The sequence below is a fragment of the Protopterus annectens genome, chromosome 12.part0 (genome assembly GCF_019279795.1).
Source record: "Protopterus annectens isolate FY-2018-M chromosome 12.part0, PAN1.0, whole genome shotgun sequence".
NCBI lineage: Eukaryota > Metazoa > Chordata > Ceratodontiformes > Protopteridae > Protopterus > Protopterus annectens.
In genome coordinates this window covers 1070774197-1070846285 of record NC_056746.1, presented here as the reverse complement: position 1 = coordinate 1070846285, position 72089 = coordinate 1070774197, and the positions used below count along the sequence as shown (strand labels likewise).

Genomic DNA, 72089 nt, shown 5'->3' with positions numbered 1-72089 from the left:
GACTGAAACTTAAATGGCTATCATTTAATGAATTCAGTTCTCACCATAGCTGTCAACCTCTTAGCACAAAACACCTGGACAAACCCAGTAATGAGGGAATATAGCCCTCAAACATATTCAGTGAATTCAGTTCTTGCCATAGCTGTCAACCTTAGCACAAAAAACCTGGACAAAGCCAATAATGGGGTAATACAGTCCCAAAAATAAGGACAAATTTCAAATATTCATCTTATAAACTTAGGTTGTGTTACTATGTGTTTTCTGAAGAATATGAAGTCTGAAATTCAAATGCCTGTCAATTTTACTTCTGACGGAACAAAAACAATTTTCAGCGGAGGCCCAGGGAGAAATACTGCAGACACATGTCTTTGTAAAATGGCAGGACACCAGAGCAAATCCACACAAACACAGGGATAAGATGCAGACTCCACACAGAAGGCACCCCAGCCAAGAATCAAACCAGAAAACCTATAGCTGTAAGGCAACAATGCTATCACTGCACCATCAAATATGTAAGGAATTAAACATTCAGAAACCTGAAGTCTGAAATTCAAATGTCTGTCAATTTTATTTAACAGCAAAAAAACAATTTTCAGCAGAGGCCCAGGAAGAAATAATACAGACATGTCTTTGTAACATGGGAGGACACAAAAGCAAACCCACACAAACACAGGGAGAAGATGCAGACCCCACAAAAAAGGCACTTCAGCCAAGAATTAAACCTGAGAACCTGCAGCTGTGAGGCAACAATGCTACCACTGCACCATCAAATATCAAGCATTGCAACATTTAGAAACCACAGATATTATGAGGAACAGATCAGATCAAATATGAGGCAAAAATCTGCAATTTTTTTACAAATGGTGGTGGGTAGGGAATTCAGGTCTTTAACACCTGCATACAAGGTACAAGGTTCAAGCCTGAGGTATTCTCTACCACACCACCATGAGTCTAGCCACCAGTATATAGCAACTGGGGCATTTTCTCACATACACACACACAGACACAAACACACACACACACACCCCTTATCTGTAAACTCCGTAGCTACACACACAACCCTTACCTGTAAACTCCCAGCTACACACACATCCCTTACCTGTAAACTCCCCATCCACACACATAAATCCGTAGCTGCAAAACTCCCTTCGTTCCATATCCACCCGTTCACATAAATCCATAAATCCATCCGCCCGTTCACATAAATCCATCCATGTTTCCGCATAAATCTGTAGCTGCAAAACTCCCTTCGTTCCATACCCACTCGTTCACATAAATCCATCCATGTTTCCACATGAGACCCTGCCCGTCCAGCTCCAAATTGCTAGATCTTCCCGATGACACTGCAGCAAACTCCAGACTGCTGATCTTGCAGTCCGACTCCAATGAGGTTTCCCAGCGAGTTTCCCGGACAGTCTATTGCAGTTGTACTGCATAGACTTCTGGGATCTTCTCTGACATGTTTCCCAGTCTGGACTGCTGCTGTAACAGTCTGCGCATGCTTCAGACTGTCTCAGCAGCAGTCCGGACTAGTGCGCATGCTCGAACGTCCGCGAATTTTGAATTTTTTTTTTATTTTATTTTCTTTAATTTTCTTTTAATTTCTTTATGTTTGACAGCTGGGGAGGCTGCAGTCCAATAGCACGGGCTGCCCCTGCTTCAACCTCTTTTAGGAGGAACAGACAAAAATATGGGGCAAAAATCTGGACATTCTGCAAAAACATGGACAGCTGAGGGGTATGCTACACACACACACACACACACACACACACACACACACACACACACACACACACACACACACACACACACTCCTACCTTTACCTACTTACTTCTTACACACATGCACACACACAGTCCTACCTATACCTACCAACTTCTTACACACATGCACACAAATCCCCCATGCACACAAATCCCCACCTACCTACTTCTTACACACACACACACACACACACACACACACACACACACACACACACAAAAAAAACTACCTCCTTGTCCATTTGTTAGCAGTCTGAATGTCTTCTGGAATTCAAATCCACGGGCGTGTGGAAAATGAAGACAAACAATTGGTCGCACAGATGCGACAGATGTCTGTGACCTGTTTTTGTCTTATGCGCGCGTGTGTGTGTGTGTGTGTGTGTGTGTGTGTGTGTGTGTGTGTGTTTTGTTTTAATTAAAAGAAAATTAATCTACTGGCCAGCCAGTGGGCCTACTGCAGGAATCGGCTCTGATCCAGGGGGTGCAAGTGCACCCCCTTGCACCTGCCTGTAGGTGCCCTTGGCTACATACAAATAAACTCAATCAGCCACAGCAAAACAAATGTCATGTCGTGTTCATAGGTTCATAGGTAAGTACTAGGCTATCTGCCCAAGGGCATTAATAAGCCTAGCCAGAATGTGTTGGCTTTCGCCACCCCCTTAGATTAGTTAATTGTGCCTCTTTCCAGCAGAGCCATTAGTTCCCTGCACCACTGTCCAGCAGAGCCACTGCAGTGATCCCCGGGGTAAATTTTCTGTTTCCCATCCACCCATCAAGGTTTCTCTTGAAGAGTGTTAGTGAGTCATCCCTAAAGAAAACTCCATACACGGCCTACCTTATTACTTAAGGATCTGAAATCCCATTATTAATGTACAAGAACATAAATACCTTGGACTTATACTAGACACCCGCCTTAGCTCTACCACATACACAGACAATGTCTCCAACAAACTATTTCAGAACTAAAACTACACTATCTAATTTCTCACCCCATCTGTCCAGAAGCAAGAACATCCATTGCCAAAAATGTTCTAATTCCCCCATTAGAATGTGGACTGCCACTCATAAGCCTACATTCATTAAATACTACACAAAAACTACAAGCTACTAAAAATTAAATCTGTAGATTTGTGTTAATAGCAGACAGCAGAATATATCATTGTTACCTTCTTCATAATACTCAATAGTTACCAATTTCAAACACGGACACACTGCTCCTAGGCAGCCTGATGAATTGAAATGAACGCCCCTTCCCTTTTTGACCACCTCCACATTTACAGAAACGATGATCTGTCTAATTCTCATGCCAAAGACCTCAACCTCCATCAAAAGATCACCAGCACATGCTGGCATAACAAACTTGTAACTTAGTGCATGTTAAGCTCACCAACACATGCTGGCATAACATACTTGTAACTTAACACATGTTAAGCTCACCAACACATGCTGGCATAACAAACTTGTAACTTAGTGCATGTCTTGCCTTTGGAATAAACTTCCCTTACACATCAAATAAAGCAACAGCCTGTGTAAATTCAAAATTAGATATGATAATCGAATGGAAGCAGTTAAAGTCATGCCTGGGATATACGGAAATAATCTTAATAGGTGTAGCTAATATACTCTGAATACTAAGGGGTGTCATGGCTCATTTTTTTGATGACCTATCAAGATGTAAGCTTAGTATAAACATATAAAGCTAAGAACTTATTAACCTAATTTTGATAGAGTAATCTTAGATATTACTCATAGAAGTTGATTTTGTTTAATCTTGGGGGGGGGGTTGATTAAAGGGAGATAAGACTACCAACATTAAAAAGGTGCTTAATTTAAAAGAGGCAGTGCTGTCAACAACAGAGAATGGAGCCAAATATTTAGGACTGGAGGGTTTACCATAGACTTAGGAGATATGAATGTTTCAATATTTTTATATCAAATAAGACATGTAATTGTGAAGACTAAAATACTGTATGAATTTTTCAATATTTTTATATCAAATAAGACATGTAATTGTGAAGACTAAAATACTGTGAATGTAAGAGTGCAAGAGACATGTGATTGGTTTCTTTGGAAAGGGAGGAATCCATGGAATAGGTAGAGTAACATGAGGGGATGGAGATAGGAGTCAGACAGACTTTGGGCATTATACTGTGGCTGCTAATCCTAGTATTCCAACAAATAATTCATCCCCTCTATACTTGATAAAAACATACATATTATGCACATATTGATACATTTTCTTTTCAGTTTGATATGAATTCCCATGAGATGGGCACATGAACCATTATCATCTTTCCTTAAATTGTGGATCATTTGCAAGAAAATATATTGTCTATATTTTACATTTTTTCCACTCGGCCTAAAATACTGCAGTGGGTTTATCTGGTACTAGTTCATGAAAAATGCCTAAAGAACTCCTCCAGTTTTTGATGGCATAATTGCCATCAGGCTTGTACATGGAAGCATGTGTTGGTCAGATTGTCAGTTTATTAAACCTTGGTGTGATATTTCCTTTGGATTATCACATATGGAATTTATGATGTAATATCTTCATACTTGGAGCAAGATAAAATTACAAACCAGATTTGCTCAAGGCTCTTAAGTGTTTATTCATTTTATTTTTAGTTTGCTAACCAGGAGAATGGACTGGTCTGGAGACCCTTTTCAGACACATCTCAGGACAACAGACAAATACAAAAACAAACAGAGTGAAAGGAACTGAACAGCATATAGCAATAAGTTATATTTACAGAGGCAAAAAGTAGAAGAAAACAAAATGCATTTTGAGCAGTTTACACGGAATTCAAAATAAATGAGGACAACAATGCCTAGTTACATTATTTACAAAGGCAATTATCACATCCTAAATATAGAAAATTTCACAATAGGTGTACAATGAAGAGTTGAGACTTATTGGTAAATATCATCTGTGCTAAGGTTAAGGTTCTTTTAACTGTTGGAAACAGTAAATCATAACTCTTGTTTATGTCTTAATTCTTTGATTGTTTTATGTCACAGAATACAACTTACTCCAAGATATAATGATCTCAGAGTTTATACATTTAAACAGCAGGATGAAACGGGACAGCCTCCCAGAACAGGAGTGTGGAAAGTCCCACTGTAAAAAAATAGTTATGAATTTCGCTCATTTTTTTATGTCACAATTATATCTTCATATAATTCAGTGTCAGACATAAGTAAGCCAACATTTAGTCAGGCAGCTTTCTATATCTGTTCATTATTGAAACACTTTTAGCTTTCAGTGCTATAAATGAGTTTATATTAAGCTTTTGGAATAACAGTCTCCCTTTTTATGGTGATGAAATTGTATGGGATGCATTCTGATTCTTTATATTTTAAGATCATTACTGAGTAATGCCTTCATATAGGATCATAGGATCTTGGGAACTGCAAGGCAATTAAGTCATTAGACTATTTGTGCCTTGCTGGTACCCACCCTTGTGATTTATATCACATTTATAGTCGTGCAAAGCAGGTCAGGCCATGGATGAGTATGTGGCTGAAGCGGGTCAGGCCATGGATATGCACGTGGCTGAAGCAGGTCAGGTCATGGATGAGCACGTGGATGGCCATCCAATCATCAAGTACATCTTAAAGGAGGTGACGGTCTCATTTTGTTTAACATGTAAGGGCAACTTATTCCAGAGAGGGAGCAAATGTTGCATAACTAATATGCCTGTCTGTCTGTCTATCCTGCTTGTTTTATTTATATGATAATGGAGAGTCAGATCCTCATTTCTAGTGCTTTTCTTTTTAATTTACTTTGGCTGACTGGCAGCATTAGGAGGATATTTCTATTTCTGTTTTACTGTAATAATGTTTATTAATAAAACATGGGTGAGCTAAAGATTTCTATATTATGATTAAACTATGAAAGAATCAAAATGGCAAATTATGGGACTCACCGGGGCAGAAGAAGAAGAGCATGACAACTAAATATGGAGACAGGATTCTAAATGTGTGACGTGATTTCATAACTACAACATGGGATAGGAATACTGTATTTATTAGCTTGTTAGTGTGTTTATTTACTATGTCAGGAAAGCTCACTTTAAAAAACAAGTCTGTAGTAGTCTCATTTAATATGGGCTCATCAGACAAAAATATTTAACACTGTAATGAAGATCTATGCCATTCATTCCAGCACAATTTCCCAAATGGACAAAGCAACTGAACATTTAGGTAAATTTCTGCTTTGAAAATATGGTGTTTTTCTGTGAGTGCATACCACCCCCAGCCTAATGCAGTGGGAGGGATCGTGTTCTGTGCACACCTATTACTTATAATAAATACAAAGGTCACTACGCATTGAAATAGGGGGCAGTATTGAAAAGGGGATCCTAGTCCTCTGGGTGAATTCAGTTGAATTTTACACTGATTTGCTGAAATAAGAATCCTGCTGGATTGCAGCCAGCCAAATGGCCTACTCTTATTGTAATGTTTCCTGGGCCCAGTGTTCAGGGTATGATTCCTTCCACCTGTGTAACTCTGAGCAAGAAACTTAATCAGACAGTACTCCAGGGTCACCCCTGAAAAGGGAAACTTGCTTCTAGTATGCTTATCCAGACAAGAAATATATAAAAAGGGTGCAATAAAGAGAGAGACAGTGACCAGTTTGGCATCTTTCTGAATCATAAGAAGACTTGTTTTTCCATTATTCTGGAACTCTTACTAATAGAAATGATAATCTCCAGTTACATTAGATGATGCACTAAAGTAATCAATAAACAGTGATTTCAGTTTAGGTGGAAGGTAACAGAAAACCTGCTGATTATGAATGCATGTCTTCTATTTCCCATAATGGTTGCAGTATGAGGCTGTGGATGTTGATTGTAACAGTCTTTAACTAATTCCTGTCAAAGCACTGTCATACTCTTTGGCTGCTGTGATTTAGGCATAGAACCATTAATTTTGTTATTGCATTTGTGAAGGGAGGACTGAAACATATGGATAATGGTTATTTGGCAATTTAACAGAGAATGGTGGAGCTGGGGCACACTTCAGAACAAGAATGGTGTAGAACGTCACAACTTGTCTGTCATGGTATGTTAACCTAGTCAAGCTACACTATGTTGATTAACTGAATTGTAAACAGAATCAGTCTTATAAATGTTGGATTACATCATCTAGCTAACTAGTCACACAAGTCTCCCTTTGCTCTTCCACTCTATTGTTCAGTTCTTTGAACTTCCACCTCTGTCTCCTATCAACACATCCCAATCCCTTTCTTGTCCTCTTTTATCCTCTTATTCATTACTATTACTATTCAGTTATACTTGCTTTCACTGATTCCCCCTACCACTGCACACCCACTTTTCTGCCATATTGTATTACCTCCTTCAATGTGTGTCTCAACTGTCCCTAATTTTGCCTCAAAACTTTGTTCCATCACTCATTTTCTCCATTAAGAATAGGTGGTGAATTGTGGGCAATAAATACTGATATCATCAATAAATATTGTTAATCTTACAGTTGTTTTACTTTAGAAAATACAAATTTATTCTCATATTCTTTAAATATAAACTTTCAAAGTTAATAACAACAAGACTAGATCCAGCACAAGGCAACATAGGCAGCTGCTATAGGCCGGTGCTGACTGGGTAGCCTGGTTCAACAATAAAATGATAAAAAAAGAGAGAGAGAGAGAGAGAGACCAGAAACTGCCCCAGTCTCATTCCACTCAGCAGCTCTGCATTTCAGGGCTCAGCTGCTATTGCCCACTGTGTAAAACCTGACCACGACAACCTATGGTCAGCACCACCCAGCTGCTTCTGCATACATGCATGCAACATAGGCCAGAGACATCTTGAAGATTGTGAATACATTATTTTTTTAATTGACTGTGTTTGCTTTTACTAAGTTGAAAGTGGAAAGAGGGTTTTAACTTGTTTAAAGTAAAAACTGAAAAGACTTCCTGGAGCTCAGATAATGAATACAGTCTTTTCTAATTGGTCATTTTTGATTTTTCTAAGCAGAAAGTGGTGTGTGTGTGTGTGTGTGTGTGTGTGTGTGTGTGTGTGTGTGTGTGTGTGTGTGTGTGTGTGTGTGTGTGTGTGTGTGTGTGTGTGTGTGTGTGTGTGTGCATTTATGCATGTATGTGTGTTTATGTGTATATGTGTGAGTGTGTGTGTGTGTGTGTGTGTGTGTGTGTGTGTGTGTGTGTGTGTGTGTGTGTGTGTACCTCAAACCCCACCACCAGGCTTGCGGAACAGAGCTTTGAGCTTCATAAGGAGAATTGTAGTACATGTCTTCAATGTCTTCAATCTAGTATGGAGTAAACTTTACCACCACAGAACCTGAGACCCCAAGAGAAAAACTGAGCCCCCTGAGCTTGCAGTACAGAGCTCTGAGGCTGGGATTCATCTTTGCCTCCAGAGAATCTGGTAAGCAGAATTTCAGTACAGAGCTTCCAGATTCATTGCACAGCAGAGCTTCAGTCTGGTAAGAATTACAGTATAGAAAGTAATGAATTAATCATGCATCATAATGACTCACTATATTTCTGTATCTTATATTTACACCCTGTCAATAGCCTGTTTTGTATAGTTGCATGTAACAAACACTAGTTTAGACAGTTCTAAGTCTTCTTTGCTCTTTGAACCATAATATAGGTAAGATAGGTCTATATCACATAGTCTAACTGCAATAAGTTAGACTATGTAAATGTCGAACCCGGAACTTCAAAATACAATAATTTTGAACACACAGAACAGCAATTTTTTTTCCCCAGGGAAAAAAAAATCGCTGTTCCAGTACAAAACCAAAAAAACACACGCACACTTCAAACTGTTCCCAATGTGGGGGACTACACCCCCCAATGTGGGGCGCTGTGCTCCCCACAACCCCCTACTTAAATATACCAACTCCGAGTTTGCACCACAGTGGAGGAAATAGCAACGCCATGGAAACGGCCCACCAATTTTTTTCCCTGGGAAAAAATTTGGTGTTCCACGGCTTCGCTATTTTGACATTTCGAACTTCCCAGTTCAATGTTACGGCGTTCGGACAATTGTACATTCAAACTACTAATATAGACTCAAGATACGCTCAAAAAATGTATTAATTTAAGTAGACTCATTATGTCTAGCTGACAAACCTTGACTAACTTCTTTGTTTTCCGATAAATCACAGGGGATTACAGTCAGTCAGTAATAGCAGTCATTAGAGTTTCATAGTTCTTGTTCAGAAAATTCACGTGGATACTACACCTGTTGTACTGCTAACCTTCCAAGTCATTTAGAGTTGTCTGCCACTTAAAGGCTCTGAACTATTAACAAACTGCTTCATATAGTCAGAAGAACGGGATTTGAATCCTTCCACTTCCATTTGCCTATAATGTAATTCTGAGACAGTAGTCCTGCGTCATCCCTGAACATGGACACTTTGGCCATTGGGTTTACCTGGTTAACAAATAGATAAAAGAAAATAAGGTTTAAAATGTGTCTCCCTCCATTATTTTTGTCTTTGTCCTGACTTATTGAGCAAAGATGGTGAGAGGTATTTGTTGACTTGTAAAATGTGTGACTTTCTGGAAAATTGTTGTGAACCGCAATCATTAAATAATGACAAGGCATTGGAGTTTCAGACTTTATATCATTCAAAAAAATGCTTGATAATGTAAAGCTTGTTATCCTAGCACCTGTCTAAGTATAAAAGAGAGATACAGTTTGTTCCTGATTTTTGGTCTTTTGTTTCTGATTCTTGAGCAAAGAAGTTGAGAGGGCACGGAGGGGTTAGGGTGTGTTCTACTGTACTACTACATGATTCCGACAGCAGTGAGCTGAGATACAACTGGCCTACTATTTATGACTTTATTAATTTACTCTGTCTTAAGCAGATATATGAGGTGTACAGTTATACAAGTTGTTGTACCTGATCTAGTGTGTATGTTTGTGTGTGTGTGTGTGGGGGGGGGGGGGTGAGGAACCAATATTCTTCCATAAAAGAGGAAAGAACTTTAAGGATTTTTTTTTTTCAGTCTAGGTTAAGTTTTTCATCCCAACAGAAAGTATAATAAAATAGCAATGTTCAAATATTTTAATTGCAATTGTCCATATATGTAGGAGAATTAACTGTCAACAATGTCAAAAATAAAAATTCCTGGATACTTTAATTGCAAGTCAAGATTTGTGGTTTACTTAATTTTGTGTATGTCTTGTCCTGCCTTTTATGCTGGCAGGACTACTAAAGAGATATACTGAAGAATTTATAAACACAAGTATGCCATTTCAGTAACTGATAATAATAATGCCCTTAGCAAACACTATTGCAAGAGTGGAAGTAAAATTTATTTTACTTTTGTACTTTTAGCTCAAGTATATACTTTTGAAAACAGATTTGAAGCTGAAGATAAGCTTGACTGGAGGCTGGAGGAAGTATCTGTGGCAAATGAAATTGGATGCTTGTTATCCTTCAGGACTCAATGTCAAAGAGACTTTTAAAGTATTTTTAAAATGCAAGAAAATCAAGCACTGCTTGATTAATTTAGTCATGTGATGCAGTTTTTGTAAAAAAGATGATACTGTAGAGGTTTGCATTCAGTATGAATAAGTACTTTAATTTAGAGAAAAGCGCTTACTGGATGTTTTTTTTTCAAATAAAGTTTGTTTTTATGGATTATTACATTTTTATTCTTTCAACTGATTTGTTAGTAATATTATATCTAATACAGTTTTGCTTTCTGCTTTGGTGTTTTTAAGGAAGGAATCACTTTTTTGTAAACAGCATCATCATCATATGATTCATGTTCTTTGGGTGCGATCCTTGGATTCCTTGTTTTGTTGACTGCTGGTAGTACATTTATTACATGCAAATAAACTGGGCAGTATGAAGTGCACTTGTTTAATGTTAATATTTTAACTATAGATACATTTTAATTCAGCTTGATATTTGCACGTACACAGATGTGAAATGCATTGCGTTGGGCTATGATAATGACATTCTGTCTGGTACGTAGTGCAGATAAGTAAAGTTATAAGCTCTTAATGAGCTACTCTTGTAGTGCAGGGTTTGATTCTGTCACCCTTTGTCTACAGTGTATATTTCTGATCAAATCACTTCACCAGACAATGGTCCTGGGCGACCCCTGAAAAGGGCCACTTGCATTCAGTGTTATGTACCAAGATATTAGCAAATAAGTTACTCATTTGTCCTTCGAACTCTCTTAACATTCACATAGCCACTGATTAGTACATGTGTATATTACTATATGCCATTGGACTATGAATCATGTCTGTTGCAATTTAACGAGTTGCCAGATGCATTTTCCATAAATGTGAGTTTCAAGAGAAGAGAAGTTTACTGTTCCATATGCTGTCTGTTTTCAATGGCTGTCAATGTTTTTAGTGAAAATTTTGAAATAAAATGAGAGCATGCCAAGGAATCGGGTCTATATTATAACACTGAAGTCTAAAAACATTGAATGTTATAATATCGACCCCATTCAATCAAAACACCAGAAAACCGAACAGTCAGAATAGCGAATTTTTTTCCCAGGGAAAAAATTTGCTGTTCCAACAAACATACACATAACTCAAGCACACCAAAATAAATAATCCACACACATACACTTCACGAAACCCTACACTGAACCAGACATACACCACCAGTTACCCACTTACCTTAACCCAACCCTAAGATCCCTAACTATCGCACAGTCACCTTACCCGCTCCCTAACCCTAACTCACCTACCCCCACCCTAACCCTCATGTCCACACAATTGCACATTTACCTGACCCGCGCCCTAATCCTAACTACTTAACCCGCCCCTAACCCTAAAGTCTGTCACTACCGCACACTCACCTCACCCGCACCCTAACCCTAAAGTCCCTAACTACCGCACACTCACCTTAACCCAGTCCGTACGCTCACTTACCTTAACCTGGTCCGTAACCATCGCACCACACTTACCTGAACCCAATCTGTAACCTCCATTCGCTCACTTCCCTAAACCAAGTCCGTAACCATCGCACCACACTCCTGTAAATAGCGAAGCCATGGACCACCGAAATCTTACCCTAGGTAAAATTTTGATGTTCCGAGGCTTCGCTATTCTCAGCTTTCGCACTAAAGGGTTCGATATTATAACATTCGAAGTTTTTGAACTTCGATGTTATAATATAGACCCAAGGAATCATAGGCATGGCTATATTGCTGTGGGGAAAACAGTATGCAGGAGATGGGGGCAGGGGGCCAGGAAGGCAGGAAATTGGTAAAAGCAAGAAGATGTGTAGAAAGCAGAAAGTGAGAAGTGCTAACTGATAAAAGTGGACAGGTGCTTAGTGACCAATAAGGGTGATCACAGTATGGGTCAGGAAGGAATTTCCTGTTTTTTTCCACTAGGTTTTCAGGGTTTTTCCTTCCCCAGCAAGTGGTAGGTAGGGTAGTTAGATGTCTCAGCCATAAAGAGCAGAACGGCAGACTTAAATTGCAAAGGAATGTGTTTGGCCTGGGGAAGAGTTGCAGGCTTGGCCCTTCTCTGGGTGGGCAGGCAGGGGGCCACAGCCTAGGATCCTGCAAGAGGCAGGTCATCTTCAACCACTGCTATATGACTAAATGGTGACAGTGGAGTACTGGTGTTTGGTTGTAGATGCCTTCAGCCATAGGTGTTGGTTGAGCATTTACAGTGACTGCAGTGGTACCTTATGGCCTGGTTGATTTGATTTCCTTCCAAATTCTGCCCTTTGCTCATATCTGAATATTCCTGGTTGGCACAGATTGATCTAATTGGCATTATCTTCTGATCTGATGCATACTTTGCTGCTGCCATTTCTTCCAAGAAAGTGTTTGGTGTGATCTGCTAAATGATTTGCATGTTTATTTCAATCCAAAGGCAATATTTACATTAAATCCGCATCTCTATGATCACCATAAAAGAAACAAGAAAGAAAATAATATGCACATCGGCAGGTCTGAACAGTGTTTATTGTACCCTGCCTATGGCACCGGTGAAGAGAGGGAAAAAAAAGAACCGTCCCGTGGAAGACCGATACTTTTCTATTTGAAAACTTTAAGTACCTCACCTAGTTTAAAATGTGTACCCATCCCCTACTAAAACATATGTCGAGGTGTACATGATACCCGTCACCGATCATTAAATAAAGAGGCACTCTTTGTCGTTTGAAGCCAAAGCTGAATTCCCAAATCCAGCACCGCCTTATTTGACGTTGAATATACCTTATTTTTTTTACGTAAGAAGAGGAAGTAGAAATAAAAGTACCCATTATGTAAGTAAGCTGAAAAAAAAGGAAAACGAAAAGAGGGAACTAGTGAAAAAGCGAATACAACAGTCTCACAAAAAACCCAGGCCACCGCGCGGTGTTTTTCCGCCTGCCTTGACAGTCACTCAGTGCTCTAGGCTTTCCGAGGCAGGAAATTCCAAGGGGGGCGGGGAGGGGCGGGGGCAATGCCTTAGCACTTAGGTAAAGTGACAGCGCACAAGGAGCCCGACAACACTTCATTGTTACAACTGGAGTGAGCGAGGAAGAGCAGTTGGGAAAGCAAGAAAAAGCCAAAACTTTTTTTGCATTATTTTTAACAAGAGATTGTCAAACGACAAGAATCCCAAGCCGAAGTAGATCTGTAAACACAGCTGCTGCGCTGAGTAGGACTGAAATCAAACGGCTAAAGCAAACATTTTCCTTTGTTTGTGACTGATTTTATTTTCTTTTTGCGTTGAACGTATTCATTCGCGTGAAAGAATGCAGAAGCTGGTGGTGTTGTTTGGTCTCGTTTATTTGATCTCTGTTATAACGGCAGAATCGGTAAGTATGTTTTGTTTCCCAAAATGTGGTATTTGATGTTTAAGATGTGTGTGTGTGTCTAGCTGATGGTGGGGGGGGGGGGGGGGGGGGGGGTATCGTGTAACGAGTACCTTAATTGCTGCTAACCCATTGTATAATCTAAAAGCGCCACTGGGACCATAAAACAACGGTGCCTTATACTGAAACCTTTTTACAGTGTTTGAAGGTCTCAAACCGGCAACGTTGTTCCTAGTAATTCGTGGTTTTGACTCCGTTTTTAGATCTGACCCTATGAGTACCTCGTAACAAGCAGTGGCAGTAGATGCCTCGAGTTAATAGCATTAATATTTTTTTAAAGTCCCTGATTATTTCTGGATTTGTCCTTGAGTGGTCGAGAGCGGTGCATCGTTTAATGCTTATGAAAATTTCAGCAGTAGGAAAGGAAAATGTGTGAAGTGTAGGTAGAGCTGCTGTTTTTGTAATAGCGACTTTTCCCTCAAATACACAGAACTGCATTATTAAATCCAAACAGTTGCCCGCCCTAACGTGGCACACGGTGTTGCAACTATACATATGTCACCAGGTTTGCAGTGGCCACCTCTCAACTGGCTGCCGTTTCGCATGATGTCCAGAATTGCACATCGGTTATGTAAATTACGTGGTTTTCCTGACTAACTTGATGATTGACAACAGTAAAAGTGATGGGCATTTAAGTTCCACTTGTCTGCATATCAAATTAGGAATTGCACTGAAATGTAGCAAGTTGTTCTAAGTTTCATTAGAGCAGTGACCAAATAATCCATGGATTTGTGCCCCCCCCCCCCCCATTATTTTTACCTTTGTTTAAAATTGTCCTTCAGAGACTGAGAGGGGTATGTACGCAATATATTCCTTCATGTCGTTGTATACCAAGTTCTGTCAGTAGCGGGGATAAGGACTGGTGTGGACAAAAGTATCAGTGAAATCTGTCTAAAGTTGCATGTTTATGTGTCACACATAATGTGTGAATACCATTCTAACTGCTGTGAATGTCCATTTTAAGCGTAGCTCATAGCCCGAGGTCCGGATTAAACCTAGTACCTTGCGTCTGTGAGATGAACACATTAATCATTATTTCAAGCCCCCCATTTAAAAAAGTCAGTGCAGGGGGGGGGGGTATACCGCCGACCTGGTGTGTGAAGGTGGTACTTTAATTATTTGGGGGGGCTGTAGCCTTGCTGATGTGTGTAGTCTTTTCATTGGTCGTTGTTACTGTTGGTGGTTTGGGAGAGTGGACTGTTTTCCACTTCTATAGCAATAAGCCAGTTGTATGCGTTTGCTTTTTAAGTTTTGGATACTTTCCCCCCTAGACTGTGTGTACTTGCTAATTTCTTGAGACCAAATTCCTGCACAGTATCCTATGTTAGCAGTCGTAAAACCTAGAGGTCTGTACTCTCCTAATCTTTAGGGCAAACGCGGTCAAATCTAAATGGGGGGGGGGGGGGGGGTGGCAGAAATTCAGGGACAATTTTTATATATTGGTCTTATAAATTTGTTACAATAACATGTATTGCAACAGTGAGTATCTTCCAAGGTCTGAGGCTCAAATGTATGCCATTATTTAGTGACTTCAGTCCTCTGATATGCCAGAAAACTACAAATTATATGAGGCGAAAATATGGCAGTTGAGAGGAGAAGAGTGACTTGGGTGGGAAGGTGGTTTCTTTAAATGTTATATTTACTGCATTTAGTTTATACTCGGTAAGTGCAGTTGACGTTTAAAGCGAGTACAGAATAATTTACTGTTGCTCAAGTTAGGCAGTTGCTACAACTGCAGGAAGGGTTCTATTGAAAAAAAAAAAAAAAAACAGAAAAGAAAATGCATTTTTCAAAAGATGCATGTCACATAGCTTCCAACTGTCGATATTTTCGCAGAATGTTCACAATTTTGCCACCTATTTTGGTCTGCGCCTTATAGAATTTGTGTTTTTTGGCAAGTCGCTGTAGATTGAGGCTACTTGGTAATGACGTACATATGAGTTTCAGACTTCATATCCTTCAGCAAATACAGTACTTAGCGTTGTTTGATCCCTGTAAATTGTTGTTGTTGCGTCTGGAAGTCGTCTGTGAGAGGCACGGAACTTAATCCTAAAATGGATGACGGTTTGGAAGGTTTGCAGTGTGCAGTAATTTGGGAAAGTGTCGTGTTTTTCTGACCAAGTTATCCAGTAGGTTTGCGTCACTGGACAGTTATTTTCCTCCAGCCGTGAGGATCGAGCAGAGCAACAAAACTTGCGTTTTTCTATATCATGGGGGGGGGGGGGGTCTTCAGATTCCAGGTTCATAATGTGTGTTTGATATGCCTGGATTTGTCCATCATTACGTAAACCATTGTGTCACTTTGGTAATGTCCATATTTGGCTCTATGTTCTTCCTTCCTTTCTCTTCATCCAGCTTGCAGCAAGCCGGGTGAGAGTTGATCAGATGACCACAGGCAGTACCTCTTATTCTTTAAACACAATAGTTCTGGACCAGACCAGCCAGTAATGGAGAGATAATGGCCCGTAATCAGGGGTATGTTTTAAACACCACTCGTAGAAAGTTGCTAGAATGACAAGTCTTGTTCAGGGATATAGCCAGATGTATGTGCACTCAAAACTAACGTTGCTGCCACATGACCCACGCATAATTTAAATTGTACTCTTCTCTTATAATGCTGTCTCATACGCATCGGAAAGGGGCACTTTATGTTCAGTGGTTGCCATTTACAGGCATAAAATGGTTATTTGTACTGGTCTAGTCTAGCCCTACAACACAACCATGCTTTGTATAGTTTTATGTTGAAAACAGTAATTTAAACAGTTCTAAATAACCCATGCTCTTTCCAAAATATACTCAGAAAAATGGACTCTTATGTCTAGCTACACCTTTCGATTTGTATTGGTATGCATTTTCTGAATGCAACAATGCCTATCTTAAGTGCGTTGCTTGAAATTCACAAAGTTTGTGAGGAACAACCAAAGACGAGGTAAAACACTTGACATTCCACAAAATTCTGGACAGTTGAAAGGTCTATTTGCGTGTTTACGGCAGTTACCTCAGCACATTTGTCCCCCATCTTGCTGCTAAGTGTAACTTGCTCAAACTTGACTACTGTGTTCCGGTGAGGTGCATCTTCTCTACTCTGCATGACTGCCACCTCCATGTGAACATAAAGTCGAGTTTGGGTTCTAGCAGCCACTACATTCCCCAGCTGTGCAAGGCCTTCCCAGGAAGGTTTGGCATAACAGATCATCTTTGTATCTCACATATACAATATACAGAGTCCAGTCTCTTATTATTGTCTAGTGTAATATTGCAAACTGATAGCCTATGTTTACCTGTGAGAACGTGGAGCACACAGGTGATATGGTTAGTTGGCACAGTGTTTTTAATACCCCTATTTATTTGAAAAGGAAGAGAGGGATGTACTCTATCTCTAGCATCAGCAACTTATTTACTCCTGATATGTGTTGTAATGATTCTGTTAGTCAAAAAAGACCCCTTTGAGTGTTACAAGGGGAGGCACACACAACTTATGCTACTTTGGGGAGTGTGGGTCAGGACAACAGCTTGGAACATGGTGCATGATCCCAGTTACAGCCTTGACTGGAAAACAACTGTTTCATATATAGAGAGAGTTGTGAATTCTACACTGCTTTTTTAACACCACAACATTATTTCATGGTACGTGTAATATTGTGTTAGAAGTAGAACTGCTACATCCCCTGTCACAATTAGTTGTGTATTAATAATGATAGTTTGTGTTCTGCACTAACACTCCTTTGGAGGTGATGGAAGACTAGTATTACATTTGAACAGTGCAGACAGCAATTTTGATCACCGTTTTCCTGTAAAGAAATTTACCTTGCAGTATCATATTCTTTTTTTTATGTTTAGCTGGAAGGAGATACAAATTAAAAGGCTGTGACCGCTAGTTGCAGCTGATTTATGCATGGAGTGGTTGGCATTGTTTAGTTTACATTTGGCTACCTTTGTACAGGCATCTGTTCCCTGATACCTTTATTGAGCTGGGGTAGTGTGGTGCAACCAGATTAGTTACATGACATAAGGTATAACCCTCCAGCAGTGCTTTTTCTACTACAGGAGCGCAGACAAGTCCCAGGTATCTGTAAGAACTAGTGCAGAGATGTACAAGTTCTGCTGCCCTGATGGTACGTGTTAGTATTCAGGATTTTAAGATAGAATTTGTGTGCAGAGAAGAGACATTTGTGTAAATATTTGCTAAGTTTTGCATTTATTGTATGTAGATTATGGGTGTTTTTGTGTTATTTTTTACAGCTTACTGTTAATTTAAAATGTGTTTTTGTGTATACACGTACATTTATTTTACCTTTTCCCATATGAAATGCACTTATTTCTTTCAGGTTACCCAGGTAATATTACAGAATATTGAGTTTGGACACTTTTCTTACAATGAAGACTGCTGTTCGTGGTTTTTAAATGCCACTGTTAAGTCTTGTGTATGTTTAGTACTTCTTCCACAACTCCATCAGTATGGACTGCTTGTCCAATAGGGGGAGACACGGTTTTAGAATTAAAACAAAATCACTTTCCACAAACTGGAAAACTAACTATATCTCTGAAATTGCCTTAATGTGATATAATCGATTCAACTATTACCACAAATAATTTTTCTATAAACATAAATGAAGAACAACTTCTGTTGTATTGATTTTGGGTGCAATTTGTCCAGTAAAATCTTACAGTTCTCACTTTAGGCATCTAAAACTGTGTTAACCCCTTGTTCTGTGTAGTTTCCTTGCTGTCTACATTGTCCGAGTCACTGATTAAGAATGCCCACTGAAGTTAAGTCTTCAAACTGGAAAACATCATTTTGGATGAGTTTTGCAATACTGATCTTATAGTAAGGCAACATGTCATACTTCTGTGTCCTGTAGCCGCAAAATGGGTGTTCTCAGAGTTCAAAAGAGCTGTTCAGTAGGAACCTGGGACAAGAAAAATCAAAGGTGATCACTATGTTTTGTAAAGGCTATGCTGACTGGCATTTCCATGTAAATGAAACTTTTTGAAGCCTACCCTGCATCATCCACACAAAAGGTCAGCATTGTTGGTTACATCAAAAGCGGTCCTCATCATTCAAGGGTCTGCATGCCAAGACGGGGCCTTGCCATATTCTTTCAAAGCACGCAGCATTTTCATTTCCCCCTTTCTTTCTTTCATTCATTGTTTTTTGCATTCTCTTGTGGAATGTGACCCCTGTTGACCTTTAACTAGAGATTTAACACAAATGAACAGATTTAAATATGTGAAACTATTTCATGAATAAGGAGAGGTTATAGAGTGTGAAGCTTTTAAAATAAGCTGGCCAAGCGGTGGTCAAGTCAGTACATAGACCCAGTTTTTACTTTACTTTTTTGTGTAGGGTTGTTGGTCTTGGAATGTTCCCATGGATAAGCCCCCTGTACCACCAGGATGATTCTGTCATTCTGTTAAACTGAGGTTGAGCATCTCTTTGTTGGGGGGCTGGGGGTTGTCTTAACACTCTGGCGGAGTGATAGTACTGTCTTGTGATGTGTAATAGACCAGCATGTGACAAAGATGGGACAAGCTTGAAAGGAAAAGAAAAATGCTTGCAGAAGTTTACCAATTTAATAATCTGAGAGTTCTCACTGCACTTGGTTAGCAATCAATAGGTAATTGGCAGAATGTTTAAAGCCGTCTTCATGCTTCCGTGCTTCCATTTGTTTTCACTTATTGTAGCTGCATTCTCCCTGCACACTTAAGTCTCAAAATTCCTTTCCCCTCATTTCTTTGCATGCACACATATCTCAGCTATGTAGGAAGTCCCCTTTCTGTTGTTTTGACCTCCAAGCTGTTGACTGTTGCTGTCAGTGAACACAGTGCTATTTGCTGAGTTTCTCTGGAATGCAAGACCTTTAGATTAAAGCGTGAAATAATTTGCACTAGAATAAGCCTGTGTTGCCTTGACTGGACTAAGTTCAATGCCAGTGAATGAGACTGAAACAGCCTGATTTTTTACCAGGATGCAATAATGGCTACTCCCATTACTGTCCTCTGAGCTGTAAAAATCCTGTTAGGACCAGGCTTGCCAAGTCCGATTAAATCACGTTATTTGGGGGGGGGGGGGTGCAATGTGATGGTTAGGAAGGGAATTCAACAATTTGAAATTGTTACATGTTGCATGCCATTTTTTTTACACAGTTTTGGTCCATTTTAGAAACTGCACACCACTTTTTAAATAGTCTGGAGGATTACCTAGTTTTTCTTCCCCTTTTGATAATGTCAGTATGAAAATGTGTACCTTTAAGCCCAGACACACAATATGCAGATCTTCCTCCTTGTCTGTATCTCTGTGTGTGTGTGTGTGTGTGTGTGTGTGTGTGTGTGTGTGTGTGTGTGTGTGTATGTGTGTGTATGTGTGTGTGTGTATATTTATATAATATATATATATATATATATATATATATATATATATATATATATATATATATATATATAACATGAATTCTATTGCAGTCTTGTTTTCCATTTTCCTTGCAGTTTAGTGGACGATTATTTCAGTTTTCCTGATATTAGTTTAAAGTATTTATTGGAGATGGTACCAGCCCAAACCATTTTCTTTCAGTGCAAGGGGCATGTACTCAGTTATTTGTGTATGGGGGCGAGGGGCAGTGAATGTAGTTTATGTTGTTTTCAGTCCGTCAGATGTCTCATGGGTTTTGTAGAAATGCTTCAGATATGCTTTGTATGTATCTTCAAATAAGTTCAGGGTATCCATAATTTCTTTTAATTTATATTTCTTCATAACTCTTAAGTAGTTATTTATTGTATCATAACATATGGAAACACCCCCCCCCATCTCGTCTTTTTACGAATACTACAACAGCTTGTGCTATTACACGGATTAGTCAGTTTGTATGAAAAACTCACATGACCTGAGTGTAGTAATTACACAAGTACAACTTGTGAAAACCCCTTTCTAGTGTATATCTAGAAATGACAAAGTGTCAACATTTTGTCTGTTTTTTTTTTTTTTTTTTTTTTAGTTAATCTATGCTTCAGAACTTCCAGTCCAGGATTTGTCACACTTGCAGTGGCTTTTGTTTTATGCCATACTTTGACCAACAGCTACATACTACTTCCACTACCTTCAAAGATGTAAAAATGGAGTTCAATTCCACTGTGTGTTTGCATACATTAGTACAATTTTGTACATTTCACAGTGTTTAGGACTCTTGTTTTGTATACTTGCCTTCTATATGGGCACAGGCTCTACTGTGAGTGAGTTTAGAGGTGAGGGGCCATAGTTTTCAAGTACCAAATTCTGTTCAAGCCTTAAGGGCAAACGTTGACCAGCTTTGCATTGTTGCAGCTGTGACAAGCTTTGCATTGTTGCAGCTGTGTCTAAGCTTTGAGAAGTTTTTTGAGGTTCTTTGCTGAAAGTGTCATGCATGTGTTCACTTCTGGTTTAAAATATAATATGCAGAGGTATCAACTTTTCTAACATTATGTTTAAGTAAACATTTAGTACTCTGTAAATGTGTTTGTGTACTTGAATTTGTGTTCCTGCAGCAGGGACAGATAAAAACTGTGCCAGGAGTGTGTTTGGTCATGGGAGTTTTCTTATATGATAGGGTTCTGCCCACTTAGAGTTAAGCTTTTGGTAATAGGCTTGCTGGTTGTTTTTAAGTATTATTACAGATCATGTGGAGTTCTGCTTGTGTGCGCTGGGATGTTTCGTTAAACCCTGAAATGCATACCGCCATGCAAATTGGACTTGTTAGATCACAGATCCACAAGTGATACTACTTTAATTTTTGAAAGAGTATTTTCTGTTAAAAACAACAAAAAAACAGTACTTTCGTATCCTTTCATCTTGTGTGGGGTGAGAATGTTGTTGACTCGTAAGTGATAGTAATGTACCACACGAGTGGCTTCCTCTTTCAGATGTTAATTTCTTCTTTGGTTTACAGCTACTGTCCAATTTGGGACAGTACTAAAGAGCTAGCTGTCTGTACTGCTGTTACATGTAACATTTTCTAGTGTCTGTATAATTCAGTTGCCAAGTATGATACTAATACTGGGGTAAACGGCACATCGTATTCTTAAAACTGAAAACCAAGAAGTGCTGTGTTGGTTCCCAGGGGCCTGAATCTGTGCCATTGGTCATTTTGTCTTGAGAACGACTTATTTCATGTACCAAGCATGTTTAGTTCAGGATGGATGAACATCTGCATTTTGTGTGTGTGTGTGCGCTTGTGTGTAAACATGGGTTTAATGCAGCCCATGTTCTCATATTGGTTAAGGGACATACAGTCATTTGTGTCTATGTGGGAGTGTAAAGATGACTGCTAAGTTGATAGTGCCTCCACATCACCTATGAAAAGTGGCACTTGTACCTAGTGAGTTTCAGTGGTTTACAAATAAATAAAAATATGTATGTTTAGGCCAAAATGACACTATATGGACACATTAATTACAGAGATGCAGTGACAGCTTAATATTTTGTCATCGAGGGTGGGAGGGTGTGTGTTAAGTCAGACAGATTGGTGTTCAGAAATTATTTCTTTCTTTACATTTAAGACATGTTTGGCTGAAGTATGGCAATAGCTGTGGTTCTGACAAATGTCAGATGTAAAAGTCTTTTGATTTATAGTATTAGTATTGGACTCAACTGCAGTGCATGTGCACTGCCTCCCTTGGGAAGTTATGCAGTGTACACATTTGACAGTCTCCGTTGTCCCTAACAAGTGGCAGGTAGCTGATTAATATGAGGGAAAAATGCTACAGTTTGTGTTCTGCCGTTTGATTGCAAAATCCACATTACCATGTTTTATGCAGATAACTTGCTCTACTGTCTTACATACGCACCTCTAGATTTTTTTTCCAAACACCTATGTTTCTGTGTTCTGGTAAGCATATAAAGTGACAATAGTCACAAAGTGAGGAGCTATCAGTGGAAGAGTTTCTTTTCCCAACAAGGAAGTTCTTCAGCAGTTGTATGAGTAGTTGAAAAATTTGTGCTACTGTTTATAAGATGCCTAAAGAAACTCAGCAGTGAGTGTGGCAGAAATTTTTATTTATTAGGGGACAAGTGCACTTAAATGACATTAAATGGGCCTTGTACTTTTGAATAGAGATGGTTATTACAAACTAAACTTTTTTTTTTTTTAATGACTGGCATTTCGTTTTCAGAGCAGGTGTGGAGCTTAGGAATGTAGTAGTGCCAGATCTCCCTATGCCACAGGCTTATAACTTAAATAGTTTTAATACCTTTGTTCCTGTGTGGTCTTTTTTGTTGTTTCTTGTGCTCCTTTACTTTTGTAAAACTTTTTTTTTTTTAAGTTTTAGTTTTTCACTACTGACTGCAGATCGTGTATCTGCAAATCTTCTTTGCATTTGAAGATACTGAATTGCACTTTTTAGCATTTATGACAGCTCTACTTGTACACTTGCAGGGGTGGGCATGCGTGCACACACATGTTGCATGTTTCTTTGTCACAGTTTTTTTTTTATTGTGTGTGCCTTCACAATGGATAGCTGATGACAGGGTATGTAGTGATAAGCCATTAACTGATCCCCTGGTGACTTGAAAATTTCAACTGAAACCAGGTGAAAAGTTTTAGGTTCTGTTTTGTCTGCATATCCTGTTCTTGAAAAATAATTTTTTTTAATTTTGAGGATAGAAAAGTCGCAGAAGAGGTCAGTATTTTCTATTAAAAACATAACTTATGAGAAAATTGCTGAGTGTCCTTTCGCGAACTGTCTCACCTGAACTAAAAACAAATGGTCATAGTGAGAAGGAAGGAATGTTGTAAGGTGAGACAGGAGGCACATAAGATGTGGATAGGGGCCACATAGGAAATGGTAGAAGGTGCATAGATTGACATGAAGATGCCATGCTTCAGGATTTCTTCACTGAAGGATTTTCACTGGGGAAGAAACACTGAATAATTTTTCCAGGGTAATTTTATTCAAAAAAGCCTGTTATGTTAGCTCTATAGAATCCCTGGATTAGCCGGCCTGTGTTCTATGCACACACACAGTTAACTAGTACCATGTGACATGTATCCAGCTGATGAGCAACTGGATACGCTTGCTTTTTTCCTTTGAGGATGGTTGTGCAGAAGGATAGATCCAGTAGCTTGTGGTGAATCCTAAAAGTTAGTATGTGGCACATATAAGAAAGAGTAAATATAAAAATTGGCAGTAAAGACACAGTAGTCCCACTTTTGATGCACTGCTTCCTCGTTAATCCAACCACTTAATTTGCAACCCATAACACATCTCACTGGTGTTTAAGGTCGGTCCTCAGAACCCCACTCATAGTAATGGCACTGCCATCCTTTCACAACTTAGGCTTTTTTATGGCGTGTGCTTCAACAAGGGCAGTCCATGCAGAATCTTACCACCTTCTGCATTGTTGCTAAATGTGAATACATCATGTGGCGGCAGTGAAGGGTGTACCTCTGAAAGTTTAGATAGCAGCACCTGCTTTTTGAAATCTTCTGGTCACATACCAAGTAATGATCATACAAGACACTGTTAAATGTGACTGGACATCTGTTCTTTAACTGCCTGATGCATCTTTCTTGGTCAGCTCATCAGCAGAAAGGACAGAGATCAATATGGTTTACATTCATAGGTTCATACTAGGCTGTCTGCCCTAGGGCATTTATAAGCCTAGCCAGAGTGTGTGTGGCTTTCACCACCCCTTAGGATGAGAATACTATACCCATTAGTTTGCTGTGCCTCTGTCCAGCAGTGACACAGAGATGATTCCCAGGGTAAACCTACGATCTCCCATCCACTCGTCAAGATTTCTCTTCAACAGAGTCAGTGAAGGGGCTCTGCCTCACATGGACTGGGATTCTGTTCCATAGTGTAGGGAGTCTCTGGGTGATGAATCTGTCCCTCCAGCACGTCCTATTTATATCCGTGTTGAGGTTTAAGTCTCTTGCTCTCGTGGCTCTGGTGGATTTGGATTTTTTGAGGTAGAGCATGTCCATTAATTCCGGGTTGGACATGGCCTTGTATGTCAGGCACAGATCACCTCTGAGCAGACGGTATGCGACTGAATAGAGCTGGAGTATTTTCAGTCGGGCAGCGTATGACATATGTTTGAGCCCCTTTATCCTTTTGGTGAGGAACTTTTGGGGTCTTTCAAACTGCTGCAGGTGTCGGGTAAGGTACATTCCGAATGGGGCTTTGTACTCAATCATTGGTCTGATAAGTGAAGAGTACAGGTGTACAATGACCTCTCTTGATCTGGATGTGAATCCCTTCATATTTGGACTCTCAGAAGCCCTGTATAAGTGTAGTCATCCTCCCAGTCCAATATTGTCTCTCAGAGTTGTGTTCTTCACTGCAGGATTCACATCCAGATTCATCATATTGATCTCCGTTGCAGCAGCCGTAGCTGTACGAATCCTGCCATCTTCTAAAGCTTCAGGGCACCTTCCGTGTGCCTAAACTGTCTGGCAGTTCAAACTAAGCTGACTAAAATACAGGTTTGAGTGCCAAGTCCTTCAGAGCTTTACTGCCGCTGGAGACTACACTCCTAAGGCTTTTAAGGATTGACAGTCTGCTTGTGATATTCCTTTGCTGGGCAAATAAGTTCCCTTTGGAGAGAAAAACCTTCCATTCAGTTAGTTTTGTTGATTATTAATACTTTCTTCAGGAAGGATATTTTAAAGCTGTAAGTTTGTGTTTTAATGGACGGCCATGAGACTGTATTTTGCTTTTTAACCAGATCGTTCTTTTTTCCTGTCAGTTGAAGTTACTCAAAGTATTAAAAATATTCTTTCTGTGAAGAAATTGTTTTTAGTTTACTTTTTGGGGATGGTAAGTATTTTGAAAGTGTTTTTTACTGTGAAGGTAATCAGAAAATCTCCTTAAGATTTTCTGTCTTGATTTCTAATTTTTCTGTGGGGTTCTCTAACCCCTTATTCAAATTTGGCATAATGGCAAGGGTGATCCAAAAAGCTAGGGACACTCCAACTTGTCAGTTTGACCATTTAAGGGACTTTGTTCCCTCTTCTGTCCTTCCATCTTGGTAGTCCCTATCCCCTTCTAGAAAGCCTGAATCTCAGTTTTTCTCTTTGGCTTCAGATAGTTTCAGAAGTTCGTTCATCAAGGTTATAGATGGCAGTTAGGGGATATTCTTCCTTGCAAGAAGGTTATTCCTCATCCACTAGACCAGACTCTTATTTACACCTGTTCTTCATTGCAGGTTGTGATAGAATCAGTTTCTCCTTCCCAAGTTTGAAAAAAGGAGGTACCAGTTATGAATCTTTTTTCTTAGAACTGTGTCAGAGATCTCTGACACAAGCTGCGATTCAAAAGTCCTTTTTGACTCTTCACACAGGATTGTGAGGGCTGCGGTGGTGCAGTGGTTAGCATTGTCGCCTTACAGCGAGAGGTTCTCCGGTGCGATTCTTGGCTGGAGTGCCTTCTGTGCGGAGTCTGCATGCCCTCCCCCGCAGTTGAGTGAATTGAAAGACATGCAGGTAGATGCGAGCGTGTGTGGGTGTGCCTTCTTTGAAGGTTGGGTGCCGGGCTGACAACTTGACACCATAAAAATTCACTGCCAATCATTAGAGGACCGGAGTTCTGCTGTGGTGACCCCTAACCAGGAAAGCCAAAAGACCCAGGATTGTGTTCCTGGGGTGTAAGCTGAACACCTCAGTTAAAAGAAATCTTCTTCCACAAAAAAAAAGTAGGTCTATATGTAGTTCTGTGTCTAAGGTTTTCCACTCAGACTTCAGTCACTGCGAGGGAATACCTGTGAATTTGGGTCTTAGGGCATCTATAATTCTCATAATAACCTTGGCAAGATTCCACATGAGAGACACAATGGTACCTGAAGTCTCTTTGGTCCCAACATCAACATCCCATATTTCAAATCCCAGTGCTGTGGGTTTGTCAGTAAAAAATATATATATACTTGGTGGAGACAGCAAATATCCTTTAATTCTGTTTCCCCCTTATCCTTCCCTTTTATAAAGAACTCTGTCATTGCAGACATCTCTGACTTTGTTTGGAGCCACCTCTTTCAAGGTTTTCTCATGCCAGAATGTTTTTTAAAAAAAAGGGGAATATGTATGGGAAAGAGTAGTGGAAGCTAGGTTAAGAAGGGACATGATAATTAGTGATCAGCAGTATGGTTTCATGCCGAGAAAGAGCACTACAGATGCGATGTTTGCTCTGAGAGTGTTGATGGAGAAGTACAGAGAAGGTCAGAAGGAGTTGCATTGTGTTTTTGTAGACTTAGGGAAAGCATATGGCAGGGTGCCTAGAGTTGTGGTATTGTATGAGGAAGTCGGGAGTGTCAAAGAAGTATGTAAGAGTGGTACAGGATATGTACAAGGGTAGTGTGACAGCGGTGAGGTCTGCGATGGGAGTGACGGATGCGTTTAAGGTGGAGGTGGGATTACATCAAGGATCAGCTGTGAGCCCTTTCTTATTTGCAATGGTGATGCGGCAGGTTGACAGACGAGATCAGACAGGAGTCCCCGTGGACTATGATGTTTGCAGATGACATTGTGATCTGTAGTGGGAGTAGGGAACAGGTGGAAGAGACCCTGGAGAGATGGAGATATGCTCTAGAGAGAAGAGATATGAAGGTCAGCAGGACTAAGACAGAATATATGTGTGTGAATGAGAGGGAGGATAGAGGAATGGTGAGGATGCAAGGAGTAGAGGTGGCAAAGGTGGATGAGTGTAAATACTTGAGATCAATAGTTCGGAGTAATGGTGAGTGTGGAAGGGAGGTGAAGAAGAGAGTACAGGCAGGATGGAGTGGGTGGAGAAGAGTGTCAGGAGTGATTTGTGACAGACGAGTGCCAGTAAGAGTGAAAGGGAAGGTCTGCAAGAGGGCAGTGAGACCAGCTATGTTATATGGGTTGGAGACAGTGGCATTGACAAAAAGGCAGGAGTTAGAGCTGGATGTGGCACAGTTAAAGATGTTAAGATTTGCACTGGGTGTGATGAGGGTGGACAGGATTAGGAATAAGTATATTAGAGGGTCAGCCCTAGTTGGAAGGTTTGGAGACAAAGCCAGAGAGGCAAGATTACGTTGGTTTGGACATGTGCTGAGGATGGATGCTGAGTATATTGGGAAAAAGATGCTAAGGTTGAAGCTGCCAGGTAACAGGAAAAGAGGAAGGCCTAAGATAAGGTTTATGGATGTGATGAGAGAGGGAGGGCATGCAGGTGGTTGGTGTGGCAGAGCAAGATGCAGAGGACAGGAAGAAATGGAAACAGATGATCCGCTGTGGCCAACCCCTAATGGGAACAGCCGAAAGAAGATGATGATGGTGGGGAATATGTACATTACTTGCTGAACAAAATAGAACTGATTCAGCACATTGGTTCAGTAAACTGTAGTGACCCACACATATTCACTAAGGTGATAAAAGCATCTAGCATCTGCACTTTTTGTTATTTCTTTGCTTTGTCCTGAACCTAATTTCCTTAGTTTTCAGTGGGTGGTGATTCAATGATAAGACGTAGGTTCTTGCATGGTTTGTACCTCAGCTAGTTCACTTTTGACGTTGCATACATATTTATACAGTGTCTCATTTAGTGGTATTTGTTTCATCAACACAGGTCTCAATTTAATAATGCTAGCAGTCATGGCTGTTCTGTCTTGTGTGGCTGGCAGTTGTCCCTCTCCCTTCATATTTTAATGGTCAGGTAGCATTTTTAGCTGTTGGGCTCTTATGCAGGGATATTAAGGACTTTTTTCACTAGGTAGATGAAGTGAGCATTAATAATTGCTGAATCCATTGAAGTTTATTTCTGGTGTTTTTAGGTGCAAATTGTTATAAAGATATTGCTTATTCCTCAATGAAAGGTGTTGTGTATGATAATAGCAGTAGTTAGAATCAGTGACTGTAGAGATTTTGTTTTTGTTTGCTGATAACTGTTCTGCTGACATTTACTTCCATCTGTGGTTGAAGCCATCCACATCAAGGGGATCACTGTAGTTTACCAAAGTACAAAACAAGAGTTGGTGGGTGGGTGGAGGCTCTTGTTTGTAAACCCCATAACATTGTTCATGTAGTAACAGAACAGTGCCTGATTAATTGATATTTACACATCTCCCTTCCCCCAATTGCTGGACTCCTTTCTGTCTGTGACTTTCACTTAGATTCTGTAGCCTGGAACTCCTTGATCACTGTTTGCGCCCTCAGATCCAGGGAAACGCAACAATGAACTGGAGTCCATTGAGTATTTTATCTGGTGTATTTGTCTGTACAGTGCACATCAGTGCCTTATATTAGCTGTACTCATTCTTTGTTTCATTTTGATTAACAGGTGAGAGCAACAGAGATCCTGCATCCATCAGAAATGGATTTGGATATGGCATCAGGGTTACCTGATGATGATGAAGACAGGTTTCCTGAAAGCTCAGAAGAAGAAGAGGAGGAAGATTACTCAGGCTCTGGAGATGGTAAGTAATTTGCATTAATGGAGATACTGAATTTGTTATGTCAAACTGTATATGAGTCGCAGAAACTGTTGTGTTAGTGGCTCCAACCAGAGAATGTTCAGGCTTTCAGGAATGGCTATATATATATATATATATATATATATATATATATATATATATATATGTTATTTTTTTAAGTTGATCCAGTCTTCTTTAGGAAACTGTTTAATTTTAGTAATGTCAGCATACTTTGTTTATTTCAGATTTACAACTAATTACTTTTATTTTCCTTTTGTTTGTGCGACTAGATTATGATGACAGTGAACAACGATTCGAGGAGGGAAAAGATGTGCAAGAACCCACATCCACAAAGGTACTTAAAACCCATAACAGTACAACTTATTGTGTTCAATGTATGTGCTGTTTGCTACTTGTGACCAATATTTAGCTAATGGAATAGTCACTGGAAGGAGCCTCCAAGAGTAGGAGAGAAGCAGCCTAGGCCAGTTACAATGTTGCACCTGTAAAAGACTTGTAGGCTCTGTGCTACAAGTGGATATACTGATAAATTGAAATTTGCACATGAGTGGAAGCGTGGTAGGGCAACAGTTATGTAGAACTTGCACAAGGTGATGTTGGGTGGGTGTTAGGATGCATTCCTTGTCAGCAGTATAACTCTATACCAGTGATATAGATCTCTTCGCCAGCACTAGATGTGAGGTACAGCAGAGAGTCGATTATCCAAACTAATTGGGACCTAGGGTAGTTCAGATAATCAAACTGTTCAGATAATCAAACATACATTGAACCGGATAAAAACTTTTAAAATCTTGTTTTTTCTGCATGCAGGGAATACACTTTTCAACCATTCAGGGATTCCAGTGGACAGTAAATAATATTTTTCACACAAGAGCAGGCTATCAGCTCAAAAAACATGCAAAAGCGAATATATATAACTTTTACATATTCAAACTTTATTATTTTTCCTACCCGAAAACTTTGGAAGGCTGCATTTGGATAATTGGCATTTCTGATTATCAACGTTCGGATAGTCGACCGTCTACCATAGTGTTGAGCCTGGGGGAGGCTAAGGCAGGTCTGATAGACCTGGTGAACAATGAGAGGAGCTAGTGGCATCTGATGGTTAGCTGTGAGGTGCAGGGGGCTGAATGTGTTATGATAGCTAAAGGAAATAAGGATAGTTTTTTTGTGACATCAGCATGTGTATAATTGTTCATTTCTGTCAGCTGGTGTGGTATGTATTGGCTTCATGTTAGATTACATTAGTAGCATTTATTTTTACACAAATTACCAGGTTAGACCCACTAAAAATGTCGTAAGGGTGGTCTTTGGAAAGGCAAATGTATTTTGGAGTTGGTAACCATCTTGCTATGAATTACACAGTCTTCATTTGAAGATTACAGCTATTAGCTATAGACATGCATTTCATTCATATGTCATTATTTTTAACCACCTACCTGGTATGGCATGGCACTTAATGTTTTTGGAGTACTTTAAGGCTTGGATTGATGTCCTCTGGGAGTGTAATTCTTCAAATGATTGCCTGTTTAATCCTAATCAACAGGTTATGAAGCAGTAGAATGTATCCTGGCAGTCAGTGAACACAGGGTAGAAGCTAGGCTAGGACAGGATGCCAGCTATTTGCAAGTAATGCACATACAGTCATTTGCACATAGCACATACACTGCTATGGGCGGTTTGAAGGCTCTCGCTTTCATACCTGTGGCATAGCTTTAGGAGATGGAAAGAAATTGTAATAGTAGATAAAAAAAAAAAATAGACGTATAGCATATAATCATATAGTATACACTGCCACTGGGCCATGCGACCATTTACACCTTGCTAGTACCCAGCCTTAGACCTTGTCTAGGCTGTGTCTGGTGTGATCACATTTTGTATTGTTTGGTGGGAACACAATCTCAACAGTATTGTAAAATTACATTGCAAGTAGAACCAAAATGCTAAGCTTAAATTACTTCTAAAGATAGCTATGTAAAGATGGTACATTTCTTCTTTTCGGTGTTAGAATTTTCTTTTAAGCAGAATTGGTTAATTGCCTCTTGTTTGTTTCTATGGTATATTTGAGTTTTTATGTGCGCCATAATTGAGTTCTTACTGTGCCCTTTGGGCAGGTTACAGTCATCAGTATGAGATGTGAGATATTTTTCATTGTTCGTTATTTAAGAGAGAGGTATTTTCTTTGCAAAGTTGTTATTTGCCCGGAATTATTGGATTGAGAAAAAAATGTTTGTTATTTCATGTATCAGGTACCTGAAATGGACAACAGAATCCCAGATGATAATACCATAAGAGTGGACTCCTTTGATGACAGTGGTGTAGAAGGTAACGAGATTCCAATTAAAAAATCTTCAGCTTCAGAAAATGAATCAAATCAGATCCCCATGGCAAGCAAAGCCAATGAAAGCATTTTTGAAAGAACAGAAGTTCTTGCAGGTAAAACTATTTCATCCTCATTGTTATTTAGCATTGTGCTTTCATGTGTTTCAGTTCATTGCAGATTGATTTACCATGCACTAAACTAGCTGCATTCTTAAATCAGTCTAGAATTCATTATTACTTGCTGTCATTGACATTCCATTGTTGTGTATGAAAGCTGTCTATTTAGCTCATTTGGGATGAACTAATCATAAGTTAAGACTACATGACTGACTCTGCATTTATATTGACATTTAGTCTTTCCTCTGTCTACCATGAATTAAATTTTAGTGTATCAATTGTAATGTGTATTGTATATGGTCTGCAGTTAGTGTTTTTAAAATCTGTTGTTGCAGTTCAGAAAGGAATTTGTTGCTGATTGTGTGTTTAATGATCTTTATTTTATTTTTTTGTTTGTTTTTGTTTCTTTCTGTAGCCCTGATTGTAGGAGGAGCAGTGGGCCTTCTGTTTGCTGTTCTTCTTATCCTGCTGTTAGTCTACCGCATGAAGAAAAAGGATGAAGGCACCTACGACCTTGGCAAGAAGCCAATCTACAAGAAGGCACCCACAAATGAGTTTTATGCGTAAATAATTCCCAAGTGTCTGACTGCTACAAACTGACATTTCTGCAGCAGCATTTGTTAAAAAGAGACTTGTAATACAAATGTGCTGCTCATATGCCATCTGCTTGGTTTCTGCACATGTTTTCCCCTAACCATATTTAACTGGTGAAAAATAAAGAGAGGAACAGTTGTGCTGTTCGTACAAGTCTTGGTGGATGCCATTGAAAATGAAACATGTCTTGGAAGTGGCATCAGAAATACTGAAAATATTCAGAGTGCTCTTCCATTAAATTAAGTCCAGTTTGATGGCATATATTTATTTTTCTGCTTCTGTTTCAGAACAGTATTTTTAATACTCACTGGTTTCCAGTATAAGCTTTTGTGAATGAAGCTGCTTTTAATGCAGTTTATAAAACACATGCTACTGAGATAAATTTACAATCCACATCATTTTTTGGTATGATGCAGTAAAGATTACAAGGAGATGAAGCAAATTGAAACGTAGATCTGATGACTGCATTTTATATGTTATATAATGTACACTATAATTCTGTAATGCGTATATTACATGTAAACACATAATGAGAAGAAAAAGAGCCCGTTTTTGTATAGGGTCTCTTATTAACCTGTTAGCCAAAGAAACTTTGGTTTGCAGATTAAAACAGTCCAAGAAGTGATGCGTTCTTCACAAACAGGCAATGTTTGGTATCAAATCAAATAATATATATGCATGTATGTTTTTGTGTGTGTGTGTGTATAATACACACACACACACACACACACACATATATATATATATATATATATATATATATATATATATATATATATGACAGATTTCTTTCATATGGAAATATTTTTGTAGTATTCACATCAACATGAGATGTTCCTTATGAACGTCAAATGTTATATAGTCCACAAAAGGGTAAAGGGAGTTCTAACCCTACAGAGACTTTTTAAATGTCATGCAGATCTGCTTATGTTCTACAGTACCCCAATGTACAGTTTCTAGATGTTTAAGTACTTTAAATATAGTATTATCCATGCAGGTACACAAAAAACAAATTTATGTTTGTGTAATGTTTAAACGTTTGTAGAAATTAGTTTTAATAATAAAGTGCTACATTTTAATAATTTAACTTTGCTAAAATTATTTTGATTGTCTTTCATTTGTTAGCCACCTTTCTGTACTGGGTATTTACTTCTTAGATGTATATTGTGCTATAAAAAAATCATACCCTGAAACATAAATCAAATTATTTTATAAAACTTTTTTAGGTTGAAATGGTTTTGTATTAAATGTCAATTTCTGTTTAGCAGTTACTGTACGACATATCTATATAAAGTATGTATTTATATTTTGTAGAAAGAAAGATGAGACAAGGGCCTTGCTTTGCATTTTAATTTATAGTCTGACACATGGCTGCTTTTCACAGATGTGCTTTTTGAGGAACAAGTTTTGTAAGGTGAATAAGACGATAACACTAACTAATGCCGTGTGTAAGATATCTCATTCACGCTTTTGTAATAAAAAACTGCTTACAGTTTCAGTCTCTAAATTAGAATTTTTGAAGTTGCTTTTCTTAAGTCATATCTCTAGTAATTGAAAACTGAATTATGAGCTTAGTGCATTTTATAGTGAACCTGTTTGGTCTGCATTCAGAAGAGGATTTATAAAGGAGTAACATGTTCTTTATATTTTGAGAACTTTGGTGCTGACATCTCCTTAGCATGTCGCCACCTAGGTTAAACAAAACATGTTTACTTGGCCACCTCTTCCACAACACTACCTTTCTAATGTTGTTGTATAAACTGAGCTGTATTCATGAATGAACAAGAGTAATGGAAGTGCTAAAACTGACAGGAAGTGGCAGTCTGTTTTAGGGGTACATGGCTTTGCAGTGCTTTTACAAATGTTGCACTTCATAAAAGCATTAAGTTGTAAATCTTCAGAAACATCTGTAGGAAAACATAACTTTGTGATAGGGTAGGGGGTTTCATACAGGCCAGTGCCTACCAGAATTTGTACAGTTTTAAATACATGCAGAATTTTAATGAAAGTCTTTGGTGTATGTTGGCACTTTGTAGAAAGTTGCTACACTGTATGCATAGGTTACTTGACAGATGTGAAAACAAGTACTTTTAATGAATAATGCTGCCCTCATTAAGGGTTGGATCGTTGCACAAATCTTTTTTTTTTTTCTTAAGAGCAGGTTACCCATTTGTCTTGTATCTTAATGGGACACAAAACTGAAGACTTGTACGTAGTTTAAGGTTTACTGTGTATGGTACATTAATTCCCTTATATGAATAGTTAGGTTGATATTTTAAATGTGTGCATACAATTTCTGAAATTTCCTGCATAGATTTGAACTGTTGAACATGTAGTCTGCTTCTTTGACTGTCCCTGATACAGAAATGTATTCCGACAGTGTATAAAATATTTCTGTTGCGTTTGTCTTAGAAAGCATTGGACCAAACAGAATTTGCCTTCTTCTCTGTCTTCCAGATTTTACTATAGCCGTTGATAACATCGGCCTCTGAAACAAAACTTAAGACTGTGATGGTAACTTTAAAGAACTGTTTAAACAAGTTTTGTTCTTAGCAAGTATGTTTTGACATAGCTAGTGTACAGTAAATACATTTTATAAAGTGCAGGAAAAAAATATTTTGTTACAGTTGGCCTTTGTTTGCCAAATTTGGTATGTTAAGCTAGTATAGTGATACCTCACATTACTCATTAACCAACATTTTCCTGTAGTCAAGACCGTGAAATACACACCTTTGCAGGTGTCTTAATTGCATACAGGTCTACAGTTCAACAATAGAATATGATTATTTGTATTTATTATGAATGAATAATTGCACACTTGAGAAAGTCGTGAATAAAATGCTGTCTGCCAAGTGCCTTAAATGGCTTTTAAGTTCTCCAGCAGTTACAGAGTCAAGGAGTGCCTTGTCAGAATTTTTAAACATATTTTAATCTGAACATTAATATGCAGGGTGTTGTGTAACTGTGACCCATACAGTTGCTACAGTGTGTTCATATATTAACATCTCACCAAGCAAATGTTCAGATTTTTCTGGACAAGTTTATGGTATGTGCTAATTTAATACCTTGAAAAAAAATTCAGTTATCCAAGCTTTTATAGTCAGGGAGGGGGACCAGTTCCTTAAAAAATAAGGTGCTGTATATTTTTATGTTCTTGTGGAAATAGTGCCAAAGTTGTTTATATAGTGTCTTGTTTTCCGACGACTATTTACAAGTCTGCCTTTGTAAGAGGCACAAACACATACTTGCTGGTTATGCCATTATACATGTAGAACATAATGTTTTAGATTTGTCTTGTCATTTTCAGTCCTTTGGACTTGAATCTAAAGTCTGATTTTAAACTAATGTGCCTCAGTAGTGTCACCTAAGGGGATCATACTTTCTTAAAGCCCCATTAGTCCCCTTCATATGTCTCTAAAAAGAATGAATATTGCTGCTTTTTTATTAATGTATTCAGGAATTTTTCTTTCCGTTTCTTAAGAGAACTATGAAAAGTTTTATTTTGGTATCATACTCAGAAATGTTCTGATTTGGTTAATTGTATGTATATACTGCTCTTATGCCTTTTTTCCATTGCATTTGGAAGTGGAAGAAAAGATTTCACTTTCTGTTGAGGTGTCTGAACAAAAGATTTTTTCTGTATATATTATTATTATTTTTACTTGCTATTACAGAGTTTATTGCAATAAACTGCTACTCATCGTAACCATACTGTGTCATTCTCATCTGTGATAAGTTAAAATTTTAAAACCAGTGATAGAAATTAATTTGTAGTTTTGGCTGCATGATGTTTTTGCTGAGTTCTGAACTTGAAATTAACTTTGTTTTTTACAAGACAAAAGAAACAGACCAGTCAAGCGCAGTGATTTACATACTCAGCAATTGTACAATTATATTGTGATACATTGACTACTTTCTGAGAAAGTGCTTGTTGACTAAGATGTGCCCACTAGATGCAGGTTTGCATTTCTGTGTTGGTTCTACAGATGCTCCAGCACCGGCTGCTCAAATTCCACTACCTCGCAGCCAGTGACCTGAGTGGCAGTAACATCTTCTGACCAGCTGCTTGCACTCTAACTTGAGTGTGAGTTCCTTGACAGAGCTGCCACACCATCTGCTATGTTCTAATCAAGTAAGTGGTGGAAAGGAGTGGGGAGAGTGCTATTAGGTGGATGGGAGGGAGAAGATGATTTTCGGTTTAGGGAGCAATCCGGAATGTGAAGGGGGGCTTTAGGTTTAGGGATCAGAACTCTAGGGTTAGGGAGGGGTAGAGGATTTTAGGTTTAGGGAGGGATGGGAAACTTTAGAGTTATATACTGAGTGGCAGTTTATAGGGTTAGGATCAAGGTTCTGGTAGGTTTAGGGAATGATACAGAAGACAAGTTCCTGGACGTTGGAGCACTTGCCAAAACAATCTAGTGACAGAGAAAGTCAGTCTCAAGCACATGTAGTTGACCTGCATTTCCACTGACCTGCTAGAAGCTCTCTTTTTGTCTGGTAACTTGCTTAGAAATTTCAGAGTAAAGAGCAAGATTGTAGTTGGGAGTTTGTGTTCAATAGAGCGTGGAAATCAATTTTTCAGACAATGAATGTGAACTGTTCAGTAGTGTATAAATAGTGTTTACGTGGATGAGTTGTGTGGTCAGAACCCTGTGGTAGTGTATTGATTTGATTGCCTTGGTTACCTCACTCAGACTACACTAAGTGCAGCACTTGTTACTGTGCATGGACAGACTTTCGAAGATCATATGGGCACACCATTCAGATGCATTTTTTGTTGGATTTCTGAATTTAAAAAGTGTTAGAAAGTGAATTCTGAAAGGAGATTAGATCATTAAGTTGTGGCTCATTGAAAGAAACCATGCTGTTCAATAAAAGCTTTATTTTTTTTTTGTCTGTTACCAGTGCTGTTCAACAGGGGTTAGTGTTTAGACCCTTCTTATTCAGTTATTTTATAACTATTATAATTATTTATAGTTATTCACTATAACAGCTGGCCAGCTTACAAAGCTACAGGGTGGTTCTATATCACATTGTCAAACACCTCTTTGTTGAACCCTATTTGTTGAAACTTCATCTGTCAACTGTTTCAGTGAAACTGTTTCCTACTGTAAGTAAAAAGTTGGCCAACGTACCAACCACAACAAAAACATTTTTAAAACCCACCCTGGTGGGGAGCTGTGTCCCCCCCACCTTCCCTAACTAAATATGCAACTCCAAGATTGCACTACAGTGGGGAAAAGGGCAAACTGCCGATACTGACCCAGTAGTTACTTACCGTGGGAAAAGTTTGCTGAAATGATCATTCGACAAGTAGGGTTCGAAGAAGAGACGGTCGACATTTAGAGCATTCAGTGTGATACAGACCCCTTCAGGACACCTTCCACACACCCAATCCTTTAGTCAGTTCAAGCTGAGCTGACTAAAAGACAGGTATGAGTGGAGACCTAGGCCCTTCAGAGCTTTTATGCCAACAGATAGTGAATGTCCATACCCTGGAAATAACATACAAAAATAAGGGCGGATGGAGGGAGGGAGAGTATTGCAAAAGTAATCATTCAAACATCTACTGTTACAGTAAGTTTGCTTACACAACTGTACCATGTTCTTCATATGGATCACTTTTGCAGTAGCCTAAGCTGTATGGGTACATTACCATAGCTTAACATGATGATTGCTAGGAGGAAGGATGAGAGTTCAAGAGCCCCTGGAGAAAGGTCCTAGCAAAGTATGTCCTTGACTTGGAGTAGGAATCTAGTTTATAGTACTTTGCAAAAGTGTTTACAAAGCACCTTTAGCTGAATATAACCCGTATTGCTTAGGCTACTGCAGCAGCAATCATACTCCATTGTTAATGTCTTTTGTTATCCCGCAGAGTAGGTAATTTCTTAGTTCAAAATAAGGATATGCAGTAAACCTCTTCTATTCCTTTGGTTCTCCATCTATTCTCTGTAGCTATACTCTACTGGGCTTCTTAAAGTTCTTATGGCATATCTGTAAGTCATCCAAGTCAGTACCCATGTCTAGTGTCTTTTTAACTACAGGTCTTTCCCTGTCAGTTTCCGGACAGACTTACTTAAACGACTGAAGTGTTTTGGCAAAGTTCAACTTACCTGTGAGCCTCTGTATTGACTTCATTCATTATTTTAACAACAGGAATCTAATCAGCAGTCCTAAAGAGTTACCCAACTGCTGCGCTCTGGAAGCATTCGGAGGAACACTTATCCTTGCACCCACAAGATTGGCAAATATTACAATAGATATCTGGGTGTTGTAGATAATCACCAGATGCTATTCCATTTCCTTTTCCTATCCTCCAAAGAAGAAAAGAAAGATTTCCAATGTTCTACCAGCTAGTTGGAATCTGCAGAAACAGAAGTTTTCATGTTACTAGAACAAAGAGTCATCCAGCAGGTCCTCCAGGAACAATTAGAATCCACGGTTTATTCTATGTTCTCTTTAGTTCCAAAGAAGACAGGGGACCTCAGGCATCTAAGTTTGGATGGTCATGATGCATCCATATTGCCTATTCTGAGGAAGGGCAGTTGGATGTCTCTGTTAATCTCCAGGATGTATAGTATCACATAAAAATATGGAAGTGATCCAGAAGGTCTAACTTGACCGACATGTGTCTATTATTGTATGAAAGTCCTTCTATATTGCACAGCTTATAAGCAAAGGGATTGTGTCTAGATCTATGGATGACATTTGCTCAGTCATCATTATGCCATTGAATATAATACCCCCCTTTGGCATGTATCTTTCCGGACACATGCCACAACTGGAACTCCCACAGATTTACCTTACTAAATGGATACAAGGCCAAAACAACATGTCCTACATAGACCAAGTCAAAGCCCTGTCACTATAGTTGATAACCAACAGACTGGTGGCCTGTGTCTGGCATACAAGGCATCCTCTGACCCGTTACTGATGGATTTACTGCACATCAGCAAGTCAAATTGCATCAGAGGTACTCTGTCTAGGGATCTAAACATCTTCTGCAGCATTGGCAGAATGGTTTGGAGGGACAGGTAAATTTCACAGATACCACTGCTGTGGGACAGACTCCCACTGCAACTTAGATCTATGGATGGGAAACAGAAAATGTACCTCAAGACTGCCCCCTGTACTACTAACGGACAGATGCAGCTCCTAAATGCGTTATCCCATGCGCAGGCTCCTTCAGATTATCTACGGTATGATCTCCATTATTCTAATCAGAGGTAATATATACTTATCAACCTTTGGATGGGTAAGGCCAGTCTATAACCAAATGGAATAGTTTATTTCTAGCACAAAAAGGGAAGGCTTAAAATGGCCCAGAAGGGCAGCTAGCCCTTACCTATGAACCTATGACATTTCTCCATTTCCAGTTGGGAGCCATTCATTTTCAGTTCAGAGTACTGCTATTCAGTCTCACCTCAGTCCTCTGGGTCGCTCGTCATCACTACTTCCAGTGATCTTCAACATCAGGACCTCTTGCTCCACCTTATACAGAAACTGGGAATTACAGTCAGTCAGTCCAAAAGTCAGCTGTCTTCCACTCAGCACACAGAGTTTATTGGATGTCACTGCATCACTGTCCTATGAATTGCCAAGCTTCCAGACACCATATTGTCTCTTTGTCTAGTAACTACACAGGTCATTCAGCATCCTTTTCCTCAAGCAAGGCTAATCCTTTGTTTGCTAGGCTTGATGGCCTCTATGCCTATTGAAAGAAACAGACTTATCAAAGGTTGTACATTTATATAGCACAAGTGATTTTACTTGTACATGTACAGCTTGTCACGGACGTAGAACATGTGACCAAGCCAACTATGATTTGATGTATGCAAGCCCTGAAGGAAATGATAATAATCAAACACATAATGGCTATGCAAACACTAATGTGTAAAACATAAAGTGACGTGTATGGCAGAAAACAATCTGTGAATGCAGTTGATCTGTGTATTGACACTGCATGATTCATTCAGTGATCTCAGAAGCTCAGTAGTTGTGAGAGTGCAAAGGTCACTGGACTGAAAAGCTATGTATACATGGTATATTTATCATAGTTTAACTGGATACTGGGCTCAGTGTAACATTGTTATGGAAAGTTCTTTCAGACAGCTAGGCTTTGAAATTTCCTGAGTCCAACACTAACTACTGACAAATTCTAGTCATAAACTGAAACCAGTTAGTTAGATTAAGCTGTGTTGCCTGTATAGAAAGTAAGCACTACAATTTCTTATTTCATGTTTTTTCAATTCAGCAAGCTAGCAAATTAGGAACTCTGCATGCGAACTAACATGAATGAGTCAGTAAATTCAGTGTGCTGATGCAGTAAAGGATGCAGCTCAGTCAAGGATGATTCCCAGAGTCACAGAGTCTATGAAAATAATAGTTGGTATCCACTGTACTTAAGGATTTTAAGTATACATTAGTAATTCCAGCAAATAATTGCACTGCATTTTTGCCATTGTGAACTAATTATTGGTATTAAACCCGAATGTATTTATTTACTTATTTATTTATTTTAATGAACCTTTGTTTACTGGAGAGGTCCAACTGGATTAGTAGCCCGTTTTCAGCAGAGGTCTGGGGAAAAAAGCTCCAGAATACAATTTAACAAGCTGAAAAATACAATTTAACAGTCACACTTTAAATACAATGTAGTTACATATTAGTTGCAAAGTAAACAGTCATGCCTATAGAATTATAGAATACTATAAACATGAAGATACATTGTATCTATGTATTTCTTATAAATGGCAAGTGACAGGCTAGTTCAGGACTTGTGTTTGCTTTAAGGCATTTCAAGACCAGTTAGTTACAGAGCTAAGTGTCAAAAGAATTTTCCCACCTTCCTGCCCCATTGTAATTGTGTTCTTAAACCCAATGTATCTATTTCTGTCTGCCTCTTATGATGACTTAAGAACTTAATTCCCTCATTCTCCTGGTTTATTGGCTGCTGTGAGACAGCCCATAAGTATCATTTGGCAAAGATTCTCCCTTTAAGCTATTTAAATAAAGCTTCCATCTCCCTGTATTCCTTAGTGCCAGAAAGCAGAGTGCTCACCGTGCCAGTTCATGCTGCTCTTAGAGTTCTTGATTTGCCTGTCCTTACTATAAGTTTGGCTTTGGTAGCTCCTACCATTGTCATCTTATGTTCAGACTAATGAGCAGTAGAGGATGACATTGGGGTGTTCCTCCCCTTCGACTGCATTTTCTTTACACCTCCAAACACCTAAGCAGTCAGCCTGCTAGTTTCACGTCTGTTGCTAGCCTTTTAACACTCCAGCTCTTATGTACAAACTGACTTATCTGCACAGATAATAAATTTTGAGGCTTCCCTCTCATCTATACATTCTCTTTGTGAGCTTTATACTCACTAACCACAATACATCTCTAATCGCACCAGGATGTCTTATGCCGAGGCTGTAAAACAATCACTTCCAGAAACTCTTAGAAGTAGCAGGATTGTCTCAGCGAATAATCAGGCCACCCATCCACCTTATGCATACCTTCCATAAAGAGGGACGCTGAGCAAAAACACTCCAAATGTAGCACTTCAAACCACAGCAGCAATAAATAAGATGTTATGTGATCCTATCTCGCCTACATTCAATACTGATGGGCTCGGAGCCGATCCCTTGGCTCTGACTCGGCACGCTATGCTATAGAGCGAGGCCTCTTATTGGCTGAGCTATTTCTTATCCCAGGATGCACCACCACTAATCCCCCAGATCTCATTTGCCGCTTACAAGCTAGGATGTGGTCTCAAACTTGGCTGGGCTAAGTACTGTTTTATTCAGACTTTTCCTGTCAGGAAATTTGCTTATTTGAACCCAAAAGCTGTTTTAACAACTATTGTTGTGATACGAGTGTGTTTTAAGAAAATCTGTTGAGGAGATTGTGTTTTTTCGTTTAGGGAAGGTTTCCCGTTTAAGTTAGAGGGGCCTTCCCCTATTTTCTATTTCTATTTAGCGTTTTTTGTGTCAAGTACCTGCTTAAGTTAGAGGGTCTTGACCCTCTTTTTTCTGTGTTTGTGCTACTAGTAGTGAATTGTCTTTGTTTAAAAAAAAAAAAAAAAAAACTTTAAAATTTAAAACTTAAAACTTGCTTAGTTTTTTCTGTGTAATTAATCTTAGAGGTTTGTCAGCATGTCTAAAGAGCATAGACCCTCTGGGTTTAAAAAGTGCGCGAGGTGTGGTTATAAAATGTCCATAACGGACGACCACTCCTCGTGCGTTTATTGTTTAGGCGCCAAGCACCTACAAGAGTCCTGTAGCGTGTGTCATGCCTTTTCATCGAGAGTCCTCCAGGAGAGGAAGAATAAATTAATTTTAAAAGGGTTGATTAAGCCATCCTTTGAGGAGGCTTTATCTTCCTCTTCCTCTCCTACGAAAAAGAAGAAAGCATCGGCTCCGACCAGCCTGTCAGAACCGACTGCCAAAAAACCTAGGCAGGCTTCTCCATCGGCTCCACGGACTTCGGAGCCGAGGGCGGAACGGTCTGCCTCGATGCCTCCAGTCTCGACCCCTTTGGTTTCGGAGCCGAGGACTGGGGCATCGAGAGGCGGGTCACCTTCATCGGCTCCACTGATATTGGAGCCGATGAGGGTTGCCGGCTCAGACTCTTCCTTTTCGGCGCCGAAGTCCTCATCGGCACCGAGGGAAATTGTTTTGAGATCTCCCTCGGAACCGATAGTAAGCGAATCCATTCGGAGCCGGTCCCCTAGTCCTATGGAGCCGATGGAGAAATCGGTTCGGACCCGATCGGTGTCATCTAGATCCTCCAAGATGTCTGATTCGGACATCGACAGGGTGCTCCTAAGACTTTTCCAGTCTCCGGTGTTCCAAAAGTTAGTTTCGGCTCCAGCCCATTCGGCTTCGGAGCCGATGGTCCACCCTGCTACTATGGTTCCTCCTACAACAGCCTCGGCACCGTTGGAGCCGGTGCTGGTGGAACCGATGGAGGTTTTAGGGTCGGGCCTGACCCTTACTCCAACTCCGGCTCTTGAGTCGGAGTTCGGTACGCGGACCCCTGTCGGCCCCGGGGGGGGGACGCTTCGGGACTGATGTTTTTGGTCCCAAGCCTTCCTCTCGGTGCGTCGGCTGCGGGAGTGCCGTCTACCGTCGTGGCCACGGAGGTGGGACCTTCCCAGGATTCTGGTGGTCCCACCTTCAGGGCTATGAGGAGTGCGTTAGCCAAATCATCTTTGGCTACCTCCACGGTCTCCCCAGCTCCTTCCCTGCATACCGAGACTGGGTCTTTGGCAGTCCCCCTGTCCTTAGACTGCGGAGCCCCGGGGCCTGAGGTTACCCCCACTGGGGTTTCCCCCCCTCCTGGAGGTCCTTCTGAAGCTTCTTTCGAAGGAACCCCCCAGGAAAAGATCATGCAAGAGGAAGCACGTTGACTCCCCTGATGAGTCTCTTACATCAGACACTGATCTCGATGATGCAGAGGGGTCCCCTAAGTCGTCCTCAGATGATGTCTCCTTTGCAGACATCCTGGAAGCCCTTAAACAACGAGGCGGCTGGCAATCCAAACCCCCTTCTGCTGAGTCGGTGTTCCTTAAGGCCTTCGGGGCTCAGCCCTCCGCCTCCTGGGTGTCTCCGCCCTTCGAGCTCTTGGACTTGATCTGTCGAAGGGCGTGGGAACACCCAGACTCTGTGGAACCGGTGCCTGCTCGTCCTAATAAGTTCCTGTCAGCACCCCCGGAAAAAGAGTTTCTGACTAAAGGTGTGGCTGTAGATGCTTTGGTGGTGGCATCTGCTACCCAGCAAGATGTAGCAGAGGCTTCGACGTCCGTCCATCCTCCTAATAAGGAGTCTAGGAGCATGGATCGGTACGGTAAGCGCACCCTAAGTTCAGCGGCCTTTACATTAAATTCTTCTGGAAGACGCCGTCCCAGAGGCGGCAGAGGCCCTCGCAACACTGGAGACCGCGAGTCCTTTCGTGGCTCTTCAGCCTTTCACAGTCCCTGAGGGATTGCCCGACTGTGCAGCTCCGGAGCCAGTCGGGGGTCATTTTTCGAGGCACCTAAAAGCCTGGGAAGGTATCACTCAGGACAGATGGGTGCTTCGAATTATCGCCGGAGGTTACGCCATCCCTTTCTCTCACTCTCCACCTCAGTCCAAAAAAATCCCGGACCCGCCACCCAGTCAACGGGAAACTGCAGCCTCAGAAGTTTCAAAGCTGCTGCAAAAGGGAGTCATCCAACCGGTCCCTGCAGACCAGATCGGATTAGGGACTTACTCAAGATTCTTTTTGGTGCCAAAAAAGACCGGGGACTTGAGGCCCATTTTGGATCTCAGCATTCTAAACCGTTCAGTCAAAAAGTCCAAGTTCCGAATGGTCACCCTACAAACCATTCTCCCATTGCTGGAGAAAGGTGTTTGGATGTGCTCCATAGATCTCAAGGACGCTTATTACCATATCATGGTACATCAAGCGTCCAGGAGACATCTGCGCTTCAGCCTAGGAGGCAGTCATTTTCAGTTCCGTGCGCTGCCCTTTGGTCTCACCACAGCCCCCAGGGTGTTCACCAAATGTTTGGCGGTAGTGACTGCTCACCTGAGAAGTCTAGGATTCCAGGTGTTTCCGTATCTAGACGACTGGCTCCTAACTGCCACCTCCAAGCATCTACTATTGCAGAGCCTACAAGCCACGATATCACTGGGCAATTCCCTTGGAATCACCTTCAATTGGCCAAAGTCTGTGTTGCTGCCATCTCAACGCATAAGATTCATCAGAGTAGAGATAGACTCAAACCGAATGCAGGTCTATCTACCTACAGACAGGATACAAACCATACAGGCTCAAGTTCGAGCCTTACTTCCCAGATCCAAAGCCCCAGCCAGAATGGTACTGCAGCTATTGGGATCCATGTCCGCCACGGTTCTTCTAGTTCCCCTAGCAAGATTGCACATGAGAATTCTCCAGTGGCTTCTTTCAACTCAGTGGTCCTTTCAGGAACTCCCTCTCAGTCACCTCATATGGATCACGGAAACCTGCAAACGGGACCTTCGCTGGTGGCTGGTGCCCTCCAATCTGGATCAGGGACGACCCTTTGTTCCACCTCCTCCTGTGGCCACTTTGACCACGGACGCCTCCCAGATGGGGTGGGGGGGCATTCCCTGGGCAGGTCAGTCCAAGGCAAATGGCACCCAGAAGAGACCCTACTTCATATCAACATTCTAGAAATGAGGGCGGTGCTTCTGTCCCTTCAAGCCCCTCACGATTACCTCCCTCAGGGTGTAATTGCCGTTCACTCAGACAACATGTCAGTGGTCTGGTACCTGAACAAACAGGGAGGGACCAGATCCTATCCTCTTTGCAGAGAGGCCATGAGAGTTTGGGAATGGGCAGTGTCGACCAAACGCTTTCTAGTGGCTACTCATATCCCGGGCAAGTCCAATGTGATAGCCGACAGACTGAGCAGAACCATCCTCTCCTCACGAATGGTCTCTGAACATTACAGTTGCAAATCAGATTTTCAGCAAATGGGGAGTTCCGTGTTGCGACCTCTTCGCGACTCCACTGAATGCGAAGTGCAAAAAGTTCTTCTCCCTCACCCCGGCTCCGGGGAAGAGCCCTATGGACGCACTAGCCCGTCCGTGGCCCACCGGCCTGCTTTATGCCTTCCCCCCAGTTCCTCTCCTTCCCAGGGTGATCCAAAAGGCATCTCTCTTGGGGAGCAAAATGATTTAGTTGCTCCTTACTGGCCTCGTCAAGTATGGTTCCCCTATCTTCGGAAATATGCTCTGGAAGGTCCATGGTTCCTGGATCAGATCCCAGACCTATTGGTTCATCAGTCGGGACTATTCCACCAGTCCCTACACACCTTAAAATTGACGGCTTGGCTCCTCCTCTTCCGACTATAGTCAGGAGTCATACATTGGATCCAGAGGTTGTACACATTTTATCTTCGGCCCACAAGTCTGCTACAAAGAAATTGTATTCTAGCAAATGGAAAAGATTTGCTATTTGGGCTCAACTCCGGGGTCTGGATCCCATCACTATTCCTGTATCAGAAGTACTGAAATTTCTAACTTCTCTTTTCAATCAAGGCTCTTCAGTCTCTACCATCAAGGTTCAATTGACAGCTATTTCCAATTTTCACGAATCTATAAACCCACCTTTAATGAGCAACAGATTGTGTAAGACCTTCTTGAAAGGTGCTGTGCTTTTAAGACCTCCGATTTCTCATCCTGCTCCTCCATGGGATCTCGATGTGGTGTTACGCGCCTTAACTTCCTTCCCCTTCGAACCGGCAGCGACATGTGATTTAAAATTTCTATAGTGGAAGACTGCCTTTCTGGTGGCGATTACTTCTGCCAGAAGGGTTTCAGAGCTTCAAGCTTTGTCTGTAAAACCTCCGTACTTGGTTTTTCACAAAGACAGAGTATCTCTCAGGCCAAATCCATCCTTTGTCCCTAAAGTTTGTTCCAGTTTCTGCCTACAACAATCATTAGAACTTCCAGTCTTCTTTCCGAAGTATTCTAACAAAGCGGAATTCATATTCCACACATTAGATGTCCACAGGCAGTTGCATTTTTATTTAGATAGGACCAAACAAACAAGGAAAACAGATCAGTTGTTTGTATCCTTTGCGGACAATAAATTGGGCAAAGCCGTCACAAAGGTCACTATTGCCAAATGGATCAGGGACTGTATTACTCAAGCTTATTCTTATTCTAATAAAGAGCTTACCACCCTCTGTCAAAACTCATTCTACAAGGGCTATGGCTACTTCGATAGCATTTCATTCTAAGCTTGCCATTAGTGACATTTGTGCTGCGGCTACATGGTCTTCCCCGCACACTTTCATTTCCCACTACAAATTGGATGTGGCATCTAGAGGACGAGCTTCATTTGGTTCCACAGTGCTCAGGAGTGTTTTCCAATGAGCCACCCAGGATTTAGGTGCTAGGGACGCTGTCCCATCAGTATTGAATGTAGGCGAGATAGGATCACATAACATCTTTTAGTTATGTACTTACCATAACTTTAGATGTTTGGGATCCATCTACATTCAATAACCCACCCTCCATTCCCCTTCCTTGGAGATCAGAGGATATCAGAAGGTCCGAATCCTGTTGTTTCATCTTGAAACATCTAACAATGTTATATAAACAAGTTGTGCATGTGTGCATGAATGCGGACAAACAAGATCTGGGGGATTAGTGGTGGTGCATCTTGGGATAAGAAATAGCTCAGCCAATAAGAGGCCTCGCTCTATAGCATAGCGTGCCGAGTCGGAGCCGAGGGATCGGCTCCGAGCCCATCAGTATTGAATGTAGGCGAGATGGATCCCAAACATCTAAAGTTATGGTAAGTACATAACTAAAAGTTAGGTGATTCTGTTGTTAGACAGACTGACTCAACACTCACAAGGCTGGACAAGGAGAGGTTACAGTTGTCTTTCAGGTGCCAGGATGCCTGATGTTACAAGGGCCCTAAAGACCCTAAATCTTGACAGATGCAATTATGATGTTGTAGTGGTGCATGTAGAATTAAGTGACATGAGATGCAGAACTCCAAGGAATAAGCACAGAGACATGAAAGACCTTTCTAGTCATGTTACAATGCAGGTAAAACATTAGATCTGAAGTAGGAAGACTTCATTTGTCTGCAACCTGTGGGGTATCGGATCCGACCTCGGATCCGAGCCGGCAATTCAAAAGCTTAGGCTCCGAGCTCCTAGCTCCTCCCTCTTACCCATAACCCCTTGCCACGCCCTGACTGACCTCAGATTTCGTTTGCCGCTTTTCAAGAAGCAACGGAATTCTTGAGCTCCTGGCGTGGTTTTTGAGATAAGTGGTTTTCTGACAGGAAAATTGTTAAAATTCTCATTTTTTGTTTAAAAAATAGTTAGTGTTGTGTGTGGTTAAGGCTTTCCCTCCCTCTTTAGTTAAATTTCTCGGGTTTTTCGTAGTTTTGTGTGTGTCTGTGTGTGTTTAGGCCTTAGGTGTTATGTCTGAAGCCCCTAAGGCTGTCTTTTCGAAATGTACCGAGTGTGGCCATAAGCTGTCCCCAGCAGATGGCCACACTCGCAAGTCATCTTGGGGGTTGAACACCTGTCTTCTGGTTGTACCATTTGTGCAGGGTTCAACCCGGCTTTAAGGAACGGAGGTCGAAGTTAGTGCTGGCGGGTCTTTTACCCCAGATACTGCTTCGCCTCTGCCCTCCAGTCAGCAACTTGTTGCTGTCAGTTCTCCCTCCGGCTGGGACTCAACCTCCCTTAAAAATGCCGGAGGAAGGATTCTAGTAGGGAGAGACAGAAGGAGGCACAGGGAGAAGCACCACAAGAGGAGAGCCGAAGCTTCCAGCTCGGCTCCTCCATCTAAGCGGCTTCCCTGTGCCTTCTAGCTTTCCTCCTCCTCGGCTCCACTCCCTCGGTTCTCTCCTGGACCCGAGGAGGAGGAGGCTAGCCCTTCCAGGAGGTCACCGAGACGGTTCTCTAGGTCCGCTTCGGTGGCCTCCTCTAGATCGACCTTTTCGATGAGCGAAGCTGATATGGACGGATGATGAGGAAATTCATCCAGGCCCAAATGCAAATGGAGTGCTCCTAGCCCCCAACCGGGAGGGCTTGACCCTCTTTTCGCCCCCGTAGCTCCTTCTCCGACCCATACCACGGGTTCGGAGTTTTCGGCGCCGTGCAGATTTGGATCCGGGGGTGGGTCGGACCCGATTGGTCGGCGCACCTCGGATCCGTCCCATCCCTTGAGTGCTTGGTGCCGGACCCGACCTCTCGAGCCGAGGCCGAGCCTCGGATCCGAGGGAGCTGGTGTGTCTTCGGCTCCGTCCAGGTCGGAGCACACTGGTCTCTCGGATCCGACGGTTTCGGCTCCGACTCCGATCCGTATGTCGGATCCGAGTGGGGGTCGGCTCTCGGGGCTTAGAGAAGCTGGCTCCCCCTCGGCTTTCAACGTTATGGAAAGGGCACTGTCGAGGACCTCCGGACCCCCGGTCCCTGCCACGGCTCCATCCCGCACTCCATTGCAGTTGGGCCAGGCCCCCACCAGCCGGTCCCAGGGACAGCCCGCCTCGATGTCCCAAGTGGTTCCCTTGGAACATCCATCTGCTGAAGAGTACTCCTCGGACAGCCCCCCCGATGAAGTACCTCGGAAGCGCAAGTGCAAGAGGAGGCACATGGACTCCTCTGAGTCCGTCACTGAAGACACGGACTTGGATAAAGGGGAAGGCTCCCCCAGGTCACCCCCTGAGGATGTCTCATTTGGAGACATCATGGAGATGTTAAGGATCAGGGGGGGGTGGTCTGCCCCCAAGGCTTCTTCGGACGAGTCTGTGTTCTTGGAGGCATTCGAGGCGGGCCCTTCTACCTCTTGGGTGTCCCCTCCTGCTGACCCCCTGGTAGATCTTATATCTATCAGGGCGTGGAAGGATCCGGACACCATTGAGCCTATCCCAAAACGCCCGGACCGCATTCTTTCTCCTCCATCAGACCGCACCCACTGGAGTAAGGGTCCCCCTGTAGATGCCATGATGATGGCTGCGGCCACAAAGAGGGAATTGGCCCAGGAGAGTCCCTCCGTCCATCCTCCGGGCAAGGAGTCCCGTTCGATGGATCGAATTGGGAAGCGAGTGTTTAGTTCAGCGACCTTCTCCTTGAGAGCGCTGAACTACATGGCGCATGTCATTAGGATGCAGCGAGATCTGATTAAAGAGTACGCTGCATCTCCCCGATGTCCATCTCGAGTGAGGATAAGCAGGTTTATTCCACCCGAATGGCCACTCTCAGATCTGTATCCAACACATCTATGCGGCTGCTGTCTCATGCTACTGAGGGAGCTAGAGCCAGCGGAGCAGGCCTTGTCATGAGGCGACAGGCCTGGCTCCGCCATTGTGATTTTGCTGAGCCCTTTAAGGCGACCTTCGCGAATGCCCCTTTCGATGGTTCTGCCTTATTTGGCAAGACTGTTCGCGAGACACTTGTCCAGAGCGAAAAGGACGGAAGACGCTGTCTGCCGTCGGAGTCCGCTTCTCAGCTCCCCAGAGGTCCTTCTCTAAGAACCAAAAGGGACAGAAGAAGATGTGGTTCCGAAGTCGCAGCAGTCCCAACCTGCTCCGGATAACCAGTCCTTCCGTGGCAGAGGAGGACGGGAGGTCGTCGTGCCAGAGGCAGGGGGGCTCCTGGCAATTTTGGGTCCAGAGAACCCTTCTCTGAGAGACCCACGCAGCAGCCCTGAAGGGTTGCCCGGCTGTCCGTCTCTGGAGGCAGTCGGGGCGGTTTCGATGCACCTGACTTCTTGGGAGTCCATAACAGCAGACAGTTGGGTGCTTGACTCATATCCAGAGGATATTCAATACCCCTAATCAAGATCCCCAAATCTCGCAGCCTCCCAGATGTTCCACCCGACCAAAGAGGCGGCAGCTCGAAATCGAGCAGCTGCTAGGAAAAGAGCCATCCAGCGTCCCCAGATCAAGCCGGATTAGGGTTTTACTCCAGGTTCTTTTGGTGCCAAAGAAGACGGGGACTTAAGACCAATTTTAGACCTTTCCCTGTTGAACCTGTCAGTAACCAAGCAAAGTTCCGGATGGTCACCCTGCAATCTATACTCCCCTGTTGAGGAGAACGACTGGATGTGTTCCATAGACCTCAAGGATGCGTACTACCACATTCGGATGGACAGACGATCCAGGAGGTTTCTTCGCTTCGGCTGGGAGCCAGTCACTATCAGTTCAGGGTCCTCCCTTTGGTCTCACCTCAGCCCCCAGGGTGTTTACCAAGGTGTTAGCGGTGGTAGCGGCCCACCTGAGGCTCCAGGGATTACAGGTCTTTCCGTACCTGGACGACTGGCTCCTAACTGCATCATCAAGGCATCTTCTGTGCTCAGCCAGGGATTACTTCCTTCAACTAGCACCAAGGCTGGGCATAACGATCAACTGGGAGAAATCTTTCCTGAATCCAACTCAAATTATAGATTTCATAGGAGGAAAACTAGACACCAGATCAATGCGAGCCTTCCTCACCCCAGACCGTATCGTCAGCCTGAGGTGTCATGTGACAGCGATCCTTCAACCGTCACCAACTGCAGCTTGGTCCTGAGGGCCCTAGGTTCTATGGCGGCAGCTATTCCGCTTCTAAGTCATGCCCACTTACGGATGCGGGTTCTTCAATGGACCCTTCAAGTTCAGTGGTCTCCTCTTTGTTCGTCTCTAAACGCTCCGATTGCGGTCAGCAGAGCGTGCAGGGACTCCCTTCTGTGGTGGCTTCTTTCTCCGGAGCCCCTAGCAGGAAGACCCTTTGCGCTGCATTTCCCAAGCCACAGTGACCACGGACGCTTCTTGCCTCGGGTGGGGAGGCATTCTGCGGAAAGATTGTCCAAGGCACGTGGAATCCCACAGAGACATCATTGCATATAAATGTCCTGGAAATGAGGGCGGTGCTCCTAGCGTTGCAAGCACTTCACCACGTTCTTCCTACAGGGACTATTGCGATTCAGACAGACAACATGTCCGTAGTCTGGTATATCAACAAGCAGGGAGGAACCAGGTCTTATCCCCTTTGTCGAGAGGCCATGAGAGTCTGGGAATGGGCAATTTCCACCAAACGCTTTCTGATAGCAACGCACATTCCGGGAAAGTCCAACATCCTTGCGGACAAGCTCAGTCGCACCATCCTTTCTCCACACGAGTGGTCCCTAAACCTTCAAGTAGCGAAGAAGATTTTTGCCGTTTGGGGCAACCCTGTTGCGATCTTTTGCTTCTCCCTCAAACGCCAAATGCGACAATTTCTTCGCTCTACTTCCCCACCAGGGAGTTCGAGTTCGAGGATGCTCTGGTGCATGCTTGGCCTCCCGGTCTCCTTTATGCCTACCCTCCACTTCCTCTGATGCAGAGGTTTCTGCAGAAAGCCAACAGTTTGGGGAGCAGAATGATTCTCATTGCCCCATTCTGGCCTCGACAACCTTGGTTCCCCTTCGTATGGTCTCACAAAATCAATCCACCATGGATTCTGGATCCAATTTCGGATCTCATCTCTCACCCTCTGGGAATGCCAGTTCCCAATCTGCGGACCCTGAAGTTGACAGCTTGGCTGCTCCAATTCCAACCTTAATTAGGACTCCCGGTATCTCTTCACCGGTCAAAGCAATTTTGGTGGCTGCTCATAAACCTTCTACCAGACAGGTTTATCGGAGTAAATGGAAGAGGTTCTCTATATGGGCAGGGCAGAGAACGGTGGATCCTTTTTCAGCACCTATCTCTGCGGTGCTAGAATTTTTAACAGACCTCTTTCATCAAGGGGCCAGTTCTTCCACGATTAAAGTACAATTGGCGGCTATATCGCATTATCACATTGGACAGGACACAGCTCCCCTTATGACAGCGAAATTATGCAAATCCTTTCTCAAGGGAGTTTTTTTATTAAGGCCTCCAGTCAAGGAGGTTGTACCGCCTTGGGATTTGTCTTTAGTCCTGCAGGCCCTTACTGCTCCTCCCTTCGAGCCTGCAGCTTCTGCTGATTTAAAATTCCTTTCCTGGAAGACTGTCTTTCTGGTAGCTATCACTTCAGCCAGAAGGGTGTCTGAGCTTCAGGCTCTTTGTGTCAAACCGCCTTACCTTTCTTTCTTCCCTGATAGGGTGTGCCTCAGGACCAATCCATCTTTTCTTCCGAAGGTCTCTTCTGAATCTAATATTAACCAGTCAATCAATTTGCCTGTTTTTTTTCCCAAGTATTCAAACAAAGGGGAATACAAATTGCATTCATTGGATGTTCATAGACAATTACGTTTTTATATTAACAGGACAGCTGGCCACAGGAAATCAGATCAGCTGTTCGTCTCCTTTGCTAAATTTGCTCTGGGTAAAGCAGTGTCTAAAGTCACTCTGTCTAAATGGATTGCTAATTGCATATTGCAGGCATATGACACTTCAGGCAGACCTGCTCCTAAGAGGGTTACGGCTCATTCTACTAGGGCAGTTTCTACGTCAGCCGCCTTTAAGTCCCGTGTTTCGTTGGATGATATCTGTGCAGCTACTTGGGCCTCGCCTCATACTTTTATTTCTCATTACAAGGTGGATGTTGTTTCTAGAGGAAGAGCATCCTTTGGCTCAGCGGTGCTCCGTAACATCCTTCCATGATGGCCGCCCAAGATTCAGGTAGCTAGGGACTCTGTCCCACAGGTTGCAGACGAATGAAGTCTTCCTACTTCAGATTTAGAAGTTATGTACTCACCATAACGTTCCATCTGAGTAGGTGACTTCATTCGGATGCAACCATCCCCCCCTCCATCCCCCTGACCTTTATAGAGCGAGTATTTATGCTGTTTTAGTATACTGTGGTCAGTATTTGAGGCAAACTCAATCTGAGGTCAGTCAGGGCGTGGCAAGGGGTTATGGGTAAGAGGGAGGAGCTAGGAGCTCGGAGCCTAAGCTTTTGAATTGCCGGCTCGGATCCGAGGTCGGGTCCGATACCCCACAGGTTGCATCCGAATGAAGTCACCTACTCAGATGGAACGTTATGGTGAGTACATAACTTCTAATTCTGAGTGGAATTCTTCCTTCACCTCGAATGATACTTAGATACAAGAAAAGATAATTGAATGCAATAATTGAGTAAATAGAGAGTGTCATTAAAGGGGAATCCAGTATGTGTCAGCACAGGAAGAAATGTTCGACTGTCCAGCTTGTTTTGCTAAGGATGATCTGCACCTCTTGTTTTGGGGATTTTGCATACTGGCTAAAGCTTTCGGTGCCCCCTAGTGCTTTTTTTTTTAGGCAGAGTCTAATTGATGGACATTCCATCATAACTAGTCAGTCTCAAAACTGGATTGCATTAAGGTAGCTCTCTCTGGTGCTAGAAGTCTAAACAATCAATTGTCTGATCTTGAGACATTCTTGCATTTGGAAAACATCTGCATTGCTGTTGAAACATGGTTTAAATGTAAAGAGAGCACTCCCTCTTTGGGTTTTGCACTTTTTATGCTTTCAGGCCCAATGGCAACTTTGAGGGAGTCTCCATTTTTGTCATTGAACATATTACCTCTGAAAAGATCCATAGGAAATTACGAATTGAACTTATTGAATTATAAAAAACTTTAAGTATGATAAAATATCAGGTAACTTGATATAGAACTCCTTATTTTTGCCTTCTTATTATACCATGTTATATTCCCTAGTGCTTTAAAAGATCTCCCTGTTAGAAAGTGTCCCCTTATTTTGGATGACTTTAACTGTCTGTCATAAACTGGGACATCTATATGTCCAATGTAGGGCATGCCAACATTCCTAGACTTAAGTTGGTAAATAAACCTACTACAGGGCAGAGCATTCTTGACTTTATTCTTGCAATGATGTTTAGTATACAGCAGTGGTGATGCCCCACCTTAACAGTGGCCTTACAACCTACCTGTGTGGTTCTATAAATTTCAGCATTACAAGCCTCATCTGCAAAGCCCTGGAATATACTAAAAAAATCATAATAATAAAGGCCGATTTTACTTATTTCTGTTCATCTCAATCATTTCTGAGGTGCTGGGTGGTCAGACCAGATTTTGGTTACCAAATATATTATAACTGACCTCACAAACTGATTTCAAGTATCTTGTTAGACATGATCCCCAACAGTTTGGATTTGTGAAGGATAGATCCTGTCTATTTGATCCAGTAAATTTCTTTAAAAGGGTTACAGGAGTTGTAAAAATTAACCACAGTGCATGCAGTGTATCTTGACCTGGCTAAGTCCTTTGACCCCTTTTCCCATACTGGTTTCATACAAAAGCTAATTCTTTTAAAGTGGACCCATATGTAGAAAGATGGATAGCAATCTGGCTGAATGACAGAAACCACAAAGTGTGAGTTGCAGATGCTTCATCAGAAAGTATGAAAGTGACCAGCAGTGTCACTCAGGGCTCGGTAGTGGGCTCTTTTCTTCTTGGTATTTACTTCTCAGATCTCTCAACAGAGAGTCAAGGCCTCTGGTTACCAAAGTTTGCACATGATTTAAACTAGGGGTTGATGTTAAGTCACTCTATGACAACCAAACCCTTCAAAATAGAATTATCCTAGTAAACTCTTGGTGCACTAAAATGGGTTCAAACTAAATGCTAAAAAGTGCAGTCCAATCACTTTTAGTAGACAACCATTCCTCTCATCATACTGTTTTGGCAACACATCTGTACAAATTGAAAATGTTATTAGGAACCTAGGTACTTGGGGTGATAGCTCCCACTCTTTTGACCATCATGTAACAATGGTTGTTCGAAAATCTTTTTAGTTAGCCCAGCTTATTGCAAAAGGGATATCATTAAGGTCTAAAGAGGTAATCACACCCTTATACTCAGGATTGATCTGGCCATTTACCAAATGGAATGTCTCTTTTGGGATGTAGCGTGCTAAACATATAAAACATTTAGAAATACTTCAAAGGTTCTTAATGAAAAAGATCACAGGCCTAAAACCCTTATGCTACCAAGGCAGGCTGGAAGTTCTACCCCTTTATTCAGTGTCATGTAGACTTTTGGATGGAAATTTGTCTCACTTATCTTATCATCCAGGATTGACCAGTATGGTTCTCCTGGAAAAAGTAGGTGCTGTCAGAGGGAGGGTACTGGCAAGGAGAGAGAATGGTTAGAATATATGAATTTATCTGTGAATTTAAGATTTGCATAGTTACAGGGTGAAGCCTCGGGAACAGAGTGCAGTGTACAGCAATATGCCATCACCAAGCAAAGTCATAGACTTATTAGTGGATACTGGAAAGCACAATTATGATTTTTACATCTGCAGACGAGTAAGAATTTCTTCAACATACTGAGGGTGACTTTGAGCCACTTTCATGTAAAGAAGGCGGGATTTGCAGGAAAAAGGGATATACAGTTGTTCTAGCAGGGGTGTGGTACTTAGCTGTTTGTTAAGAATGTCCTAGTTTCTATGTGGGCAAAAAGGAGTGGATGCTCAGGGAACGTATATGGGAACATTTGCATGATATTCATAAAAAAAACTAATACTAATGCACTAGAGAAACATTACTTATTTCCTGGGGCATGCACTTAAATTTGTAGTGCTTGAACAACTACCAATAAATCCTAGGGGGCCCATGGGGACTGTTTTTAGAACAGAATTAACTTCACTGGCAGCTGCAACTTAATACATCAGGACTTAATGAGGTTTCCTCTATTAGTTGTTTACTTAAAGTTTTTAGAAGATAAAGTAAGTTCAGATTTTAGCACATTTAACATCTTCCTATTGTATGAGGTTTGTCCTTTGTATTACATTTTGTTACAGCTTAGTACTATATTAGTTTTTATTTAATGAAGAATTTGTCCTTAAGTATCTTAATTTATGATGGAGTTAAAGATTACTTTTCCTTTAAGAAATAGAGGCCCTTTTAAACTGGCTCATTAGTTACAATGTTGTATTTGATAAAATATTTTTATATTGTGGAAGACAAAAAGCATTTGTGCAACTTTTAAGGGGATTTTGTACTACCTTTAAAGTGCATTTTAACAAATTATACTAAAATAAATAGTTTTTTTTTAGATGTTCTTGCAGCCTTCTGAGTTTCTTTGTCATTATTTGTATTCCTGTCTTCAGTTTTACTCAGTTTATGACTTTGAGCTACAGTTATTGAAAATATGGTGCTGACAGCAGGATGTTTAAATGATCATTACACCTATGGTGTTCAAATTCATGAATTATAGGAACTGATGTTCAAACCCAGTAAAGTGATTTTACCAAACTATCTCATGCTAAACAGAGTATCTGTTGTGCACTTCGGAACTGTTAAGTGTAAATAAAGAGCATATGACATTATGATTTGACTATGAATTTCCAGAGAGATTGGACTGAAAGTAAAACCAATGCTTACTCTGTAAAAGTCATCACAAAAGCAGCTCCAAGGATGCAATAATACCTCACAAAATTCCCAACATACCATAAAATAAAGTTGCTTGACATTTATTTCAGTTCAAGGACTGATATCATGTCATATATGTTGATAACTGCTCTAAGAACCCTGAGATCTTACAGTTAAAAGATACCTCTTCACCAACTAACAATCTACTGGAAATAATTATTTTTCTCAAAATACTATTCTTAATACAGGTGGTACCTCACAATTCAACCACCTCACAAAGCAACCATTTCGTGCTTTCAGCCACCCGGGCATCCCATAATTCAACCACCATCCCACAATTTGACCAGAAAAGGAGGATGAGAAGTTGTTCAGTGTTTCCTGTTCTTGTTTTGTTGTTTACGTAGTGCAGTTGTTTCATTTAAACGTTGCAAAGAAGTGAAAAAATGGGGCCAAAGAAAAGTGATAATGGCAGGAAAAATAAGTGGCTGAGCATTGAAAACAAAGAAGAAATCACAGGTAAAATTGAGAGGATGAATAGCAGAACGGTATGGTGTGCCTTGGTCTACTGTCTCAACAATATGGAAATATAGAGATAGCACCATGGGTGCTAAGGTGTCAAAGGGAGCAACAAAGGTTTTGGACAAACACAGAAAACAATTCATGAAGATATGGAGAAGATGCTTCTTGTTTGGTTCCAGGAGAGGCAGATGAAGGGAGATCAGTCAGACCACCTGTGAGAAAGCTAAGCTCATCTTTGAAGACCTACAAAAAAAAAAAACTTCAGGAAGTAGCTTACAGCAGACAGAGGAATTTAAAGCAAGTAGGACATGGTTCCACATATTTAAAAAAAAGTGGCATCCACAGTGTTCTCAGACAAGGAGAGGCAGCAATTGCTGACAAAGAAGGTGCACAGAAATTTGTCAAGGAATTTGAAGAATTGATAGAGAGAGAAGGCTGTCTGCCAGAACAGAAATAAAACTGGGCTTTTCTGGAAGAGATTGCCACATAGACCTTAATATACCCCAGAAACAAACTAGGATTCCAGGTCACAAGCCCATGAAAGTTAGGTTCACACTCCTCCTGGCAGCAAATGCCAGTGAAGACTTTAAGCTAAAACCTCTGCTGGTATATCCCTCAAAAAACTCAAGATGCTTTGAAAAAAAGATAATCAAATCAAAACTACATGTAATGTGGAAACCAAACACCAAAGTTTGGTTAGACCAGTCAATTTTCAAAGACTGAATTTTCAAGAGTTTGCTCCAAGTGTCAAGAAGTAGCTGACAAAGAATAATTTGTCAATGAAAGCTCTTCTGCTTCTGGCCAACACATCTGCCCACCCATGAGAGTTAGAGGAATTCTTCAGATAGACTATGGTTTCATCAAGGTTCAGTTCCTGCCTCCCGACACAACTTCTCTCATTCAACCTATGGATCAACAAGTCAATGTCTGCTTCAAGAAGCTCTACACAAAAGCACTCTTCTCAAGGCTCTTTGATGTGACCCATTCTTCAGATAAAACACTGAAGGAATTCTGGAAGACTGAGTTCAACATTCTTCATGCCATATCATTTCTCAAAAGTGTCTTCGATGGAGTGTCGCAGAAAGCCCTTCGTGCAGCCTGGAAGAAACTGGTTCTTTCCTTTTCCCAGGGCAAAATTGTGGATGAAGCAGATGAAGATGCTGAAGCAGCAGAATTACTGCACAACATAGTTTTCACAGCAGAGTACCTGGACATAGGGGAGGCATATGAGGTGGATGTGGAGGAACTGCTACAAGACCATAATGACAAGCCCACAATGGAAGAACTTACAGCACTTTGCAATGAGCAGTTCATAGAAAATGAAAGGGAAATTTCTTCTGAGGAGGAGGATGCCAGAGAAAAAGGAACTATGCCAACAGCTTGGAACTTTTTATACAACTGGGAGAAAGTGCAGCTTACAGTTCTGGAGTGGCAACCCAACACAGGTGACATCAACAGGATAACATACACCGTCTGGTATGAGTAAGCACAAAATTGTCATTTTGTGAAATCACTCCCCTTCAGCTATTTAAACTTATTGGCCATCCTACTGTATTCCATAGTACCAGAATACAAAAGTGCCCACCTCTTTCAATCTGTCTTGCTCTTTTAAAAAAAGTGTCTGCCCACTAAAACTTGACTTTTTAAACAGCTAAAACTTAAGTTACCCACTTTCATATCTTACTGCTTAGTGCACATTGCAGTGTTTAGGATAAACCATTTTTTCTTCATCTTACCTTTAAGCATCTATTACAAGGCAACCAGTTATTGGAAAGCCCACATTCTGCCTCTCAATATTCATCTTGGGATTAGTGCTTCTGTTTTCTCCTGAGAGAAGAAGTGTAGGGACAATAATTTCTGGAGACTGCTGATCACCAGAAAGCCTAATAACTGCTTTATAGGTGATGGTTTGGAATCTGTGCTTATATTCTGATCCTGGTGAGAGTAGGAGCAGAGAGCATTGATTCCTGACTGTTTCTGGTTGGAGAGTGAGTGTGCTTAATGTACCTGATTGGTCTGGTTGCTATTTGGGGCATCTACCAGAAAAAGGCTACAAGCCTACAGACCCTTGCATTATCTGGGACAAGACTGTGGATCATCAAACAGGCTGTGGCCTGCTTCTCTTCTTGGGATTGGTGCTAACATTTTGCTTCTGGTGAGACAAGAAGCAAAGGAGCATTGCATTCCAACAGAGTGAAGCTGTGCTAAGACCAGCATTAGTAGTAGCCAGGCAGTAGCCATTTATGAGACACCCCTCTTTTATCATTCTTGACAAGCTAATTCTTTGCTTTCAGTAAGTAATACTTGATTTGTTTCTAACTTCAGAATATCTGCCTAAATACTTCATCCTTAAATGTTCAGGGTTTACGTATTAGTTTCCCCTCAAGTGTTTGACAGTGCTATGTATGGACTCAGACACCTTGAGTGACATTTTTCCTGTAAAAGCACAATTTAAATGTCTCCAATACATAGTTGCACACAGTACAACTAGTTTGCAGTGACAAGCACTGTCCACATAGTTGCAAACCGGATATTCCTGACAGTGATTGATATTCTCACTCCAACTGTCCAATCAATAAAAAGGATCAGTTGCCATGGATGTTAACTTTCCTACTGTCTCTGTTACCAGCTTGGTGGATATGGGCATCCTGAGGCAATGTAGAGATTGCCACATGTTTACTGACAACCAGTTAATTCTCAAACTGATGTGGTATGTGAGAGATGTATTTACACAATGTCACTGGAGGCAAAGCTCTCACATAAAAGTACTAATGGGGTTGTCAGTAGTACACATGCTGCACCCATCACGCACAATTCAAAGAAGATGTATAGACCCTGATTTGCTGAGACATTTACACATAACCTTCCTAAACCACAAAGACCTCCTAAACAAAGTATATATAACAAATACGCCCAACAACCCCAAATGCGCTTTTTCAAAACAACACCCACATCAACACATACAGCTACATCTCATGGAGCCTCTACTTCTATCCATAAGGCAAGTCACACAATCCAACATTCTTGTCATTGGAGGTTCCATCATGACATACTGATGCCTCTCTCACCAGGCTGAGTAAGGAGAAAGTTGCAGTCAGTTGCTTATCGGGGGCTAGGATCCACCACATTACACCTGCACTCAGGTCATTGGACTGCACTTACCAATATGACTCAGTCATAGACCATATGGGAGTAAGTGACTTGACATGTACCTCCCTAAACTATAAGAGACATCATGGAGCTTTTGGAATATGTGTCTCAGGCTAGTATGAGCCTAGCATTGAGCAGCATTTTACCTTCTCCAAGGATGATGCCACAATATGAACAAATATGACTGACTTTCATAATTGGATTGGTTTCTGGTGTCATTCTAAGGGGGTGCAATATTTGTCAGCATGGAAGGAGATGGTCAACAGACCATGCAGCTTTGCCATGGATGGTCTGCACCTCTCCACTCTACGCTTTCGAATATTAGCTAAATCATTGTCTTCCCCCATAGTGCCTTTTTTAGGCAATGCCAAACTGAAAGTACTTCCGACATAGCAAATCAAAACCAAGAAAATTTAAATATATTACTGCTCAGTGTTAGAAGGCTAAACAAAAAACTCTACTCCCTAGAGGATCTCTTTACCCTAGAGAATGCTGATGTCTATGCAGCCACTGAGACATGGTTTAAAGCCATAGAGTGCAGACCAACAGTGCAAGGTTATAATGCCTTCCACACATTTAGGCCAGCTACTTCACAGGCAGGGACTAAAGGTGGAGGTGTCTCTATTGCATGAAAAATAAATATACTTCAAGGTTGGTCAAATAGGACAATGCACTTGAGTTGCTCCATGTTCAAATCACCATAGGTAAAATCCAATGCCACTTCCTTGCAAGCTATAGGTCCCTCTCTATGACCCAGGAAACCCATACTATGTATTTAAACTTATTAGAAACAATACCCATCCAACCCAATACCATATTCATGGGTAACTTTAATTACCCCACTATTAACTGGAAATCCTATACAACACCAAATGCACAGGTACAGAGATTCCTGGATTTTGTAAACACAAACTCCCTGGGCCAGATAGTCAATACACCAGGGGTGCAACCATACTTGATCTGGTCCTCACTAATATGGGGGACTGCTACACACCCCCTACTGTAATGCCTTCCCTGGTAAGGCAGACCACAAAATGGTCTCCTTTGAAGTAAAAATAAAACCTGGACCCCCAGCTAAACCTGAAATATTCAGAAACTATTCTAAGACTAACCTTCTGCTATTAAGTGAGAACCTGGCAAAATATCAAGCTCGTATAAACCCTGAGAACACTTCTGCCTATGCAGAACTGTTCACAAAAACCCTGTACGAGCATGTTAATGGCTGCATAGAAGCAGCTGTACCCACCAGTAAGAAGTACAGAACTAACTCAAAAAACAAGTCACCATGATGGAATCACAAAATCAATCGGCTATATAACAGGAGGAAGAACATCATGGCAAAAAATTAGGAGGTGCAGCACCCAGCAGGATAAAAACACTCAAACTAAACATACAACTCAGAGAACAAACAAAGTCTACCAAAGCCAACTTTGAGGTAAGTTTGGCCTCCTAGTCCAAGGACAACCACAAAACATTTTGTCCACTGAAAGGCCCCTCCAGCTAATAATATACATAGAGTCACACATACATTAGCATCTACTGGAATGGGTATTACACTACTTCCACAGGGCTGCAGATAGGACCAGCACATGCCCACTATTTGTTGTATGGTGCCTCTGTCCACTCAGTAGTGTTTCATTATGTCGGTGTCATAGAGGATATGAAAGGTTAAGCATAGTCATAAGACTCGCTGCCTTGTGGGTAACTTAATGGACTGCCAGCAGTAGCTGATATAAGGACTTCTTGCAGATACAGTTAGACAACTGCTGTTGAAACTCTAAACATTTTTAATTTCTCTATTATTTGAACATGAGCATATGACCATGTTTATTGCTAATGCATGCGTGATGTAGCATGGCTGCACATCATTTAAATGTTTCTAAATCATTCCACCATTCTTTTTTATTTCATTAACATACTCTCAGCTGTCCCTTGTTTCCCAGATGCCTCATCATGTTAGAATGTTTCCAAATTATACACACCCTACTCTTCTCTGCTCACTGAGCAACTTTGTTAGCATGATGCTGTGATGGGAAATCATTCTGGTCTATTATACTGATTCCCCCAAGTTGTTGTAGCAAACAATGAGACAAGAAACATTTTCAAACTTTCCTTTAAATTGTTGCAGAAAACAATAATGCTATATCTGACACATCCTTAATATGATTTTTAATAATTTGGTTAACTAAAATGTTACAATATCGAACCTTTGTTTAGTGACATAACAAATTCCTGTCCTCTGCATTGATTTTAGGTGTGGTTTGCTCTGCAAAATCTCAACCTTCTTAAAAACTGTATCACTTTGGACACACAAAAATTTGCAACCTTACTTTATCAAGAATTTTTTCCATTACAAACCTGGATCCCATAGATAGCAAGATGTCCCACAAATCATTAACTGAAGTAGAGTGTTATGGTAGAGCTGATTTGAGCATTTTATTGTGAAAAACAAATTACTACTGTTTTATTTGTCACTTTGCCAAGGCACGCAACACCCGAGATCAGTGATTTCTTCATCCATAACCCCTTTACCCATTTTTGCACACAGGAAAGGGGTGCCACTTCAGCAGTAGTAGTAATAGTCATCTAGAGCCAAGGTTCACACTGCCAAATGGCTAGCCCTTCCCTGATTGCTCTTTTACACTACATAATTGCACGCATGCTCACAACTATGACCAGTTTTGAGAGTCCAATCCACCTACTGCATATCTTTGGAATATGGGAGGAAACCACTGTACCCAGAAGAAACCTACTCAAGCGCAAACTCTGTATAGAAGGTACCCCAGCCTAGAATTGAACCAGGGAACCTCTTGCTGTGAGGTGACAATGCTTTTCGCAGCACCACTGTGACACCCTACATGTTATTTTAAAATTTTTACTAGATTAAAAAAAGAATAATTGTAAGGAGCAAACTTACTCTATAATGTCTCAGCAGTTCAAACTTCATTTAGGTTACTGAAACACATTTGATCCATTTTCTACTTAATACATCCACAGCTTCATAGGTACTTACTAAGCTATTGATCTATGAGGATGTTTAGAAGTCTAGCCATGCATTCCCACAACATTTTTAGTCTTTATAATTAAAGTATGATTAACCCAGAAATGAGCAGAACATTTACATGCTGCCCCATCTCTAAGGGACAAGGGTGCTAAAGCAATTGTGAATTTGTGATTACCCATCCATTCTTCCAGATTTCTTATTAATAGTTTTAAAGAAGTACTTTGCTTTATGTGGGGAGGAAGGCGATTCCAAAGCAGTGGCACTCTCTGTGATACATATTTATGCATCAAGCGTGTTCTATTTATGTTGGAAAAGAGATTTAGATCTCTTGAGTGTGTGTTGCTCAATTTATGAATCTCTTTTTTGGTGTGTGGGGTCCACAGATAAAACAAGATGCTGCGTAAATCACTTAACAAAGTGGAGCCCCACACCACAGCAAACAAAACTCAGTCTAGTCCTGGATGCAACTCTTTATATATGTTAAACATAACAAACATAGCAACACTACAGAATAATAATTGCCTCATTTGAAAGAGTATTTTTTAAATTAGTGAAATGCAGCCACAATCTTAAGTTGTTAACAGTTTATCTTAACTGCATACACGTCGCGTGACAGCTGGCAGCTGCTGCTGCAGTTCAAAATTATTTGTGTATTTTTTTCTTGGAACTCTACTTTTCTGAATGGAATGCTGTGGGCAAATCATAACTTACTCTTCAGATTACTCTCTTCAAATCAACATTCAGGACGGACAATGCTGTCATACCTCTTTAAAGTTACAGTTACTCTTATTTGAAACCTAGTGCAGGTAGACAAATAGAAAGCTGGGGAGCACTTTATGGAGGTATTGAGTAGTCCGTACAGTTGTTTTTAAAAATTAAAAGCAAAGTGTCCATTTTATTCTTCGGTGGAGAGTCTGACTAGGAATCGGAAACTGAGTGAAATCAGAAAATTACACTTAGTTCTTTGTTTCTATCAAATTATTCATAATTTTAGTATGAAACTTAAGTGACCCCAGTGAACATTTTTTTTTTGCTATGGCATTCCAAATGTAAACATTCAGGACTCTCTTTCTCTCTCTCTATGTATGTATGTGTATATATATATATATATATATATATATATATATATATATATATATATATATATATATATATATATATATATCTTATCTACTTGTAAACCCATTTCACTGCAAAATTAAATGCTTTTCACTTTAGCATAAAACAGAAGCTAAGTATGCAACATATTTAGCAGAAACATTTCAGCAACAGATTATTGCAGAGCAGCTAAACATTTCTCCATGGAAAGCCTGTTGTGTTTCATGCTGATGATTGGTCTCAAGCAGACAGCACTTAGTATTCATAATCTTGGCCTTAACCAAACTAAAGCAAGTCTGGCTTGTGCCACAGCACCAGCTAGGTGCATCAAAACCTGTAAAAATGTGAATGAAATATCAGTAAGTCCCTGCTGTTTACCTATGCTGACGCTGATCAGAACTCTCTCCTTGACAACAGATATGGCCAAGGATCAGACACTGGTTGGTGAAATCACAACATTGCACCCTCACCCTTTAATAAGATACTGTATTAAGTATGGAGTATTAAGAAGGTGGCAGGTTAATTCTGATGTTCACAAAAACAGTGCCGTATATTGCTGACCAGGCCATTCAAGATTGAGTGTTTTAATGACTTATTTTTATTTATTTATTTATTTATTTAACATTTGTTTACTGGGAAAGTACAACTGGACACAGATCCTTTTTCAGCAGAGGCCCATGGAGAAAAGCTACATGAGTAGCAGTAAATTTTCATGCACACATTACAGTAATCAAAAAGTATAAAGTAAACAAAATGTATACATAAGAACATACAAATTTGTTACATCTCGACAACAAAACATAGGCTTTGAACACAGCTAGTACTATTTGTAGGTGTGACTTATGTCAAGATATAAGGTTAAGAGAGGTCGGTAGGAACAAAGGATGAAACACCGGGGGAGAAGTTGGATATGTTTTGGGTATTCTGTGATGTATCAGAGCACTCATGGGGGGTTAGTACAGGAACACAACCAATTATTTTTTAGATAACTTTTAAGTGATGGCTTAAAGTGGTTAGTGGGTGAGATTGAGAGAATGGAGTTAGGAAGGCAGTTTCATATACGAGATACATAGTTGTAAACTAAGGATTCTCCTGCAGTGTTGTTGGCCTTGGAGATAGTAAGTTCTTGTTAGAGCAAAGTGATCTGCTGGAACTGTAAGAAAGGATGATATTTTGTAGTGCAGGGTTTCTAGTTGGTTGTGTTACAATTTTGTGAGTTAGAGAGAGTTGGTTGTAAAGAATAATGTTGGGAAGCTCAAGCCAGTCTAGCATCCTTAAAGCTGTACAATGATGTGTTCTATATGGGCAGTCAGATGCAAACTTAGCAATAGATTAGTTAAACTTGGAGAGGCATATAGTAGAGTGGAGATCAAATGGGTTTGTGCTAATGTAATTTTGGCCCTTGTGGTCAGGAACCTTTTGTGCCTATATATATTTCCAAGTTTTTTATGGACTTTTTTTTATAGTTAGGGAGACATGCAAGTCAAAGTTTAGAGTATTGTCTATTTCCACTCCAAGAAGCTTTGTATGGGCTGTCGGGGAGATTACAGTATTGTCTTTGGCTATTATGTTAAATGTTAGGCATGAGATAAATGTCTTGTTAGGTTGGAAGAGTAATAATTTAGATTTGTTTGGGTTCAGGATTAGATGGGCATTGGCTAACCTCTTAGCACAGTTCACCATTTGATTACAAATCCACTTAGCCAGGGTGTCCCACTGCTGTCAGTCACTGTAATTTCTCTTTAGTAGTCAATGGCAATAGAGTGAGATCTAGGCCTAGATAGTGTAAAACAGTCCCTTACAAAAATAATGGATTTGCTTTCTATACTGATGTGTGATACATCAGCAATAAAACTGTGTCTCAAACAACAAGACAAAGGAGCTGTATATGTCCTCCGCCACAGACAACACACTCAGCACAAAAAAAAAAAAAAAAAAAGAGTCAGATGATATCAGTCTGTGGGACAATCACAGATCTTCACCCACCAGGGAAGACAACATTAAGTGGCACCAAACAGATGATGTGGAGAATTGAACTTGACGGTTGGGTCATTAGATACTTGTGGTTATTGAAAGAGCACAAAAGAAAAATCATCAGCACTGCCAAATCCATCCAAGTGGACAGTCCCCAATGCCATTGACCATACCATGTCTGAAAACTAGTATACAAATGGTTAGCAAGAGTCAGTGAGATAAGAAATGAGAGATAGGGTAAGTCAACAAGGTGATTTAATGGTTAATCTTGAAAAGCCAGGGATTTTATGCAGTTAACTTATCTTTAAAAGTTCTTGTTATAATCTCTCAACTTTTGAAAAGGTAAAATTCTCTTATTTAACATATTGCACACCAACAAAATGATTAGGGTAAGTCAACAAGGTGATTTAATGGTTAATCTTGAAAAGCCAGGGATTTTATGCAGTTAACTTATCTTTAAAAGTTCTTGTTATAATCTCTCAACTTTTGAAAAGGTAAAATTCTCTTATTTAACATATTGCACACCAACAAAATGAACCAAAGGATTATCACTCTTATGTGCCTAAAAAGTAGACAATGGTCTCTAGCAGAAGACTTAAGCAATATATCTGGCACTCCTGTGTATCCCGCTCTTTATGACACATATCCATCTTAGTTAAATGGAACTGGTTCTGGAATGAGACAAATGTATTCACAGATGGAGAAGTGGCTAATCATTTAATCTGAAATCTCTTGTCAGACAAGTTAGAATTATTTAACACCTATGACCCCAATGGATACCCTTCTCTGTTTTCACTAACTTGAGGGAATACAGGTTAAGTAAGTTAACATCAATATGTAAGATCATATGGGGTGGCAAATTCAATCTGGTATTTAATTCGGATTCCTATTAAAAGAACGAAAGTCCAAAATATCGAATGGCTGTATACGCGAAATGCCATTCATCGATCTGTTTTTTTGTGAGATCACTTTACAGTGAAGATTGGGAAATTTGCCCTTTTCTCACTGTAGTGCGATCTCGGAGTTGGTATATATAATTAGCAGGGGGTGTGGGGAGCAAAGCTCCCTACAATAAAGGTTTCATGTTCTGCTATTTCGCTGTTTACATCGTTCAATTTTATGAACTTTCGTTCGTATAACATAAACCCTATAATTCAACCATTTATAGAATTGCCAATCAAGAAAAAAAAAAGAAAAAAAAAAACAGACTGTAACCTTTTCCTCCAAACATGCTCCTTCTTTAAGAGTAAACAATCCATCTGGCCCTATGAAGTCAAAGCAAATGGATAATCATTGCTCTTCTGCATAATAACTTAATTTGTATAAATTATAGAAAGAAAAAGTTCTAGTTGCTCCTGTGGCATAGTGGGATAAAGCCCTAACTGTGGGCTAGCCGACTCAGGTTCATTTAGTGGCTGGAGTGACTGGTAGAACAGCAGGAAGGGATGGGCATTCTGTGGGAGTGTGGTTCTGTGAGCTTCTCTTGGGATGATCCCTGGTGGAGGTTGAGGATGTCGCAGTTAGGAGGAATGGTCCAAAGGGGAATAGGAAAGGGACATGACTGAGCCATTGTGGAGACAGGGTGAAATATTGCATGTCCCCATTGTATGCCTGCCCTTTTGACATTACCATGGGAACTGTGAGAGAGAAAGTGATAGAGTAGGTCAGAAATGGAAAAAAAAAAACAGCTGATTTTAATGGCAAACCCCCTGGATGCTCTTAAGATCTTTGCCAGCCCCAGATCTATTGGAGGAAGTATGAATGGTTAGGAGGTATCTGGTAAACCTGGTGATGGATGTGGGACAATGGGTTGGGAGCTGTAGGATGATGCAGAGGAAATAAAATGTCACCCCCCCAAAAAAAAAGTTGTGTACCCAAGAAGTAAGTCACACAGTTAAGCCATGGAGGCTGAGAGAAACCTTAGAGCACTGAACCACAGGAAACAACCCATTAAAGGTACCTTAATCCTCTGTGCCAACTGACAGTTGAACATAACCTAGTGCTTAATCTAGTTACTCAGCCTTATTTATTTAGATTACAACTTCACCTATACCTCTCCCTTCTCTGCTATTCCTGAACAGACCATATGCAGGTACAATAAAAAACATGAAAATCAGCAAAAATGGCAAATCTATAATAGTTTTTGATACAGTCATAATTCAGCATCTCCTTAAGATTTTTAACTCTACTAAATGAAATGTACCTTAAGGACACAGAAGAAAAATAGGAATAGAAACAGGACTGACGTATTTGTTCCTTCTGCTTCCACTAATGTTTGTGAGAAGATATATTTCGTCATTAGGTATTCACCCTTTTCAGAAGTATTAATGAATATTGTTGAAAGATTTTGGTATATTATTGCTGAGGATGAAAATATCGGTCATTTATTTCCTAAGTATGTTACATTTTCATTTAGTAGAAGTAAAAATCTTAAGGAGTTGCTGAATTATGACTTTGTATCAAAAACTATTACAGATTTGCCATGTGGAATGTTTCCTTGTGGTCACTGCAGTGTATGTGCTAAGGTCAGAAATTTATCTGGCTGTTTTATTAATGCAAAATTGTTGGAGTTAGAAACTAGGATTATTTTTAAATATCAGACTTCATTCCCCTTAGGTCTAAATCAAGAGATTAGTATTCAAATATTCTGAATGAAATAAATGTTTTTCTGTATATGTGTATTTTGAGGATGATAATATTTGTTATAAGATTCGTTAGGAACAAATAATTTTAGGATAAAATATTTGTTAGGATAAAATAACTGTTAAGAAAAGTATTTATTTAGATATATTTGTTAAAACCTTGTTAGGTGTGTTGTGCCTTTAATTGTGTAATTATTGAATTATTTAATTGTATCCTATTATTTGCTGTTTGCTTAAGTATAATTAAATGGTGGTTAAGAATGTTGTTACTTTGATCCTTGAAGGCGAATTGCCGAGGTACCAGATCATTGTAACCCGAATAAATTGGAGGTGGTGGTGCTGGCGTTTGTGCTTTTATTGTTTAAAGGTGGGCATGTGCAGGTAACTCCATGTCTCGGACCCTCTTTTCATTGTACTTTTTCTGATACCAGCAATGATCACGCTCCTCTCCTGAATCCCCACTCCATCGTCTTTCCACTAAGAATCACTGCACCACAGAATAACGGTACCAAACTCCTTGGCGTTACCATGGTTTGTTCTTTGACTGTGTATTATATCTCTTTTTACCATCGGTCTACTGCCTGAATATTTACCTGGTCTAACAACCTCCATCACCACCAAAACAAGCATCAGTTAAATCTGGTCAGTCCATTATCAGTTGCTTAGACTGTTCACTGCCTTTGTGATTGAATGGTCAGTAAGAAAAATAAATGCTCATTCTCCACACATTGGTTTTCCTCTTCTTCACATCGTCCGTATGCCACTGACACTTCCATCTGTGACCTTTTTCCTTTCACTTTCACTCCATTATCACTCTGCACCACCTCTGTTAGTTAACTCCATCCTTCCTTGTACTGCAACCCCCCTCTTGTTCTTCTGGAAGACATTTCCAATTTTTATCTCTTGTTTGCATTCTGCCTCTACCATCTGGCTCAGCAATCCTTTTGCCAAATTCCCTTATACTCTTCTTTTTGGTATTGGTCCTTGCATGGCCATCTCTGCACCCGTCTCTACTTTATCACTTGTCATTAATCTGCATTTCTCCTTTCATCCTGACTTTTTTGTCCTTGCCTTCCCTTTTGTTGCTACATCTCCAACTTTCTCTATTTACCCTAGTCTGTGCAGCCCTCCTGCCTGTACTCTTCTGACCCACACTAATACTATCCTACTGTTTTTCACTTTCTCCGCTCTACCATTTCCCATTGCATCCTGTATACTGGACTCCTGCTGCCTCCTCCTCTTCCTTCTCATCCTATTTCTTTCTCCCCCACCTGTCCATTCCACTGACATCCTTAGCTCCAATGTTCTACTCCCCCATTATCCTGTAGACCTCTTACGACACCTCAAAGCTCCCTGAGTAGCACTGCTCACCCAAAACAGCCTCATACGCCTCTCTTTGTCTCTCCCTTACACACACTTCATTTCAGCCTCTGCTGCTTCATTTGTCTTATTTTCTTTTATCCCCAACATTTTGCATTTCTTTGTTTATTTAGTTAGATATATTTTTTAACCTATGTAGTCTTTTAAGTTTTATCCCTGACCTGGAGAGCAAATACCAGACAAGTGATAAATGGAAAAGTAATTAAGGTCAGAGAACAATTATCACTTCAATTACCAAGAAATTCCTTACCACGAGACTAAGGGTCAGTGATGTCTACTGTTTCTTTTTGATGAAGCAGTTTAACAGGTTTTCAAAGCAATCATTTCATATCTGATACTGTTAAGATTTCAGGCAGGCTCACAAATACACAGGTTTTCCAGAACTATTTAATCAGTTTACAACTAGTTCTGTTTACATGACAAACAAACAAACCAAGCTAAACAAGAATGAATCCTTAGCAGAACTTTTAAAAACTCAGGAGATTGACAGGTTTGTAGAATATGCATTATTCCAGTGTCCTTCATCAGATACATATATATATATATATATATATATATATATATATAGAGAGAGAGAGAGAGAGAGAGAGAGAGTATTGTGAACCAGATAATAAATATAAATCAGATCAAATCAATAAAACGTATTTGTGAAGACTAACAGGCTAAATCACTGTTTAGCTGAGTATTATGTAAGACGTGCTAATATAGACTAGAAACCAACTTCTGTAAATTAGCTACTAAACTAACAAAAAAAACACCAGTTTTAATATGTGCTTGACTCGGTAATTGAATAAAAATCTATAACAGTTGTAGGATAATGTGCCTTAAATCTATTTTCAAATGCTGAAATCCACTTGTCTGACAGGTGATACAACATTAACTGCACATCCAGAGTTGTGCACATCTGTATAGCATAATAATTTAAACTGTAAATCTACAAAGTTCCTATAAGTAACTAAAAAGACAACACACTTAGCTTATTTAAAATAAATAAACACAATCAATGCATAAACAGCCTTGTGTCAGTTGAAGCTGAATTTGTGGGGTTGATGGGGTGGGGTTGGTATACTAGTTAAGGTCTATACATCTTTACCACCATAGGTCATTCAAAAGTTTTTTTACCTTCTCTATTCTTCACTGAAGGAATACCTTGCTAATTTGTCACTTGACCATTAGGAGCACATCTAATCTTTGTGGTCCATTTGCAAATGAAACCTGTATAGGTTGCCTTCTTGGACAGCACTTGAAGAGCTTATTTTCTTCCATTATGGAGAATACGAGAACTAATGCTACACTCTAGCCCTCTAAATGGACAGCCATGGAGTGATTAATATCTTCATGGATTTCCTATCACATAAAGTTTGTGGTAGATTTGTTTCATAATCTCCACAGAAAACCCAAAATTATTCATCTGGTGAGTGGAAATCTCTCCATGGTGAAGGTGTGTTTCTA

The 72089-nt window shown here is 40.7% G+C and overlaps 1 protein-coding gene across 1 annotated transcript; it reads left to right on the top strand.

Moving 5' to 3' along the window:
- Positions 1-13230: 13230 nt before the first annotated feature.
- On the top strand, positions 13231-35765 carry SDC4 (syndecan 4). The gene is made up of 5 exons (XM_044090086.1): positions 13231-13548; positions 28873-29008; positions 29296-29360; positions 31276-31462; positions 31881-35765. Exons 1-5 carry the CDS (start codon positions 13486-13488, stop codon positions 32030-32032), a joined length of 603 nt encoding a protein of 200 aa, XP_043946021.1. The 5' UTR covers positions 13231-13485; the 3' UTR covers positions 32033-35765.
- The last annotated feature ends 36324 nt before the right edge of the window (positions 35766-72089 follow it).

Excerpts from the sequence above, each read along its gene's own strand:
- SDC4 (XM_044090086.1), top strand. The coding sequence starts at position 13,486 with ATGCAGAAGCTGGTGGTGTTGTTTGGTCTCGTTTATTTGATCTCTGTT. Across the intron at positions 13,549-28,872 it reads CTGTTATAACGGCAGAATCG|GTGAGAGCAACAGAGATCCT; the intron begins GTAAGTATGTTT and ends TTTGATTAACAG. Across the intron at positions 29,009-29,295 it reads TTACTCAGGCTCTGGAGATG|ATTATGATGACAGTGAACAA; the intron begins GTAAGTAATTTG and ends TTGTGCGACTAG.